The 69996-nt window shown below is 43.9% G+C and overlaps 5 protein-coding genes across 8 annotated transcripts; 1 reads left to right on the top strand and 4 right to left on the bottom strand.

Moving 5' to 3' along the window:
* Positions 1-846: 846 nt before the first annotated feature.
* LOC111947185 (forkhead box protein B1-like) lies at positions 847-2974 on the bottom strand. The gene has a single exon (XM_023953760.1). It carries the CDS (start codon positions 2480-2482, stop codon positions 1562-1564), a length of 921 nt encoding a protein of 306 aa, XP_023809528.1. The 5' UTR covers positions 2483-2974; the 3' UTR covers positions 847-1561.
* Positions 2975-27171: 24197 nt separating this feature from the next.
* gtf2a2 (general transcription factor IIA subunit 2) lies at positions 27172-28694 on the top strand. Its single transcript, XM_004086064.4, has 4 exons — positions 27172-27387; positions 28129-28233; positions 28300-28426; positions 28502-28694. Exons 1-4 carry the CDS (start codon positions 27316-27318, stop codon positions 28525-28527), a joined length of 330 nt encoding a protein of 109 aa, XP_004086112.1. The 5' UTR covers positions 27172-27315; the 3' UTR covers positions 28528-28694.
* A 796-nt stretch (positions 28695-29490) lies between these two features.
* On the bottom strand, positions 29491-40235 carry LOC101165868 (zinc finger protein 395). Of its 3 annotated transcripts, none has more exons than XM_023953759.1 (10): positions 39926-40235; positions 35906-36063; positions 34158-34285; positions 33973-34082; positions 33685-33887; positions 33507-33607; positions 32425-32668; positions 32187-32270; positions 31235-31305; positions 29491-31168 (listed from the first exon to the last, which is right to left on the bottom strand). In XM_023953759.1, exons 2-10 carry the CDS (start codon positions 36059-36061, stop codon positions 31057-31059), a joined length of 1209 nt encoding a protein of 402 aa, XP_023809527.1. In that variant the 5' UTR covers positions 36062-36063; positions 39926-40235; the 3' UTR covers positions 29491-31056. The 3 variants fall into 3 exon arrangements, with proteins under 3 accessions (XP_023809527.1, XP_023809526.1, XP_004086128.2); XM_023953758.1 differs by having other exon boundaries at positions 34158-34297; positions 39926-40232; XM_004086080.4 differs by lacking the exon at positions 39926-40235 and adding an exon at positions 36666-37125 and having other exon boundaries at positions 34158-34297.
* Positions 40236-43031: 2796 nt separating this feature from the next.
* Positions 43032-51797, bottom strand: LOC111946253. The gene is made up of 7 exons (XM_020701394.1): positions 51669-51797; positions 48001-48176; positions 47179-47239; positions 47037-47097; positions 45912-45983; positions 43981-44052; positions 43032-43906 (listed from the first exon to the last, which is right to left on the bottom strand). The coding sequence occupies exons 2-7, from the start codon at positions 48120-48122 to the stop codon at positions 43611-43613; spliced, it is 684 nt and encodes a 227-aa protein (XP_020557053.1). The 5' UTR covers positions 48123-48176; positions 51669-51797; the 3' UTR covers positions 43032-43610.
* A 1155-nt stretch (positions 51798-52952) lies between these two features.
* il-17a/f-2 (interleukin-17A/F-2) lies at positions 52953-66153 on the bottom strand. 2 transcript variants are annotated; one of them, XM_020701395.2, is made up of 4 exons: positions 65930-66153; positions 54841-54959; positions 54505-54662; positions 52953-54432 (listed from the first exon to the last, which is right to left on the bottom strand). In XM_020701395.2, the coding sequence occupies exons 1-4, from the start codon at positions 65967-65969 to the stop codon at positions 54198-54200; spliced, it is 552 nt and encodes a 183-aa protein (XP_020557054.1). In that variant the 5' UTR covers positions 65970-66153; the 3' UTR covers positions 52953-54197. The 2 variants fall into 2 exon arrangements, with proteins under 2 accessions (XP_020557054.1, NP_001191713.1); NM_001204784.1 differs by lacking the exon at positions 65930-66153 and having other exon boundaries at positions 54144-54432; positions 54841-54901.
* Positions 66154-69996: the final 3843 nt, after the last annotated feature.

Below are 69996 nucleotides of genomic sequence, written 5' to 3'. Positions count from 1 at the left end.
AGCAGCGGAGCGTCGTCTTCACATCAGGGCAGAAACACCTTTAAAATCCCGTCAGGCTGACCTTCCAGGAACGCTCTGGGGCTCGTTTCCTAAATATTCCCGGTGATTTTCTCTGCATCAGGATGCTCCCCGCAGCCTCCTGCAGCCTCTGGCGTGACGGTCACTAAGGCGCCGCTGCCCGTTTGAAGACGGTGAGAACGCGGAGCGGATGGGTCTGACAGGAGGTTTCAGTTCTGCTCTGACCGGTTCCGGTCCAGATGTCACAGATTCAGGCTCCAGAGTTCACTTCTGTGTCTTTCAGGGGCAGAAAGCTTTGATCAAATGCAAACGTCTCTTTAGCTGATGAAATTAAAGCAGCTCAAAACATCAAATCTGACTTCTGTCTTTACATTCAAATTTAAACAAGTTTTACGTTGAAATATAAAAAAAGAGTTTTAGATTTTGGCTCTAAAAAAACAGGAATAAAAGACTATAAATAAGATTTTTAGTTGATCAACAAGTTTCACTTTTTTACAACAATATTTTCAATTGTTCTGCATTTATTGATGAGGTTTTATGTTTCATTTGTTAAAAAGCTGAAAAGGTCTGGATGGTTACTTCAGGTCAAATCCAGTCGACTCAAAACGTTTTTTTAGAAATTCCTCCAGAATCAAGAACATGATTCTTTAAAGCAAAGATATTTCTAACAAGCAGATTTTTCCAGAAGTTGAACTTTTTCCACTTTTTATTCCTTCAGTCGGTCAGTTTTAAGAAAAACACAAAACTTTTTTTTTAAACTAACAAACAAAAACAATTATAGCTTCAGAGGAGAAACAAACAGGTTTTCAGGAAAAATCTGAGACTGAAAACAGGAAAAAGACCCAAACATTTATTTTTTTCACTTAAAAAATTTAACTTTTATATGAAATCCAATATTTCAATCACTTAGGAGCACAATAAATCTTATTCATGTGTTTTTTTTTGTATATTTAATGACATTTGTGTTGTAATTCTATTTGATCCACATTCATATTAATATTTAAAACATGGTTGTTTAAATAAATATTCATTTTAGGAGCTCTGAAGGTTTGGCGGCAGAAGGAACTTTGGTTCCAGATGTTTCGGTTCTGGCGACTTGAACCACTTTAAGGGACAAAAAGGTGAAACTTCAGACCCGATTCTCCACCAAGGTTTCTTTAATGATTCCATTTGCAAACATGACGCAGGAGAAAAATCCCACCTGCCCCTTCAGGCCTCCTGCCCCCTCCCCAGAAGAAATATGGAGTTCACAAACACAAGCTTAGTCTTTTTCACGCAGGAGGAACATGCAGCTACAAACCCGCAGGTTCTCCGAGCCCCGCGGCCTCCAGCTGGAGCAGATCCACACAAATGAGATTCCACCTCCTCTGACTGAGACTGTTCAACTGTACAACAAAACGCACGAGGACACATTTGGTTTTCTGGATTTTCCAACTTTTGGGGGGGAGAGGGGGGCTACAGTCATTAATCTTAAAGTTCTGGACCATAAAAGATCTCCAGTCTCACGTGTGAAGGAATGAGGTTCCTTTCTGCTGGAAGCCCGTCAGTGGACGGTCACGGCGGACGGGAGCCCCGCGGACGGCGGCGCGTCCGCAGGCGCGGCCGGGCTGCCGTGACCGGCGGCGGCCTGCGGGGACGTGGGGCTCACAGACTGCGGGGAGTTGGCGAGGAAGGCTGGGATGTGCGCGGGGAGCGCGGGCAGGGCGGGCACCGGCGTGGGCGTGGGCTTGATGGGCACCGGGATGGCGGGCATAGTCTGCGCGCCGTGGCACAGGGACTTGAACGGGACGCCGTAGGCCGCCGGGTAGTCGCAGGTGTCCATCACGCCCGCGCCGTACACGTGCGGCCAGGTGGGCGCCAGCTGGTTGTGCAGCGGGTATCCGGGCGCGGGGAAGGCCGGCAGCCCGCCGGGCATCTTGTACTCGCGGGCGATGATGTTCTCGATGGCGAACGGGTGTTTGAAGCTGGACGCGGGCGCGCTCAGGTTGTATCCGGCCGGCATCTGCGGCAGGTGCGCGGCGGCGGCGGCGTGCAGCGCGCTCAGCCGCAGCTTGGCCTGCTGCTGCTGCAGGTAGTGCGCGGCGTCCTGCGGCTTGCTGGCGACCAGCGGGTCCGCGCCCGGCGCGCCGCCGACCTTGAAGCGCTTCCGGCGGCGCAGGAAGCTGCCGTTCTCGAACATGTCGCCGCAGTTCGGGTGCAGGGCCCAGAAGCTGCCCTTGCCGGGCTGGTCCGGCCTGCGCGGGATCTTGATGAAGCAGTCGTTGAAGGAGAGGTTGTGGCGCAGGGAGTTCTGCCAGCGCTGCGTGTTCTCCCGGTAGTACGGGAAGCGGTCCATGATGAACTTGTAGATCTCGCTGAGCGGCAGCATCTTCTCCGGGCAGCTCTGGATGGCCATGGCCGTCAGGGAGATGTAGGAGTACGGCGGCTTCTGGTCGCTGTACGTGTTCCTCCCCGGGCGAGGCATTCTGGAGGCTCCGCGCAAACTTTGGCCAAACTCTTCCAACTCCTCGGTGCGTCGGTACTCACGGCGGGGGGCCGGCCCGGTGCTTGGCACGCATGTTTGGCGCGCGCAGCTGGAAGGTGAGCGCGGCGGCGGCCGCTGCTGCTGCCTCCTCCGAGTCCTCCTCACATCTGCTCCTCAGCGCGCCGACACGAGCGAGGAGCTCCATTAATGGAGCGCTTCTCCTCCGCTGTCACATGATCCCAAACTGGGGGGTGGGGGGTTCACGCGGATTTACGCGGACGCACAGGGAGGGAGAGTCACACAGCAGCCGCGAGCGCAGCGGAGGGAGCTGCGGCGCGTGCGTGTTTGCAGAGGTGAGAAGACCGACGAAGAGCAGCGAGGAAGATGAGTTTAAAAGTCTTTTATTTTTAAAGTTGTTCTTAATGGTTTTTCAGTTTAAGATCAAAGCGAGACATTTTATTTTTCTGTCTCCATTAATTTGAATTTAGTTAAGTTTCCGAATTATAAAAACGCTTTTGATTTTTATTTTGTTAAAAAGTTTCCATAAAATAATTACAAAGTTTCTTTGTCTAAATTTATTAAAGATCCTGGAGATTTATGAGCTTCTTAATGTTTTCCAAATGAAACACTTTTATTGTCTTTTTTTTAAATCGTATTTTACTATATTTTTTTTATTGAATTTGTTTCCTTTTAATTGTTTGGATTAAATTATATTTAATTTAACACAACGGTCAATCAATTAGATTTGAAGAAATTATGACAAAGAAGTATATTTTAATTTCTGTTTATGTTTTTCTTTAAACAACTTTTGTTATAATTTGTTAATATAAATGGGAAAAAAAGTTAAAACTGAATTTATTGATGACATTAATCTTTTAAATATTTTACATTTTTTTGTGTTTTTTTTATTTTATTCAACTGTTAATTATAAAAGTGTTCTATATATATATTCAAATCATTTAAAATCCCTTTTCTGTCACAAATGGTTTTCTTATTTGTTTTCTGGATGGTTCATTGAGTCGTCTGTCTGTGATTTGTGTCGTCTCGTGTCGCCGCTCGTGTTTCATTGTGATGAACACGCTCAGGATTAATGCGGAGCTGACGGCCCCCCGAGGAAGATGGGGCAGCAACTTTCACACGCCTGACCTTTGGCCTGGACGCCCAAGCGAGAGTGTTCCCACGTTGACGGGAGATCGGTCATTAAGTCTGTTTCATTACGAATTCATTTCTGCTTTTTATTTTTTTATTTGAAATGTTTCTTTAATTCATTAATTCAATTAATTGAAGCTAAAACGTTGAATTCATTCAATCAGTAAAATAAACAAATACTTAATTTATTTCTTCTGTTTATTATTGTCAATTTTTTTCTATTATTTCTTACATTTTTTAAAATTCATTATCACACTTTCTAGTTTAATTTTATGTCTTTTATCTTTTTACTGCTTTTAAAATCTGTCAATTTTGTGATTTTTATTGATCGAACCTGCATTTCATATTTTATAAAACTGAAAAAAAGAATATATATAAAAATTTGTTTTGAAAAATTAGTCCTAAGCATAAATTACATTTGCGTACTAGTGAATTTTTTATAAATGGCTAAACTTTAATATTTCTTTTGTAGGCAAAGCAGACACTTCAGGTGTCGGGTCTCTCCTGACTGCATCTCAGAAACGAGTTCTTTTAACATGTGTCACTTTAGCTGCAGTCTGAGATGAAACTTTGGAGAATTTTTTTAAACCGTCTGCATGTTTTGCTTAATGTGTTGAAAAAAATGTTCAGGGATAAACCAAAAGTAAAAATATTTATGGAAACCTTTGTCTGGAATGCTTTCTGATATTTGTGCTTAACCACAGTATTTATGGAATTTGTTGCGATGAAGAAGAGTTTGAATCTTGACTGAATGTCTTTTCTGCGCCGATGTTCAGACGGTTGGAGCTGCAGGTGGAGGTCGTGTCTCATCGTAATGAGAAGTGAAGAGACGTGCACAGATGAGGCTTTAAAATGCATTGTGGACGGAGCGTCAGCCACCCTTCAGCACGCTCCTCATCATCATCGTCCACACTTCAGCGGCTCTCAGACGGATCAGCCCCCCCCCCCCACACACACACACACTCACAGAGCCGTCTTGATTAAGATGTTCCATTGACTTCATGTTCCTGTATGCAGACTTCCAACGGAACCAGGACTGCTGAAAGACGACCCGGTTCTGATGGTGTCTTTGCTCAAAGTGGTCCTCATGAGATGACAAAAACAAGAACACACACACACACTATGTTAATGCTGTTCCGTGTTCTCTGAGCACGGACTCGCACCATCCGCCTCAAACTGAATTCATTTGACAAACGGTTCTGTTAAGGCTGATCAGGCTGGCTGTCCTCCCGTTACAGGTGTGAAAACCAGAACACAACCTCACAATGTGACACAAACAGGAACACACACACATTCATGCGTGTTTTCCCCTGGGGACTGTCATTAAAACACTTCAGTTCCCATTCATCACAAAAGTGGTTTTTATCTTTAGTATTTAGCCAGAATACAGTTTAATTAAAGGAAAAGTTTCCAATTCCTGAAATTCATTGAATGTGTGATCTATAAAACGTTTTTTTCTGATTATTTGTTTGCTACATTCATGAACTCAGTTGCATTCAGTGCTGAAGGTGTAAGAAACTCCTGTTGTTAGTTCTGCTTTAATTTGTGAACATGTAAAATTATAAATATATTTTTTGATCGGTTGGCTACCATCCAGGCAGAAAAGCAGGAAATTTTAAATTTCTGCAGAATCTTTTTTTTTCTAAAATTATCTTTTTCGTTCCTGTCAGGAAAAGTGGGTTAAAAATACAAGTTTTCTGTGTTTAATAGACACACAGTAACGTTTTTGAAACTATGTAATATGTAGCTTGTATTTACATGCGTGTATTTTTAGTCTTTGATCTTTTTTTAAAAACTTTGACTCTCACCTTATCCAGTTGTGTTAAACTGTGAGTCACCGAGTCACTGGTTCAATTCCCGCCAGCATGACTTAGCTGAGTTCTCATGGCTGATTGGCTCTCTGAGCTCAGGAGACGATTACTTCAATTAAACTGCTGATTAAGCAAAGTGGAGGCTGATTAGTTAACGAGCGGCCTTCAGGAGAGGCACTAATTACCGAAGCGATTAGCACCGCTCTCGTTAAAGCCCCGCTGACATCATCGTTCCAGCAGCTGCCTCTGTCACATTTGAGCTTCTGTGACGGGAATTTGAATCACTTCACCTTTGGAAGCGCCACACTTTATTCTTTCAACCAAAATGCAAACGATCATCTGAGAACAGACCTCACAGATTTAAACCCTTCAGAAAAATTTACTTTTTGTTTTACTCCGTTTGCTTTCAAAGACTACATTACCCAGCATTCTCAGAAAAAAACTTAATCTGAATCAAACGTTGATGAAAATCCACCACAGCATCTCCACTTTCCTCAAAGAAACTTTTTCTATTTTGGTTCAGATCTTTAGGACAAATGTTTTGGCGACCTAACGTGTCTTCATATAAAAGAATTAAATTCATTTTCTTAAAAAAAAAAAAAAAACTTATTCATTAAGTAAAATAATAACCCCCAAAGACGAGGTGTGCAATGCTTAACAAAACTACCAACTGTAGTTTTTTTTTTACATTTCAGGCTAAAAAATAATGTTAGCTTCAGATTTTTAATAAAACGTCAATCATCCCATTATTTCTTTTGAACCACTGTTTGCTTTTGCTGAACCCATAAAGGAAACGTTAAGTTCTCTGAATGGGGTTTGGGTTTGGTTAGAACAGGAACACAGGACAGGTACACTGGGCTTTTGGGTCATCATCAATTAGTCCCTCACTTTGCCCCACAGTCCCCTTTTTTCTCAGCCAATCACAATCACACCTTGAAATCAACAGATAGTCGTCTCTCTCCACGTTCTAGACTAGAAGTGGGCAACGATGTAGACTGGTGGGCCACAAAGGGTTGTAAATTTGACAGAAGCAGGTGCGTGGAGTGTTTTGGTAAGGCTTACATTTTAATGGAAAATGGTTGTTTTAAAATAGAATATTTTGGAGTTTTTATTTCAAAGCGTGGCTTTGGTTGTCAGTTTGGTCCCCTTGTACTGGTGGGTTGATGTCCCTCGTGGAAAATCACAAAATTAGAGAAAAGCTGCGTTCATGTGGTGCTGGAGTGATGGGAAAAATGACGATCCAACTCAGAAAGCACACATGATTGTCAGAAAACAACACATTATAAAATCCCTACATAAATACAAAATAACTTTCTGCACCTAGATGAAGGTCAGTGTATTAGTAGAGCACCATCTATTGGGAGACACCAGAATTACATGGAAAATTAAATTGGAGGGATTTTTCTGCCACCAAGTTGCACACAAAACCTTCTAAGTTGCAAATGAAAATATTGAATATTTGCTTTCAAATTCTATTTTTACTTTCAATTTTTTTTGCTTTCAAAGTTTTTATTTTTGCTTTTGACAAATCTTTTATCATTTTTTTTGCTTTTAAATTAATTTATTTTTTGCTTTCAAAAATTTCTTTTTTGGTTTTCATTTTTTCTTTTTTTCAAAACATATTTTTGCATTTGTTGTGTCTCATCTGTTTGACGGCAGCTTTGTCACCTAAACTGAAACTTAAGAGAGCAAAATCAAAGATAGGACAAAAGTGAGATGAGACACAGTGTACAATATGTGAAAACATTTGTGCTGCAAATGCAAAAATATGTTTTGAAAGAAAAAAAATTGAAAGCAAAGAGAAATAATTTGAAAGAAAATATTTAATATTTTCATTTGCAACTTGGAAAGTTTTGTGTGCAACATGGTGGCAGAAATATCACTCCATAAATAAACCGTATTAAGGATTATCCATAACATTGATTCCAGTTTAAATAATTTAACAGGCTGCATAGTTTGCCCACTGCTCTTCCAGACAGTTCTCCACCTGGACTGATGCTTAGCCATGGTCTGGCTTCTACCCGCCGCCAGCATCCAGACTCTGGTCTGAGTTCTTCCCAACCTGCACGCAAAATGTCCGTGGCTCGGAGCCAAACCCCCAAAGACGATAGACTTAATTCATGGAACACAAATAAATCTTTCCTTTCGTTAATCTCTCTTTGTTGAAAGAGCCTGTGAGCCAATTTTGGTCATTTTCTCTCAACAGGTTGAACCTTTTTGCAGAATGAATAAAGAAAAGGCAGAACGACACCAGCTCAGGTCATAACTGTACATTTGGCTGCTGGTCTTTCTGTAGGAAATTGCTTGGGTGGGACTTAACGACCATTTGCAGCCGTCTACCTCCATTAAAGCTCTTCTGACCGGGATTTATGGACCCCCATCCGCTCCTCAGTGGGCCGAATATGAACGCAGCTTTTTCAGCTGCAGGTCCTCCTGATGCTGCACTTCTGCAGCTCCATTAAGTACACGAGCGATGAAGACGCTCCTGCTGTCTGTGATGAGGAAGAGGGCCTCCTCCTCCTCCTCCTCCTCTTTGACTAGCAGGAGCTCGTTGAGTCTGAGATTGGTGGTGAAAAGCTCAAAGTTTCATCTGTGATGGAACTTCATCCTGCAGCTCACAGACCGAGGACTCAGAGAGACCAAACGTCCGCTTTGACTTCCCTTACATGATGTTAAGAGAACTTCAGAGGGCTTTACAGTCCCTGTTCTGCACAGTCCAGGTGAGACGGTGCGTCAGGGGTTCAGGTGAGCTTTGAGGTCTCTGGGTGTGGAGCCTTCTGATGTTCTTCAACATCCTCCAGTGGATTCCACCCGATAAACCACCATTTGAACTGACTTGTTCATCAGGCCTGACTTTTCTATTTTGTGTGTGTGTGTGTGTGGGGGGGGGGGCGCCCCCCCTCTCCAACATCTATTTCAGATCAAATCTTTTTCCTCTATTTTTCTGTTTTTTCCCGCCTCTGATTCACTCATCAGTTGGTTCTTCATTTCCATAAATGGTGTTTTTTGGGTGGGATTGTGACCAGTAACCCTTCACCCCCCCCCCCCCTCCCACGTTGGTGTCAGTGTCATTAGAACAGAGAGCACCCCCTCCCCACATAAAGCTGCTCGGTAGCAGGGCTGCTGCTTGATGCGATGAATATTTAATTATTAATTAGTCGTATGATTCCTCCTCCAGAGTTATTATCCCTCAAACTGGTTGGCGAATTTAATAATTAGCAGCCTTTTTGTTTCCGCGTCCCCCTCATTACTGTCACGATTGATGCAACGCAAACTTCATTAAAAATTAAAGGGGGAATCTTTAATTACGGGGGCCGCCCTCGCTGAAGCCCGAATTAGCCAACTCAGTGATGTGCAAATGAGAGCATTATTTAAGAAACATGCTGGAAGTAGTTATGCTAATTCGCGCGGGTTCACAGTGGCAGACCTTTCCACCGGCGGCTGCAGATTCATTAAATGCTCCATGCAAATTTAATGTGGCAGCCTTAGTAATGCCTTGTTAATTTATTCAGATTTATTGAGTAAGACTTGTAAAAAGTATCCGTTTAATGAGCTCATCTCCGCGGCTGGCGGGCGCTGATCGCTTAGCTTCTTAAGAAGGTGCGGCAGGCGCCGGCGAGCGGAGAGCCACGTCTTCGGCTGCTCAGAGCGTCCCAGGGGAGAGAGGGACCGCAGCCGATGAGGTTACCACAGGCTTCGGGGGGGGGGGGGCCTTATGGAGAACACAAGAACCCAGAGGAAAAGTGGAACGTCGACGTTCCTGACAGACCTTTGAGCTCCTCTGCAAACATCACAGCCGTCAATCAATTCGCATTCCTGAATCAATCATCAGTGTTTTAAGATGTTTTTGATTGTCTGGGTCTCCCCCAGCCCGGATCCCACACAGGGTTGTTCCAGGATTGGCATCCGGCGTGAAAACCACTGACAAACCACCTGTGTGGATTCGTGAAAGCTGATTGGCTGAAGGGATGCGCCGAGAGGTGAAGTCATCGACCGTCTGCCGTCACCGGATTTTGACGTAAAGAAAAGCAGCTCTGCGCCGACAAACCAACACTTTCTGTTTGTCGCGTTTTTACGCAATTAAAGTAAATTTTCACGTGAAGACCGGAATGCAACTCCTGACGCTGATTACGTTTCTATTTGTTGATGTAAACCAGATTCTGAGGCAGAAAAAGGGAGTTTCACGCCGATATTCAACACTGTACAGTTGGTCAAATGTTTACCTACATAACGTAACGTATCTACTGATTCTGGATCTGTTGGAAATGCGTCATTTACGTAAATTATCGCAGAGTTGAGGAATTTTGTGTTTTTCATGTCATCGGTGACGGTGAAGGGTAAAAAAAAAACATTTAGCTGAAATGTAAAAATAAAATCGTTCTGAACTCGTCGTGAAGCGAACAGAATTTTGTCAAATATCAAAAACTTAAATGGATCATAACAGCAGAACCTGAACAGAACCTTTAAAATCCTCTGAAGTTACCGTCTGTCAGAGTTTGAATTGACAGCAGAGGAAATGCGGTCGTTCTTGATTAAAGTCAATAAAGTCAATGACAACAAGTCATGGCAACATCAGATGATGAGGATCAGATGAGGCTGCTGGGATTTCTGTTCGGGACAGTCAGGTTGATGGTTGAACGGCAGAAAAACTGGATCATCACATCAATGATTCGTTTCTTTTACTCATTCGTCAGAAAACCCTCAGGGGGCTTTACGTAAAACACAAAGTGACTGTTTTTTCTTTTCCTTTGGAGATGAATCGTCTGTTTCTGGACGTTTGGCTGGACACGTACCCCATCCCCATCACCTCAGCTGATCTGAAGAGCTTCCTCTGAAAAACAAAAGCTTAGCTCCATCCTCTTCCTCTGCTGCATCAGGACGACTTAAACCCACAGATCTGCAGGAAATCCTGCAGCTGTCTGGAGGAAAATGAAATAACAGCTTCTTTAAGGTCAGGATTTGCGGCGTGAGCTCCGCTCCCATCAGCGGCTGATGGCTTCGCTCTCCGGATGACGTCCGTTCCACCTGAGGAGCTGGAGGGCCCTCGGAGTCTTGAAGGCCGAATTGGCAGCTGGTTCCACGCCACTCCGGCTCGGCGGGCATCCATCAAGCCGTTGCTCCTCGCCATTAGAGAGGATGAATCTGTGACACGTTAACAGATGCAGAACGGAGGCGGGGTCTTCACACGCAGCTCAAACATTAGTGGGGTTTAAACGCCTCCAACCGGATCCTCATTCAGAGACTCGCCTCTTAGACCAGACGCTGAACCAGCAGCCGATCCACGAACAACCAACGTCTGGACTTCAGCTTGTTTGTTTCGACTTTTTCAGCAGGGTTCGATTCCCAGGGGACAGGGCGAGCTTCATGCAGTGAGGGTCCTTGGAGACCCTTCCCTACAGCCTAACTATGAGGCCACAGGTCTCCCTGTGAATGTCCCAAGCCCGGATAAAATGCAGGGTTGAGTCAGGAAGGACATCTGGAATCAAAATCTCTGCCACGCCCCCTGTGAGGATCAGTGAAAGCTGATTGGCTGAGGCGACTCCTGGAGGGATCTGCTGAAAGGTGAACATCTGCTGCAAGATTTTTCCTCAAGAATCGCCTGAACTTTGACGTCAAAGTCTTTTACAGTTGTTTAAGCCAGGTTAGGCATAAAACACATGATGTTAAACCAACACTGATGACAAATGCATGCACCCGGCATGTCCAAAGCCCGGTCCACAGAAATAAGACAAACCTGCAGTACGTCGTGAGAAGTGGGTGTAGGATTTCCTAACTGTGATTGGCTAAGTTACACATTAGAAAGCCACTCCGGGGAAAACGGTGTGTTCGGGGTTTTTAACATGTTTTTAAAGTGTTTTTGTTCTGGAAATGGATCAGGAGCAGATGAAAAAATGATGATCATATTTGTCACATAGAAAGTGCAATGGGGGGGCCACAAGATCCCTGTTCCGCCCCTTTTTAAAACATCCCCCTGCAGACCAACAGATCCATGAACGTCTCTGTTTTCCTGGTCTGAGCTGGAATCTGGATCAGAACCGGAGGATGGATAGATCTGATGCTGCTGCCATTTTTGTTAGTGGTGACGTTAGGTTGGGGGTGTGGCTGTAAGCTAGTGGGAGTGTAATCAGAGAGCCCCCAGTTATGGGCGATGGGAAGTGGAGGGACGCTTTGTCAACAGATCAAAAAGCTAATCAGAGCCGCTGGAAACCTTCAGAGCCTAAAAGGCCAAACGAGAAAAACGAGAATTCTTTGTTTCTGGAATCCAAACCAGACTTTTTTAAACAGACTTTTTCTGTGTTTTATTTCTGTTGTTTAAATAAAGTTCAGAGATTTTGGTAAAAAATATTGAGATGTTTTTCTGTTCTTTGCATAGAAATGTAAAGTTTCTCAATCCCAGAACAACTTCTCTAAATGGGATCTATTGGACTTAATTCCTATGAAGGTTTGAACTTTGAGAATATAAAGGAGAGAAAAGGGTGAAAAGGTTCATGTCTGTGTGAGAAAGGTGGTGAGTAGTGAGGAGGTGTTCTTTGTGGATTTGACCGATCACCATTATTTTAGAACAAAACTCCTGCAATAAACGAGGAACTCTGTTCTGGTGAAAAGGTAACACAGAAATATGTGTAGCTGCAGCAGAAGACACAGAAATGTGCTTTTTACTGGATGAGAAACAGACGTTCAGGACACAGCTGCTCAGTTTTAGTGCAAACTGTGAGACGTGAGGAGCTGCAGCCTCAAAGCCTTTAGTAGGATTATGACGCCAGAGGATCCACTATTTATTGTTTTTTTTAATGTATCAGGATATTTTTTCCTGACTTTTAGTCTTTGAAAATCACAGAGAGAGTTATTTGGTCATTTTTATTTCATAAATATTGTTATTTTATTAAAAGGATCATGAATGAATAAAACTTTATTCATACAGAACTTTACAACTCCTAGAAGGAACCAAAGGGCTTCACCACAAAAGACGGAGAAAAGAAGTTTAAAGTTTGAAAGAAACAGAGTTCTTGTGGCCTCACAAGAAAAGGTTTGGGGCCCCCGCTCCAGCATCCATGTGGTGTCTGAAGGTTTGTTGTTTTCCATTCTTCCCATCATTCTAACACCACATGAACGCAGCATTTCTTTACGTTTTACATGAGGAACATCAAGCCGTTGGTGCAATTGAGAATAAAAGTTTTAACCTAAAAACTCTAGATTATGATTTTCAATCCAAATGTTTTCATCCAGATTCCATGTTATTTCTTTCTCACCCACTCAAGGGTTTTTCCACGCCTGCTGTGGATCAGCGTGCGTTCTGATGAACTTTGCTTCACCTCTGAAGGAGAAGCTGGTGGAACGTTTGAGGACATCCAGCAACAGAACCTTTTCAAAGTTCTGCCCTCATGGTTCCCTTCATTCACTCTGAGTCTAACCCCCCCCCCCAGGACAACAAAAAGACTCAAACGCGCCCCCTGCTGGCAGTTTGTAGGCGGTTCATGAGTGAAGCCGTTCTATGAAACCACCACAGACCTGATCCAGACCTCAGAGGAAAACCACGACCAACATTCACAAACACGAGTGTTAAAGTGACGAAACGTCATAGAAACATCTGGAAATAATGAGAAAGATGCAGCAAAAATGAAAAAGAAAGACAATTTAGAATAAGCAAAAGACATTTTAGTAAAAACATTACGTAGAATGTCTGAAAACTACCGTCGTCTGCGTTTCTTTAATTTGAAAAGTATTGTCCGGATTGATTTTTAAAAAGACCAGGAACTGACGATCTGAAACGATGGGAACAGTTTTTGAGGATTTCACCGGTTGATGCAGCAAAGCAAAATGCAAACGTCTGCCGTGAAGGCGGAGCTCCGTTTTACTAACAGGACACGAGAGCTCCCATTGGTGGAGAAAAGACGCACAAGAAAGTAACTGAACTGCTGCCTTTAAATGTTTTTGAGACCAAACTCTAGACTGCAACAATAATCTGCAACTGTTTATCAAAGCTTCTGGGATTTTAATGATGTTTTTTTAAAATGTGATTGGCAGGGAGCTTCCAGGTTAAATAATAAATCAATAAATCAATCAATAAAAATGTGGCCTCTAACACGTCAAACGTAAACTCAGCTCAAAGTGTTTTTCTTTCAGAGATTTATCGCTTCTATTGGAGTTTTAGTCACTTTATCCAAACAGCAACAAAAATAACTAGTAAGTAATAAAAATATTTGAAGCAATAAATAAATCCTCTTGAAGGTGAAGTGAAGTTTTCTCCTGGGTGAAAGTCCTCGTTTTCTGCTTCAGTAAACCGGAAAGAAAGTTTCTGCACTGAGAGGCTGGGGCTCAGCGTCTGGCCTGCTAGCGTCGCCTGCAGTTCAGTTCATTTTTATTTATAAAGCCCAATATTTACAACAACAGTCGTCTCAATGGGCTTCATACTGGTAACAAACATGAATCCTAAAGAACATAAAGTCCTAGAATTCCAAAGGTAATGATTAAACTCAACTAAACAGACTAAACTAACATCTCTGCCCTTAGATCATCCTTCTCTGTACGGAAAAACGCCTAAAAAAACAGATTATGGAAAAAAAGGAGAACCCTCAGGGGTGTCCACATGGAGGAGGGATCCTCCCCCAGGACGGACAGGCGATGGACCAGAGCTCTGAGAGAGGATTAGCTTATCTAACTCTACAACTACATGTTTAAAGTCCAGCAGACGAGCTTCATCCAGAGCCAGATCCAGGTTCATGGTCGGGTGTAGGACCAGGAGCAGAGCTGAGGTCCACAGACGAGCAAAGGCTCAAACTTATCACCGAGCCGTCTGGTTCCCCGACGTAAACCGTGTTTTTCCAGGATTTATCCAGATCCCGTTTTAATGCAGACCTGAAGGTCTGAGACCTCCTAAGGTCACAGCAAAAGCAGGATCGTGGTCTCTGGAGGTTTTTTTCACAGCTCTGATGTTGGTTCAGAAGAAGAAAAGCTTTTTTCTGCTCTGTCGCTCCTTTTTGAAGTTTGGGAACCCCTCGTTACATATTCTGGGGTTTTCTCGTTCATCGTGGAGGCTTTTTCCTTTGTGGGTCGTCTTTCTTACCTCGTTGCCCTTCCTGGTTGGGGTCTGAACCCGAGCGCTGAGCTCGCCTGTTGTGCGCCTGAGCCGGTCATCCAGCCTTCTTCCTGTCTGAACAAATGAGAGATGTTTCCGTCATGAGCTTTCTCAGAGTTAGACTCAATATTTGCTGCAGAACTTTGTGTTTCTCTTTGTTGCTGCGGACGGAAACTCTTCCGAGTAAATAACATTTCAATTATCAGAGGATTAGCGTTTGTTTCAGGATGAACTTTGATGTGCAGCAGCGTCGCCGTGTGAGCGCTAATGAAAGCAAAGCCCTCCTCAAACACATCAGCCAGCCGCTCTCTGCTTCCCCAACGCAAACCGTGTTTCTCCAGGATTTATCCAGATCCCGTTTTCCAATTAACCAACAGGAAGCGTCAGTGAGAGTCTGAGCCGCTAATCCGTCCATCAGAGGGACGAACGTTTCGCCACAGCTTCAGGAGGAAGAGGGTCAGAATCCCACCGTGATGCTGCAGCCGCTTTCTGCTGTAGAACTGCGGTTCTGGTTCTGGTTCTGGTCACAGGAAGGGAAACATTTCAAAGATCTGAAAGTTTAGTTTTATTGTTAAAAGTTTCTTTTTTATTTCTCTATTTTTAGACATTTGAAGGTTTTTGTTTGTTCTTTTTTCAGAAACCACATCACAAAAGCTGCGTTTTAAAGACTGATTTTGTCACTTTGAACATTTATTTATTAAGAAAAGGACGCTGACATTTAATGAACAGTAAAAACTGCTGCAAACATGATAGATTTTAGCCACAGGCTGGTTTCCATCTGCAGTCCTCTGGCAGGTCGATGGTGTTGAGGAGATGAAACAAAAAGAAACGACACACACGAATGTAAAACACCTCAACATCTGTCTCCAAATACAAATAGAAACAGAAGAAAACTAAATCAAACATCAATTTTCAAATCAGTCGGTTTTGTGGCAAAGCTTTGGCGCCATTTCAGGAAACCTGACTTCCAGGTACGCTGGATTGTTGCGTCCCTCCACACGCCGTCATCAACGAGACGTCACTTTGAGCCAATTAAACAGTCCACTGTTAATCACAATCGTAAAACCCATGAATGATTGTCTTTTTGCATTCAAACGGTTTGTCATGTTCTGTCCTCTAACCGCCATCAGCGTCTCGGCGCCGGCGATCAGGGATGAGCAGATCGTGGAAATGTGCTGCTTTATCTGTCGGGGATGTCCTGATGTATCTAAAGTGACAAATGATTATTGACAGCTTTCACAATATTCCTAATGTTTTAAAGGATAGTTTTAAGTCCAGTAACACACGAAGGTACTGAAATAGTTTGACGTGTTGTATGTGGAGTGTCTCCTCTAAAAGAAACTTTTGCTGGCGTCAGCTTGTATGTTGGCTTGGAGAACATAAAGAGAAATGAAACGACCTCCTCTGAAGGTCATCTGAAGCTGTGGTGTGTTCAGCTGCCTTCTGAGGGCTTTTGGCATAAAAATCACTGGCTCATCTGCATACATGATGACTACATTTGGTAAATGTGTATTCCGATGTTCATTCCTCACAAAAAGAACCCCAAACCGGGTTTTTTTGCTCTCTGAACACCAGCCCCTCCCACCCTTTGTGATGTCACAAAGTGAGAAACAGTCCCTTCCAGGAAGAGTCCGTCCTGCCAGCCCCGCCCACCAGGCGCCCAACAGACACGCCCAGTAGCTAGTGGTGATCGGCTAAACGCTTTCCCTTCATATGAACAATATGCACGTCCGTCTTTGCTAAAGTTTGGATGATGCTTGTGTTCGTGGGCAAAACGCAGACACGCTGCCAAGGCCAGCTCTAGTGGGCGGCACCCACAGGGGGTGAAAGGCGGAGCCTCAGAGATCGAGTCGTCTTACGTCCAAGTAAGATGAGCTGCGAAAATAACTCATATTTCATGTCTAAAAAAGTTCTATAGTGAGCTAACGTTATATATGATCATTTATATGGATATAGTTTACTTTGATAGGCTTAGGAAAAGCAGGATATGGGCCTTTTACCAGAGAGTGAAAATAGTAAAGGCCTCTAGCTTGACCCTTGAGGGACCCCTACTGGAGAATGATGGTATGGCGACTTCATGTCACCGACCTGCACACGCCGCCTTCCTCCATAAAATGACATGCAGTCAGTTCATAGGTTTAGTATTAGTACAGGATTTATTTCAAATCAAATCACAATTTCCATTAAATGAAAAAAAAAGTCTACACACAATTTTAAAAATAAGATTTGAAAGGGAATGGAAGAAGCTAATGCTTATGAAAATCCAAACCCCCACTCAACAACACTAAGATACGACAAACACATGAAAAAGACGCCCAAATACTCCCACCACACCCCCTATAAAAATGGAAGGAAACAAGATGCCTCAGCTGAAAAAGGATACAAGAACAAAACAAACCAACAACATGTGTGAACACGTGTAAACATGCCCCCCCCCCCCCCCATTGTTAATAATCCTTCAACAGTCCAGAAGAAAACACATACTCCTCAATGATTCATTGCATCTTGGTACTTATTCATTACGTATCTTTTAAAAATACCTTTAAATGAACAAGACTTTTCCAAGTCTTCGTTTCATCAGGTAGATTGTTCCAGGGTGACATCCTTTACTGAGATACACGTCGATGTTGGGGTTGTCCTTACTTTAGGTTGAGAGAATTTCTTGATTCCTCGCAATTTATATCTATTAACAGCATCAAGATTGACTATTAGTTGACAGAGAATTTATTGATGTTTTATACATAATTTGGGCAGTTTTAAAATCTACCAAATCCTGTAATTTTAAATTAAATGTATTAAGAAAAAGTGGATTGCTGTGCTCATTATATTTAACTTTGTGAATGAATCTCATGGCTCGCCTAGAGTATAATGAAAGGATGCAAATTTGTTGTGTAACAATTTCCCCCCACTTCCATACAATAATTCAAATATGCCGTTAAGAAGGAACGATACAAAATAAATCAAGCGGATTGATTAAGCATCAAGCTACATCTTTTCATCACTCCAACACATTTAGCCACTTTTGAACGTAAATAATGTATATGGGATTTCCGACAAAGCTTATCATCAATAATTACACCCAAAACACATGTTTTTGCACTTTCCTAATGGCTGTATCATTAATAATAATTTGCTTCCTTACTCTCTCTCCTAAATAGCATAAATTTAGTCTTTTTTAGAATCAATGATAATTTGTTCCTATTAAACCAATATTTTAACTTAGAAGTTTCTCTAAGTTCAGCCCTGAACATAAAATGTTGGTATCATCTTCAAAAAGTATGAATTTCATAATTTGTGATAATTTGCACATATCATTCATATAAAGTAAAAACAGAGGTGGTCCAATAATTGAACCTTGAGGTACACCGCATCCGATATTCCTATTTTTAGTTTTATTTTTACCAATCTGTACAAACTGCTGTCTATCTTCCAGGTAGCTCTTTAACCCGTTTTGTGTTACTGTTCTGACTTCATACTTCACCAATTTATTCAGTAAAATAAGATGGTCAATCTTATCAAAGGCTTTCTGTAGATCTATGAAAATTCTAATGATGAATTTATTTTTTCAATGCAGTTAGTAATCTCTTCAACAAGTTCGATTATGGCAGGTGATGCAGATCTTCCTTGTTGGAAGCCATATTGACTGTTGAATAGCAAATAGTTTTTCTGTATAAAGTTAAGTAATCTTGAATTAAATAGATTCTCTGATATTTTGAAAGCTGAGGCAATAAAGAAATTGGACGGTAATTTGTAAAACTTTGCTTATCTCCTGATTTAAATAAAGAAATGACTTTGGCAGTTTTCATTTTGGTGAGAAACTGTCCACATTTAAATGACAAATTGAAAATATGTGTGAGTGGTTTGATAAAAGCTTCAGCAACATTTTGAATTATTCTCTTGTCAACGCCATCCGCATCCTGGGATTTTTATTGCCACATGTCCTGATGGTCTCCAGTACCTCCTTCTCATTAGTAGACGTGAGAAACATTGTATTTGAATTGGTCTCAAATTACAACAGTTTCAATTTTTGAGTTCAGGATTCACTGGAACTGTGGAAAACATTTGATCTCAAATGATCAAAAAGTATTTATTTGTTTGAATAAAATCATTAAATTACATAAAAAACAGAATTTAAATCCTGTAGTCAGATTTAAATGATAAAAACAGATAATCAGAATTCAACTGCAGATGATTTATGACAGTAAAATGATTGTTATAACGGACAAAAGCAGGAGATCTTTTCATGTTACCCCCCCCCCCCCCCCATGTGAGGACAGGAAGTTGTGCAGAAAAAAGAGCCTTTCATCTTAATTACAGCGAGGCGGCATAAATCCACGCCGCCTCGCAGAGTTTGATGTATTTTTGCGGCTGTGAAGTGAAATAAGTGCGAGCGGATGCAGAATCAAGATGAATGCGGGGCGGGGGCGCTGGAGACTCAGTGGGGGGTGGGCACTCCATCTTAACATGGCCGCCCTGTGTCTGATGATATCTTATCATTAGTTTTCCTGTCAGTGATGGAGCGGCCGGCAGTGCCCCCGCCCTCCCCCCCAGTGGTGCACGCCATGTTTAAAAGTAACCTTCTTTCCATAATAATGGTCATTCGTCATTTCTTTAGCTGTCATGGGGGCGGGGGGGGGGGGGGGGGCGTTCAGATGGACCTGAAGAGGTAGAGGGACGATCCGCCACCATCACCACCCTGATGTGTTCAGGGAACGTGGGACCAAAGAGCAGCAGTGGAACCGCAGACAGTCTGTGGACATCAAACATGGAAGGAGGAAGTCCTCCATTACTCAGCTGTGGGGGGGCGGGGAGTGGGGGGTCCAGTTGCACGTTGGGGTTGTTTTCTGTGGATTCAGATGTAAAGGTGTTATTTACAAACCGTCTGTAGATCTTTCATGTTTATCCTGGTTTCTGCAGCTTCTTCCTGGAGCTTCAGTAAATTCACAACAATCAGAAACCCCCACACCCCCCACACCAAATTTGCTCTGATCTGATCCAGGTTAGTCTGCCCTGCCTGTCCAGAGTTCAGGAAACCAAGCTGGCTGCTGTTTCTTCTCCCACACAGCAGGGGGCAGTGTGAGTTTACAGACAAAGAAGTCTTGGGTTGTAGGCGTTCCAAGTGTTCTAGGCATTCCAGGTGTTCTAGGTGTTCCTAGGTGTTCTAGGCGTTCCTAGGTGTTCTAGGCGTTCCAAGTGTTCTAGGCATTCCAGGTGTTCTAGGTATTCCTAGGTGTTCTAGGCGTTCCTAGGTGTTCTAGGCGTTCCAAGTGTTCTAGGTGTTCCAGGTGTTCTAGGCGTTCCTGGTGTTTTAAGGTGTTCCAGGTGTTCTAGGTGTTCCAGGTGTTCTATGCGTTCTAGGTGTTCCAAGCTTTCCAGGTGTTCTAGGCGTTCCAGGTGTTCTAGGTGTTCCAGGTGTTCCAGGTGTTCTAGGTATTCCAGGTGTTCTAGGCATTCCAGGTGTTCTAAGTGTTCTAGGCGTTCCAGGTGTTCTAGGTGTTCCAGGTGTTCTAGGTATTCCAGGTGTTCTAGGCGTTCCAGGTGTTCTAAGTGTTCTAGGCATTCCAGGTGTTCTAGGTATTCCAGGTGTTCCTAGGTGTTCTAGGCGTTCCTAGGTGTTCTAGGCGTTCCAAGTGTTCTAGGTGTTCCAGGTGTTCTAGGCGTTCCTGGTGTTTTAAGGTGTTCCAGGTGTTCTAGGTGTTCCAGGTGTTCTATGCGTTCTAGGTGTTCCAAGCTTTCCAGGTGTTCTAGGCGTTCCAGGTGTTCTAGGTGTTCCAGGTGTTCCAGGTGTTCTAGGTATTCCAGGTGTTCTAGGCATTCCAGGTGTTCTAAGTGTTCTAGGCGTTCCAGGTGTTCTAGGTGTTCCAGGTGTTCTAGGTATTCCAGGTGTTCTAGGCGTTCCAGGTGTTCTAAGTGTTCTAGGCATTCCAGGTGTTCTAGGTATTCCAGGTGTTCCTAGGTGTTCTAGGCGTTCCTAGGTCTTCTAGGCGTTCCAAGTGTTCTAGGTGTTCCAGGTGTTCTAGGCGTTCCTGGTGTTTTAAGGTGTTCCAGGTGTTCTAGGTGTTCCAGGTGTTCTATGCGTTCTAGGTGTTCCAAGCTTTCCAGGTGTTCTAGGCGTTCCAGGTGTTCTAGGTGTTCCAGGTGTTCTAGGTATTCCAGGTGTTCTAGGCGTTCCAGGTGTTCTAAGTGTTCTAGGCGTTCCAGGTGTTCTAGGTGTTCCAGGTGTTCTAGGCGTTCAAGGTGTTCTAGGTGTTCCAGGTGTTCTTAGGTGTTCCAGGTGTTCTAGGTGTTCCAGGTGTTCTAGGTGTTCTAGGCGTTCCAAGTGTTCTAGGTGTTCTAGGCGTTCCAGGTGTTTTAAGGTGTTCCAGGTGTTCTAGGCGTTCCAGGTGTTCTAGGTGTTCCAGGTGTTCTAGGCGTTCCAAGTGTTCTAGGTGTTCTAGGCGTTCCAGGTGTTCTAGGTGTTCTAGGTGTTCTAGGTGTTCCAGGTGTTCTAGGTATTCCAGGTGTTCTATGTGTTCTAGGCGTTCCAGGTGTTCTAAGTGTTTTAGGCGTTCCAGGTGTTCTAGGTGTTCCAGGTGTTCTAGGCGTTCCAGGTGTTCTAGGTGTTCCAGGTGTTCTTAGGTGTTCCAGGTGTTCTAGGCGTTCCAGGTGTTCTAGGTGTTCCAGGTGTTCTAGGTGTTCCAGGCGTTCCAGGTGTTCCAAGTGTTCTAGGCGTTCTAGGCGTTCCAGGTGTTCCAGGTGTTCCTCTACGGTCCACCTGTGGAGGACGCAGTTGTTGGCACCTTGGTTCACATTGAGGTTTTCTCCTGAGAAGTTTGGAGCGACTCTAACGTCAATACTTTGGAGATCCAGGTCCTGTTGGATCTGTCAGCGGTGAAACCTGGTCTGGATCACCTCTGACGGACTGCCCCCGATCCCAGCAGACGAACCAACCGGACTCCGAACGGATCTTTTCTAGACAGACATCTAGAGAACCCAACGGACGATGGAACTGAGAAAACCATGCAGCTTCTTTAAGGGGAACTCAGGAGATCCACAGCAGTCCGTTCTCCAGAACCCCATGACCGACATGATCCAATCAGCTGGAAAATGAACCGATTCAACAGAACTCAAAGAAGAACTTTTGGTTCCAAAGCCGAGCTCCAGACAAGGATCAGAATTTATTTATTCAAATGGGTTTCAAACATGTTCATAGTTTTCAAAATGGTACATTGAGTGGATAATGATAAATAATACAGACCCGTGTTTGAAAGGGAGCAGGCAGAAGTTTAGCTTATTAAAGCTCACTCCGTAAAAAGACCAGAAAACAAAACCAAATTAAACCAAACAAACAAAAATCTGCATTTTCAGCACCACAAAATAACATTATTGTAGCTCAACAGTCTTAATCCTGTTACACAACCAGTACTGCCATTTCTGTTCTTATATTTCTGTTTATTTGAATGAAGTATATCTGAATTTGTGGAAGTTTCTGTTCCAGATTTTTGGTCGGCACACGGAGAAAGAATATCTTCTAAGGCTGGCTTGTGCTAATGCAGGTTTAAGGTTTCCAATTCCTCTTAGTTTATGGCTGTTTTCTTTGATTATAAATCATTTCTGAAGATTGTCTGAGGTCAAATGACTAAAACGTTGACAAAATAATATTAAATCCTGTATAAAAAAGTTGGTTTGTTGTGTTGGATGTTGGACCAAAACATGACGACTGGACGGATTCTGGTGTTAATGTGGCGGGGAGCATGGCGGGGAGCATGGCGGGGAGAATGGCGGTCAGCTTTCGCAGAGGGACAGACATCAGTCGGAGGTTTTATATTTACAGATCCTTTCACAATGAGAAGGAAAAATGAAAAATAAACAGAAGAGTTTGAAAATAGACTCAAAAGGGAGTAGAGGAAAAACTCTATGTTCACCCCCCCTTTTTATATCAGTGGGGTTCCCCAAGGGTCGGTTCTCGGTCCTACGCTTTTTAACTTGTATATGTTGGTGATGTCATCAGGACACACGGCGTTGACTTTGACAGCTATGCTGATGAGACACAGCTTTACATCGCCGTGTCTCCTGATGACCTTGAACCTGTTAAAACTCTTTTAAACTGTATTTTAGAGACGAAGTCATGGATGGCAGAAAACGTCCTACAGCTCAACCAGGACAAAACTGAAATTTGGATCATTGGTTCTGAAGACGAGAGAGAGATGATTTTACCAAAACTCAGGAATGTTAAACTTCTCAACGTGAGAAACCTGGCCGTGCTTTTTGACTCTGAGCTAAGTTTGATCTCTCACATTAAAAGTGTCGTGAAAACAGGATTTTATCATCTCAAAAGCATTTCCAGAGGCCGCCTGTGCCTCTCTCTTACAGTTCAGCGGAGTTGAGTTTAGTTTTTAGTCAGGAAAGAAAACTCTGGACCAGAGAAGAAAAGTCCTGAGAGACGAGTTATGGAAGAGAAAATTTTATAAGTAACAGAAAATAGAAACGAAGCCAAACAGTGAGGTTTACCTGAAAGGATTGGTTCCTCTGGGCGGGAATCCTTCAGACGGCGAGAACCAAAGCCTTCGATGGCGAGTCTTAATGAGACTTTATGCAAATGTTGCTTTTATTGTGTTCAGAGTGTGGATGGAGACGCCTGTTTGACTGTGGATTATTAGCAGCAGATTAAAGCTAACGCTGCGCATTCGGGCGGCCATGTTTGCTCTGGGAGATCAGAGCGTTGCCAGATCTGAGGGGTAATCCACCAAAGGGACTGAAGGGTTTGTTTTTGTCTCCATCATCAGAAAATCTGTTTCTGGCTGGACCTCTGGCCTTTCAGGACTCAACTGGGATTCGTTTGAACATTAAAACAATTCTAACGGATCAGAACCGTAAATGTCGAGCAGCAAAGAAGGAAAACTTTCCCCTGAGGATGCATCAAAGTCAAAAGATCCTAAAACGTTTGTGACTTTAACCTGACAGACGTTCAGATCCCATCAGAAACATGAGAAACCTGACGGAAATTATTTTTTTAAATATTCTTTTTCGTCTTTATTTTTTCTGTGAAAAATATTAGAATTTAATTCCCAAATTGTTTTCTACATATAAATATATTTATTTGATTTGCTGTCAAAGACTCCGCCCCCTGAGCTTTCCTTCCTTATAAACCAGAGACATTTCAGGTGAGTGGATCTGCAGCTATTTAGTCCAAAAATATCAAATAAATAAAACTAAAAAAGGTTCATCAGCATATGAAGGATTTATTCCAAGAAGAGGAAGTCACTCCAACAAGGCGACGGTCTGCTTCTGTAAACGTGTCATGGCGCTTTGAAGGATTTAGTCCTTTTTTCCAGCTCCCTTCTCTGCTCCTCCCCTCCAGGTAGAATCTACTCCTTGGGTTCCACCTTCCCTAACTGGACTCACCTCATCAGCCCTGACCTCTGCTCCAGTATTCATCTCCAGTTCGTTTGCCTTCAGTGGATCTGAACTGGTTCCTTCATTGTCTACGTTTTATGTTTGAAGTTGATCTCTGCACAGACTCTGGGGTTTAAAAATCCATCACTGATCCCGTCTACAGCTGAGTCGGTCGCAGCTTCTTGGTTCTTCCTGAAGCCCATCAGACGCTGAACGTGGAGCTCCTCTCAGGGTCGCGTTAGCAAACGGCGGACATCCATCACGGGCAGACGCCTGCCTGCAGGCCGAGCCCCCCGCCCGCAGGGGCCGGTTCACGGCTGCAGAGTCCTGCGAGGAAACGCTCAAACGTTCACGCTGATGGATGTGTTACGGTGTGTCAGGACAAGACTCCACGGTGGAGGGAAGAGTTCCTTAGATGACACATAAAAAGGCGGGAAAAACTCCACCTGACACGGACGCTACGGCGCTTGTTTCACCACCGTGAAGCAGGGCGGTTTCAACACAATGTTTTGTGTTAACTAGCGCAGATCATGTGGTTGATGACGAATGAAGCGCCGAATGCATTGTTGGTTGGAACCAGGGTTCAGAGGTCACGCGTGTTGGAACAGCTGGGCGCTATTCTCTACATTACAGATAAATCCCAAACAACGGTTCCTGACCCGTTCTGGTGTTTCCATGTATGGGAATCAGCGTCAGTTCACTCAACCATGGCTCCTGATAAAAAACACTCTGGGATCATTTCAACTGTGTTTCCATAAATTCATTTCTGTACTCATAAAGGGGAGGATATGATAAACTTATGATGGCGAGGGCGTATGGTCACTGTACAGATTTCTCAATGACAAAGCCGTTTGCATCTGAATGTCATGAGTTCCAGACCAGCGTTTATTTTCGTCATGTGGTGTATGTTCTGCAGCGTCTAGGAAGCCCTTCTCACAGAGATCCTCACACATTTAGTTTTAGGCTTTCTCATCATTTCCACATTGAAATGTTACAGTTGGAGCAGATGATAGACATCCAGTCCGCCACCAGATGCCGCTGTTCTGTGTGGCTTCAAAGCCCGAAAGGTTGTTTCATTTTTCTGGCACAATTCCGTGAACCCCTTTAAAAGCTTCATGAGGCTTCAACTCCCATCAACACAACAGGACCGGAAAACCAGCATGAAGGAACCAGGACAGACTGAACTACAGCAACGCAAAGACACAGAGAGCAGAAACGCACACACTTAAATAGAGCTGTCCGCCGCTCACCGAGAGCCACAGGAGAGGGGGCGGAGCCCTGCAGGTGAACCCACAGCAGACCTGCACACAAGACAAAACAGGTAAAAGGAAACAGAAGTGAAGGTTGTGACGGGATGAGGAGAACATGGAGAACGGTCTCTCCATCTGTTCCAGTTTCCTCTTTCAAGACGTTTTTGGATTAGATGTGAACAACTTTAACTTAAAGAAGACGTATAAAACGTTTGAGTGAATCCACAGACTTTTAGCTGTTAAATTAATGATAAAACGATAAAGGAAAGATTTCAATGTTCAGATGAAATCTCAGCAGGAACCAAACGTCAACGATCAGTTTTCCCTGTTCGGTTTTGACATCGAAGGAAAACTTTCAACGTTTTACTTTCAGAGCTGAAAAATGTTAAAGGCAGCGATCGAAACGTGAAGTCGTTTCAAAGAAAACCATTCAAACACAAAATGATCATCTACAAGTTCAAAAAGCAGATAGAGAATGAATGAAACGGAAAAAACGGATGACATGAGAGATGTTCCAAAAAGACATCGAATGCTAACGTTTCTTTAGTGCTAATTTGGATCAAAAGTGTAGAAAGCAGCTGAAAAGAGGACGAAGAAAGACATTAAACACAGCAACAACAGAAACAACAACTTTTACTGAACTGGGTGGAATAGTTAGTTAAAATGCAAAAGAAAGAGTTTTTAATTGGTCCATGAGGATGAAATCTACATTAGCTGATGGCAGAGGTGGTCTCTGATAAGATAAATGATTGGGAAGTTAGACCTGACAGGTCTGGTCTAACTTTTCTCATCAAGCTGCCGGTTTACTGTAGATCCATTCCTCCCAGTTAGGTTCAGGTCTCTGATCTAGTTCCTGCTGTTCTTTAAGGATGTGGAAAGGGGGCTTATAGCCAGTTGAAAAGGGTGGCATGAATACAGGTAACCAGTGGAGGAGAGAGGAGCGTTTCTGCAGAAGAAGCAGCGGGTCTGTGAGGAATTCTTGTTTGTTTGTTGGAGATAAATCCTAATTTTCTGCTCCAAACAATCCCTGAATGATAAGTGTTGGACTGTCAGAGTTTACTAAGAAGTTATTTACACTCCCAGGTAAACACTGATCTGTTCATTACTATGTGAACACAGACTCGTGTTCTGCTGCCATCTAGTGGTCAAACAGGATAATTACAAATGTTAGAAAAGTTTTGATATCTGTTAAAACCCTTGTGCTATCCGATGGGGTCCAGATGACCCCACCCTTACATTGACGTGTTATTCCTACCATGACAAAGGTGGAGAGGATTTCATGTAATCCATGGACACCAGTGAAGATCACAAATCATTGAAGAACAAAGGTTCAGAGCACTGTCTAGTGGGTCTAGATGACCCAACTCCCAATGTTAAAGTGCCTCGGATAGCACAAGGGTTACAACAGTACTGTAATAACAATATGTATACATATGTTATAGGCAATAGAATAAAGAAAGAAAAAAAAAAATATATATATATATATATATATATATATATATATATATATATATATATATATATATATATATATATATATATATATTTTTTTTTACTATATATACTATATATATATAGTACTATATTGGACATTAACAGGCCTCATTTCACATCAAAGAATGGGTAGAAAACCAAATGAAACATCCCGGCATAAGCAATATTACAACAATTGATAGGAAAACACCACATCTTTTCCATCGCTACATCACACAGCAGTCCCTGCAAAGCCCGTGAAGGTCAAGGGTCACAGATCCTAATGAAATAAGCAAATTCAACATTTAAACGATTCTAAGGAAAGAAATAAATATTTTGGATCAAAATCAAAAGAAGAGGGAAATGATTTACAAGACTTAAATTAAAAGTAAATAATATAAAATTAAATAACGTTAAACAATGAAAGGAAATGAAATTAATTAACGTTCAAATAAAATATGTCGGTAGTGTAGTTTTCCAAAGCCTGATTCAAGTGGACATCCACGCCGATAGGGGGCGGTAATCTTTTGCAGGGACCAGCATCCCGCCAATAACATTTACAGGAAACTCGGCCTGGTCTGCGCATGCGCTGCTGAGTTTGCTGTTACAGTAAAAGGCAGACAGCCTCTCTAACTGGACTTGTTGTTTGCGTGTTTTGTTTGTTTGTTTATTGACACTCGTCCGGACGCCGCCGTAGCCATGGCGTACCAGCTGTACCGGAACACCACGCTGGGAAACAGCCTGCAGGAGAGTCTGGACGAGCTGATCCAGGTCAGTTAGCGGGAACGGCTAGCTCCGTTAGCCCGCGAGACTGCAGCGGCGGTCCGTCCGGTTCGAGCGGGACGCTGCAGTCCGCGGCTGGTTTCACACCAAACCCGCTTATGAATAAGTTTTTCTGTGGTTTTTTTTACTGTCGTAACAAACATGGAAGTTTCGCAGGACAGAGTAGCGCGTTGTTAAAACATCACAAGTTTGTTTCTAGTTTGTAAACACGTGAATAAAAAGTCTGAGAAAACTACAGAGCGTTGGTGTGAAGATTAGATAATACAACCAGAAAAACGTCTTTAAGTCAGAAAACTTGACTCTAATGACGGTAAACAGCCACCACGGCGCATGCTAGGTTACTTTGTGAATTTTTGGCTAAACTCAATGTCACGTGAAATTCGGTTTCTTCGATCGCCTGAAGGCTGCGTCCGAATTCACACGTCACAAATTTCCCGAAGTAAACATTTACAAAGACCGTTTATGAATCCATTGTTTTCTGAATAACATACCGTTTTTCTAATGAGAAATCGTTCAAACGCAATGCATTTTGGTCTATAGTGAGTCTAATCTAGTGAGCATTGATGCACACTGGTTTTTCCCTGAGACTTCTGGGAAATTTCCAGGGTTCTGAGTTTTGGAATCGGACTCTCGGACAGACCTGCAGACGCCCGATAGTTCGGCCTCAGTTTCCGTGTTTTTTGTGCCAAAGTGAGACGTTGTTTCTGCTTGTGTGCGTTTGGGGCGCAGACCCAGCAGATCACCCCCCAGCTGGCCCTCCAGGTCCTCCTCCAGTTCGACAAAGCCATCAACACGGCGCTGGCCAACCGGGTCCGGAACCGGGTCAACTTCCGGGTGAGTGCAGCTCGGGGGTTCTGCGGCTGGCGCGGGCGTGAGCGCTGACCCTGTGTGCGTCCGCAGGGTTCTCTGAACACCTACCGGTTCTGCGACAACGTGTGGACGTTCGTGCTGAACGACGTGGAGTTCCGGGAGGTGACGGACCTGGTGAAGGTGGACAAGGTGAAGATTGTGGCGTGCGACGGAAAGAGTGAGTCCAAGCGTCTGAAGCTCCTCCTCCTCGCCACATTCTCCAGGATCCTGATGAAACTCTTGTTTTCCTCAGACTCGGGCTCCAACGCCGCGGAGTGACGGCGGCGGCGGCGCTGTGGGCGGACCACGACTGTACATATAATTTATTACATCACGGTTACCTGTGAGTGTGTGACCACATGCAGCAGGGCTTTTTTTATTCAAACGGAAGGTTTTCAGTTTGTGTATGCGCTGGATCATCTTTAATAAAACTTTATTTAAAAGGCTCTCGTGTTCTTCAGGAGTTTCTGCTCAGCGGGAACAACCGGCAATAGTTCTAGTGTTTCTGGATCAGAACCAAACTTGAAAAAAGAAAAGAAACCTCCTCCAGGCTGGTGTTCTACATGAGAGGGTTTTGTCTGCTTTTCACTCCATGTAAAGCATGGTGGCGGGGGGATCATGGTGGGGGTCCAGAAAGAGTCCAAAGGTCCACCAAGACTCGTGGGGCAGTTGGAGGAAGAACCCAGCAGGTCTGGACCTTCTGAGCCTGAACATCAGAACCCAAAGGAGCAGAAGCCGGATTCAAGTGAACCAGGTTATTATGGGATGGACGAAGACACTTGAGTCAAATCTACACAGACAAACGCCACGTGTTTGATCTAAACGTCTTCACGTTGTCAGCGGTGTGGAATAACGGGGATCGGATCCGTTCACGTTCCCGGTGCGAGTCAAAGCTGGATCGGCCGAACGGGAAACCAGAGGAATGCTTTTCAAAAGCTGCCGACATTAGTGAGAACGTTTTCCCAAAGTTTGGACAGGAAGTGACATCATCGTAACCTCCGTCACAAATTTATAAAGTATTTCTGATTCTATGTTCCAATGTCAATCACTTTGCCCCGCCCCCCCGTAACATTGGGATCAACTCCCCAAACCAAAAATCTGGAGGACAGAACAGCAGCTTTTCCGTTATTTTTCACTCTGAACAGCTGTAAGTTAGTTTTATTCAAATGAACTTGTTTCTATTTAGAGTTAAAAACAAAAAAACAGAGTTTTGTTGTGAACGAAGTCAAACGGGAAACAAAACCCTTTTTCTGTTTTTATTACCACCATCATGCAGAGACTGTGCGGAAGCCGTCCTTCGTCTTCCCGCTGAGGAAGACGGACGCTCCGCTGAGCTGGAATGAAACGTTCCCGCCGCTCGGACATCAGGAGGAACGCCACGGTGGACGCCATCAGTACTGCGTGACTCCCACAGAGGTTTCTGGACGTTTCGTGGACCTGGTGGAGTGCTTCTCCTCTCTGAAGACCCTCCTCTTCCTCAGTTTACCGCTGAAGTCGGCAAAAACGTCGGCTCGAAAAGTCCATTTCAGATACAGAACAGAGAAATCCGGCTTCTTCGCTGAGATTTTATAAAAACAGCCGGATGTGAAGAAGAGGCTGAAGAGGCGTTGGCACAAAAAACATCAAAAATGATCCGAGATCGACGACGAAGATCAAAAACATTAGTTTTTAGTACGATTACAAAAGATGGTACACATGTGAATAACCAAGACATGAAGAAAAGTCCACATGGTCATGACCTCTGGAGGAGGCGCCACCTAGAGTTAGAGTCTGACATCACAGGATAACCAAACACAGTTTTGTTCTTCATCATAAAAAGTTGAAGCCTCACTCGAGCGGTTCTCATTGTGACCTCACAAAGATGGCCGACTTAAGCTTAGAAAATGTTTTCCTCTTGATTCGCACGCGTTCGATCTGACCAGAACAAAACCAGAGTTCTACTGTGAAGGCCAGACGGAGCAGTTCACATCATCACCTGAACAGATGAGGCGCGCCAGTTTAAACATGGTTGCTATGGAAACTCCAACGTTTACTTTGAGGTAGAGACACAAAACTTGGCCCACACGTTGCTCAACTGAAGAGGAGAAAAAAGTCAGATGGTTGCTATGACGCATCTCCTTCACAAAGGTGGCGGTTTTCAATCCAATTGAGACTTCAATGGGCATTTCTCTACCCCTGATCACAGCACGAATGCTGACTCATCAGTCAATAATGGCCGCCCCTCTGCATCCTGTCAGGTTGAGTCTTCGTCTGTTTAAAGCCTGATGATGACTATTTTTAGACTCTCAGTAGACTCTTGACTTTTAATCTGAATCTTTGATTTCCGATAGTCTGACCGAGGAATTTACTCTGAAAATAAGTGCTTTTTTTTTTAAAAACAACCTTTTACATAGAGATCTTTTTTTTCTTTTTTTACAAAATAAACAGTTCCCTTATTCCTTAAAACATATTCTTGAAGAGAAAAACATTTTTGTCAGAATAAAGCACCAGCGTTCAGTTTTTTGCTGTTTTTTTGTGTGAAACCGATAAAGTTCCCTCGAATGTTCTCGTCTTTTCGTCCACCCCCATTTTAAACCTGGAAAAGTGGTTTCCAACCAGCCTGAAATGTATTAAAAAAGGTCTCTTGATCCGTGACCTCTGGCCGCAGCAGGGGGTGGGGGGTGGCGGCGTAGCTGCCAGACGTCTTTGTTACACTGAAGACCAAAACTATTCCAAAAAAAAAAATAGACACTTTCATTTTTCCAGACGTAGAAACTGACTTCTCTTCGACAGACATGGCATGTCTGCTGCTCTTCCTCCTCCTCTTCCTCAGTCCAGGAAGCGCTGACAGGCTTTCTTCCAGCGGCAGGCCGTGCACCACTGGTCCCTGTGTTCGATGCCGTACACCTTGCGGCACTTCTTGGCCTCGCTGCGGATCCTCCTGCGAGACAGAGGAGACGTCAGAGCTGCGTCTCAGAGGAGGCCGGCGCCACCAGGAAGCACTGACCTGCAGGGGGCGCCCTGGTGCTGCAGCCACTGCTCCCCCACGCTGACGGAACGGACCCGGAACGTGGAGCCCTGAGGACGACAGAGCGGCCGTGAGACGGAGCGTGCCGCCGACCTGCCTGCAGGGGGCAGTAGCGTCCCAACAATGACGCAAAGGGGTTTCCCTTCTGAGGGAAAAAAAGGTGCCCCCCCCTCCCACTCCAGGAGGAAACCAGTTCCAGCAGGCTCCTCAGGAAGTAAACAATCTGCCGCTGTGCGAGGAGACGCGAACGCCGCCTCCCAGCTGCAGCACGTTTCACAGAATCACCCGAGTGAGGAAGTTTGAGAGTCCAAACCCAAAATGACAACCAAACCCCCCCATGCATGTCTGCAGAGTTCTGGCTTTAAAGAACCCGCTTAGAACTTTCTGCACCAAAGCAGATCCGCCTTCAGATTCTGACCGGAGGTTTGGGTCAAAACGTCCAGGAGAAAAAAAGTCTGGAATCTGCCAACGATTAACGAGAAAAAACATCAGCCGACTGAAAAATCTGCAGGTGGATGAAGGATGAGTTTGTTTTTCACATGCAGGTGGACTCTGGTGCGGCTCACTGCAGTGTAGATGCAGGCGGACCGGAGGAGTGGACCTCCGCTCCACGTGTTAGAGGAAACGGATAAAAAATGGATTTAACGGTGAGCTTTAAGGTCTTTCTTGGCCCGAGTTTCAGGTTTACACAGAAATAAAGATTTGCCAGGCCGATTCAAAGTTCACAGTTGCCATGGTAACATCATGCAACAAGCAGTTGGAGTCCGCCAGTCGGTTTCTTTGATGCCACGGTTTCAGGTTCTTCATGTTGTTCTGACCATAAACCGACATTGCGGAGCCAAACTGAAGTTTTACATTCTGTCATGATCCGTGACAGCCACAGCGGTGTGGGCGTGGCCTGTGCATCCGGACATAAATAAAGGTTATTTACCGGTCTGCTGCAGGGGGCGGGCGCAGTCATCAGGCGGCACAAGGTGGGCGGAGCTGGCAGCACCACGTGGCTTGGAGGCGGGGCCTAGACGAAAAGACTAAATATTACCAAATAAATTCTACGCAGATTCATATTTGAACCTTAAACGCTCGGGTGAAATTAAATATCCAAAACATTATCGATGGGAAACAAAACAATTTACAGAATAAAAATCCATCCCGTTTGTTGTTCAGGTTACCTGGTAGGAGTGCTCTGATTGGACCTGCCAGGAGCTGCCACAGGGGGAGGGGGCAGAACGGCTCAGAGCAACGCAGCCTGACGGAGAGGGCGGGGAGGGAGGAGGGGGACTGGGGGGGGAGGAAGGGGAGGAGCTAGAGGAGGCTTGGAGCGGAGGGGGAGGAGACTGATGCTGCGGCTGGCTGATCTCGGTGTAGTAGAAGTCCTCCTCGCTGCGGGAGCAGCGCTCGTGTTCACCCCCGCGGCTGTGGGGTCAGAAGACGAAGACGTTTGGAAACATTTTTCCGTGTCTCGCATTTATGTTCTCGTCATGAAAACGTTTTTAACAGTTCAAAGTTCAAATCCGGTTTTTAACCTTTTTTTTATTAGTATTTTTCTTTAAACATTGTCATCATTTTTTAAACCATATTCTCTTCACCTCAAAATCAGACAAAATGTTTTGTTACGACTTTGATTAACTATGAAGCTGCATGGCTTGATGGATTGTTAGAGCATTATGGGTAATGTAGTCAGTGGAGTTATACATCCATCCAAAACCTCCCATTGACTCCTCTGACTAATTGCCAGCTGCCTTATGTCCTCTCTAGGCATTCTGGGAAGTGCAGTCATTTCGCATTGAATAACTGTGTTTTGTTTATGGTCCGTAATTTTTAAACTTTCTTAAAAAGTTTGATTAGAAAGACAAATCCACAACAGTCATTTTAAAATGTCTGCAAAAGCTAAATGACGAACAAAGAAGGTGAAGAAATCAAAGAAACACATTAACTGCCTTTTTTTTCCTTTTCCACCGTCTCATACATCCATCCACCCATTTTCTTGACCTGTTGAATCCCTTTTGCGGTTGCGGGTTGCTGGAGCCTATCCCAGCTACTGATGGCACACTCTGGACAGGCCAATACCAGGCCGACCGCTCCACCTCTGCACCGCGGCTGTTTTGCCACATAGCTGTTCTCATTGGTGTGTGACATTATTTTACATGAATTAGGCCGTTGTGGCGCAGGGGTGGAGCGGACAGCCTCTCTTCGGAGGATCGTTGGTTGAGTTTGACATTTCATCTTTGAAACATTATCAGATGAGTCTCACCTCAGATGTGTTGTTCTGATGTGACGTTTGATCCCAACCACTGAAGTCAGCACCTTGCCGCAGCTTGGCCACAGACATCGGTACGCCACTTTCACGGAGTTCTGTGGGGTCAGAGGGAGTGTTAGCCCCGCCCTCCTTCATTCCAGCTTCGTCAGACCGGCACGTGGCCCCGCCTCACCCTTCGTTTCCGTGGTGCCGGTTCGTCAAAAAGAACCTGATCCAGCTCCATGTCCAAGCCCTCATCCGATGGCACCACAGTTTCATTCTCAGGCTCTGCTGTGGCTGGGGAAGAGGGGGCGGAGCTTCCATTGGCAATGTCGACGCTCCAGTGACCGCTGCTGCCGCTATCCGAGAGCTCGGGTCCAGACTCCACAGAAGGACCTGAAGAAGATTAAAAACGCTTCCATAAATCTGAAATAACTCAGAGTTTGTACAGTTCTTTTGGGGTATTGAGTTTGTTGTTCACCTGCAGAGTTTGGCGGGGGGACGGGCTTTGGGGGTGGACTGCAGGACAAACTGCTGAGGACCATGGCGGCCATCAGTTCGTCCATGTCCACCTCCTGCGCACCCCTGGAGCTGCAGGACGACAACAAACGTGACAAACCTCATCGATAAACAACCGAGGAGCAGCGGAGGTGGGAGGAGCCTCACCTCCTGGGGACGTCGATGCAGGAAGAGACGGATCTACTGCTGTGATGGGACGAAGCGCCGACCACTGCGTCAGCCGGGGCGCGGCTCGACAGATCCAGAACCCCCGATCCTTCACCTGGTCCTGCACACTGAAAGTACACCTGAGGAGAAACACGACGGACTCAGACGGACTTCTTCTCCAACAGCTGGGGTGGAGATAAAACAAGAACCTGAAGAAAATCAGAAACGTTTCAGGTTCAAATGACAAGACAACCCATCCAAAAGCTGCTGAACTTTGGGCTTCCAGATCAACTATTTCTTTTTGTTCCTCGTAGTTCATTATTAATAAGGAACACCTCCTGCAGCTCAGCTCAGTGGTGTTTCTATTGAATCCAACTGGAGCCAAGTTCAGGCGTCAGTCGCTATGACTGCCTTCAGTTAGGAACCCAAGAACGCTTCCACTGAAACCAGAACCAAAGCTTTGAGTTCTGAAGTTCAGCGGGCATCCAGCAGCAGCAGCAAAGGACCCAGCAACATGTGAAGTTCCCATCCCAGAGTATCAGGACCAGAAACTAAAGCTTACATAATTAAAGACCTCAAATCTGCAGCAAATGTCTCCGGTACGACGAAAAACGACGCCAGAGTTATTACAGGTGAACGTTCTGTGTTTCAGTACAAGAAGCTGAATAACAGACACTAGCTAACCAGATCTGTCGCCCTATGTAGCCGCTTTTTGGTTTCCCTTTAGGCTCGCTACGGTTAGACAAGAGAATATCCGATCTTCCCCACCTTTACATGACGGAGTTGAGTTTTTAACTCCTGGACAGACCTCTCTGCTGCTCTGACGCTGATTCTGACACTCAGTTCACTTTGATAATACTGTAATACATGATGATAGTACTAACATACACTGTGATCGTACCATAACAGAGTACAATAATACCCCAGTACACTATAGCCTTGCTTCCACTGAGTGGTCTGGTTGAGCATTCCCGTTATCAATTAGACCGTTTAAGCTGGACTGAATGGTACCATTTTTTGGCCTCCATTGGTTGTTGGTCCATAGAAAAATGGAACGGACCCGTTAGGGCGGAGCTGCTGTTTTGATTTTGAATTGATTTGAAATGGTTTATTTCAAATCAATCAAAGGAAGAATGATGCACAAAACATTACAATCATCAGTTATCCGTTCATACAAAGACGTATCAAACTTAGGATAATTAGACATCAAATTAAAGATTGCTTGACAGGAAGTGGAAGGAAGAAAACTTATATAATCCTGTTCTATTTTAACCATTTTATTACATGATTTATCATTATCTGGTTCATAACTTTTGATCAGATATCTATGCCTTCCTAACACAGTTTCAGGCCATCACGTATGCTGAAGTATCAATACATCACATGACAAATATGATAATAACTATGCCTGTTGAAAATCGTTGATTGACTGAAGGTCATTACAACACAATAAAAACCGTCGGTATTCCTCGTCGCCGCCCGCCATCTTCTCTCACACTACGTTAAATGCTTTGTGTCTACAAAGAGCTAAGCTGGGAAAATGAGCTGCTGGATGACCGCCATTGTTGTTGTTGTTAGCTTCCAGCCGCATGCGGCCTGACGGTCCAACTTTGAGCTGAAACGCTCACCTGAATTGCCTGGTCCATTCTAAGATTGGACAGGACCGCTCAGTGTAAACAAGACTTGTGATTATACTGTAATATACTATGATACTACTGTAGTACATTATGATAAGACCGTCTGCTCACCTTCAAATCGCCATGACCTTTGACTCTGCTTATCCCTTGCTGTTGGGACCCCATTGCTGTGGCGCAGCCAGTCTTGGAGGACTCTACCGTTGAACAAGGCGAGCTCACCAGCGCCCCGAAAGGAGAACGCTTCCCCAAACGGGTCTTTGGTAACATGTCTGCAGAAGGCATACGGGTACAGAGAGTCAGGTACCGTCAGAGACCTGATATCTCTGATTTTAGCACCAAGCTCTAGTAGTTTGACACAGACTGTTGCAGCTTCAGCCCCTGGAGATTTCACCAAACTCTGGTGGACCAACAGTTGCCAAAACCAGAGAATCGTTTTCAGTTTTTACCAACTTTTATGTTCCTGGAAATGATCCGAAACGTTGAGATCTGTAATAAAAACTCTGGAAGTTGCTGCTTCCCCGGCTGTGGTGGAAAGCCCTCCGTTTCTGAGGGAAAGGCCGGTTATGTCCTTTACATGGAGGTACGAGGGCGCCGTACAGGATCTCTCTGCTGGGGTACGACCTTGCATGAGGATCATGACCTGAGTATCTCTGGTTGTGTTTTCCTAAAGGTACTCATGGGGGTGAAACCTTTGGTTCCTTGAGGTTCTGAATTTTTACTCAGAGGAATCTTCTGGTCTCAGTACTCAGACTGAAGGCTGTGGGGCAGCTTTCTGTTGGAGTAGCTCCATAAGACCTCTTTTTCTACCCTCCCACTTCTTCTTTTATTTAAAGATGAAACATAAACCAATGAAAAGAGGGCATACTGGAACCTGCTGGATGGGGGGGCATCCACGCTCAGGCTCAGATTGTCACGGACAACGCCAGTCTGAGCAGGAGAAGCAGCGTTTCCTGAAAACAGCTCCTCTGGTGTCCCAAGGAGCCAGAATACAAAACAATGAAAGACTTTTTTGTCCCACTTTCACAGCATGGCGGAGGGTGGGTGTGGGAGCGGGGTGGGTGGGGCGTTAGTGTGAAGGGGCCTCCAAAGCAAAAGACAAGGCAACGATTTGAGAGCACTTTCCTGTTGGGGAACCAAAACGATTGTTCCGATCCAAACTCAGGTGCAAAGATGCCTTCAAGCCGGCTGCAAAAGGCATCAACGTGCAAAACCCCAATAATCCATGAAAGATCTGCTGTGGATGAAGATCTGAGTCAGTCTGCAGCGTCAGAGAGCAGCTGGTAGACGACCAGCAAAACCAGTGAGTAATCAGCTGGGAAGACGAACAGATCTGATGGATTTAACAGTAAGCCTGCCCCCCCACCCACCCACCCCACGCCCCCCTGGTTTCCTGTTAATCAGCGAGTCATAGTTTCCACACCAGAATTCCTATTTCCATCACATGGACATGTGCATCAAGTGTAAGAAGCTCCAAAATATGAGCTAATGCAACAACCCCAGCTGAGCAAAGAGGTCAGAACGCTGCTTTGGTTGGGGGGGGGGCTGCATCCTCCAGGAGATGCAGGAACTTTTGTTTGGTTCTGGGTACTCAGATGTTCCTCCAGCTCGGTCCACTTCACAACAAGCCTCACATTTTCATGGACCAAAGCTCCCAAACAACTGTGACGTCAAAGACGGGAGCGTCTAGAGCGGTTGGTTCTGGAAGAAGACATCGGTTAGACTCCAGGGTTCAACCTTTAAACGCCTTCAACTGGTGTGCGTGTCTGTGATCATTTGCATCTGAACTCCAACAATCGCAGTGAACAGCAGCTCATCATCTGTAAACCATGAAGGGTAGCCTCTGTCCCAAAGTCTTTCACTCTTCAGTTCTTTGGTTTCGCAGCTACAGAGCTAAACGCTCTTGTTCCACTTTGAAGGGATTTTCAGCAGATGATCTCAGACACTCGTTTCTGAGGGTCCGATTGGCCACTTGGCCTTGAATGAAATGTTGGTGTTGAAAGACTAACTATGCTTGTCTTTATGTTTCACAGGAACTTCTTTAAGTCCAACAAATGGACTGCAGTGGATTTAGAACCCAGTTCTTCTTTGGGAAAGCTTCAGCCTCGCCGTTTGTTAGTCAGTCAACCATGAAGCCAAACATTTCCTTTAAAAACACACTACTGAGTGAATGACAGCTGCTATGGGCCCCCCACCTTCATCAAGGCCCCCATTTTGACTTGTTTTACACCCTTTTCCACATTTGCCTTTGCTGTGATGCCCAGCAGGGGCACATGGGGGAGATAATCAGTCCTCTTAGGTCTGATAAGATTTCAATGACGTTGGTGAAATCGGGATCTGTTGGTAAAACTGGTAGAGTTTCTAAAATCTAAACTGGATCCACGTGTTGGTGTATGTGTGTGACGGTGTCCTAACGTACGGCCATCACGCGTGTTTATGTGTTTCGGGGCGTACTCAGACTGGGGAAGTCTTTTGGTCCGGATCCAGCCCGCTTGATTTGGTCCGGATCAAGTCCTGAACCTTGTGTTTGGTCTGTAATCATACTGCCGTCAAGTGTACTTTCCTGTTTCGACTAAAGATCTCTTTGCAGTCCTTGTCGCGGTGGTTCACAGATTCAAACTCAATTTTGAACACGTGTGTCAACGTCAGGTACAACAGTTTTTACTTTGGTACAACCAAGGCAAAGGCTGCAAGGCTGCACGGACGGCTAGGACGGTACGCTGACCGCTGAGTGTTAGATACATATAGATTGTCGGGCAAACAGTGAGGAGCAATGTGCATCTCCTTAAAAGTTGTTTTACTGAGCCTGCAATTCATCCATTCATCCTGATGAGTTGCTGTGTCTCGTCGTTGCTACTATGTTTACATCCCATAATATTCGGCTACGGTGGCCGTTTGGTCCAGTTGTTCTGCTCCGAGCATGGAGCCTATTCAGACAAAGCTGGAGCTCAATCTGATGGGAATCGAACAGGGACTCCCTCAAAAGATGAGTCCAAGAGCGGTTTCTGGTCCAGGAACCGGGTCCACTCGTGTGTCTCCAGACTAAAAACACCTTCAGTCCGCTTTGAAACCATGAAGCTTCAGTGGGATTCTCTCCGTTAGGCCGAAGCTTCTCCAACACTCACGACGCTGAATTTCTGCTCCGTTCTTCATCAGATGATCTCGGTTCTTCCCTTTCCTTCTGGGTTCAAACCTCCTCTGAATTGTGGGGTCAAGACTCAACGGTGAGCTAATGGTCAACTAAGACTTCATGTGGTCCGCCTGTTTTACCTGTGTGCATCCTGACTTCCATGATTTCCTCTTGATTTTATCCTCATCATAAACTCAGGTTTACTGAATTGCTTCAGTCAAAGTTTTCCCTCCTGAAACACGGTTTTCAGCAGACATGTTCAATCTTTCTCTGAATGAACCTCACAGCAGTTTTCCCACCAAACTTTCTAGCAGATTCTGGTCCCAGAAAAGTTTTGGTTCTCGACTTTTCTGCTCAGATTATCGTGTTTATTGTTGCTTCAAAGCTCCTGTTCGTTTGTGGGTTTGAACCCGATTTCAGCAGAACCTGAAGAGTCCAGGAGAACCACAACCGTGAGTCCCATCTCCACAACCTGGACTTTCCCAGAAACACGCTCTGGAGCGAATGCTAACCGCTGAGCCTCTGAATGTGTTGAGTTTAAAGGTCACACAGACTTCAGTGAAAACCCAGAAGGACTGAATTCATGTCAGTCACACGATTTTTGTCAAAACCAACGCAAAGAAAAGTGTTTCAAGGAGACGCAAAACATGCCTGGCTGGCCAGCGCACACACACACACACACACAAATGCACAGGCCCAACACACCCCATCTGCTGTGAGCCAATCACACAACCCCCCCCCCCCCCCCCCCCCCCCCCCGCAATAAGAGTCCAGAATGAAGGAGAAACTTCATCGCCTCCATAGTCTTCATCACACAGCAACTCCTCTGAGGGACAATCACATCAGAGAACATTTCTGCACAAACAGCAGCAATCCGGGGGGGAGGGGGGGGGGTCTCGTTTTTCGGTGAGAACTTTATACACTCCCCCCTCAACCCACACACATAAATACCCAACCACCCCAGGCTGAGCTGCAAACAGCAGAAACAAGAAGCTGTCACGTACCTGCAGAAGCAACCAGCAGCACCGAGGAGTCCTGCAGCTCTGTGTGTGCGCTGCTGTTCAATGGCAGAGTGTGAGTGTGTGTTTGTGGGTGTGTGTGTGTGTCTGTGAGTGAGTGTGTGTGAGCCTGTCAGAGCAGCCTGGAACACCAGGACCGGATCCTCACTCCGATGGAACTGAGGAGACATTTTCCACGAAGGTCTTCACAAACTACTTCAGCCACGCAGCTTCACCACCACCAGGCTTACCTGGGATACGTAGTTTTTATCTTTAAATATCACAAAGAATAATATCATTTCAACAAGGAAATCAACATTTGATAATTCTGATGCAGATAAGCAGCAAAGTACAGTAAACCCTTGTTTTTCGCGGGGGTTACGTTCCAGAAAGAACCCGTGATAGGCAAAATCCGTGAAGTAGAAACCTCTATTTTTTTAGCAATTATTATACAATTAAATACTCTATTATACATTGAAAAGAAAGAACAAACCATTTTACAAGCTCAAGCATTTGTTTCACAAATAAAAGTACTTTAAAAATGTTTTTTTTCAACAAATAACTTCTGTACTGTACTGTCAAATAATAATTTGAATCATCGATGTAAACAGAAGGCTTCAAATCACGGAGATTAGCCCCGCCCACCGCGACCCGAGTAATTGGATTAAACGGGAGAAAATTTAAAATGATTATGAAAAAAATACAAAGTACAAACGGACAAATGACTCAGGTGTATTTCAATGCTCTTCAGTCTGAGAAGCTGCAGTGTTTTCTCCTTCAAGCCCGCGGTGCAGCTGTGTGTGTTTGTTCAGGAGAAGAACATAGTGATTGACAGTTGGTGTTGCTCTTTTTCTATGGGTTTTAGAGAAACTTGAAATTTCAAGATGATTTGCATGTACGTAATTTGGAAAGCTGATTTACGTACGTGTACATATTAAACTGCAACATTATTGACGCACAGGTAGAGAAGAAGCGGAGTGACTTTTTTAGCCAATCAGAATGCAGAACACAATGCACCTTGCAAATCCGTGAAGTAGCGAAACCGTGAAAAGTAAACCGTGTTATAGCGAGGGATCACTGTAGTTGCAGCCAAACATCACATCACTGTTACTCTGTAACTGTGAATTAGTCTATACCAAACGGTGCTCTGGAACTATTTCACCTCATCCCAGATGAGCGGCCATTTTAGTGACTCTAAATCCGGAAATCGGTCCGTTAAGGAATAAATTATAACAATCTTTGTAAACAATTTTCTTCTTCTGAGGTATTGGTCATAATAATAATGAAGTGGTGGCGTTTTATAGTAAAAATCAACAAAGATTGGATTGTTGGTCATTGTTTGTCATTTGAACGTCACTCTCGTTTGTGTTCTTTGGCTAAATGTCATCTTAGTTTTGTCTGAGTCTCGTTAGGTTTGGCTCGTTGCTGATCCCGCAGGAAGATCCGGTCTAGAACCCGCTCCGGGGTTTCCCAGCAGCTCTCCCTTCGCGTAGTAAACAAGCAGGTCACGTGGGCGGGATTCGAGGACCGATTGGTTGGATCATCGCTGTGCAGCAGCACACACCCCTCCGAGTTCCGTTGTTTACTAACCGAAACTGTCGTGAGGGAACGCGGAGCCGCCGCGCGGCAGGGAAAGAAGCCGATGCGGTTTTCACGAACTTTCTGCGGGGGGGGAGGTTGTTCTACGGCCTCAGAAAAGTAGTTCCGCCGACAACATTCTGTGGCTGGGCCGTTATTGAGCGGAGCAAAGGCGCTAACAAAGAGCAGCCGGGGGGGGGGGGGGGGGGGGGGGGCATCAGCAGCGTGTGCGTGCACGTGCGGCATGTCCGCGCGCCCTTCCCCCCACGCGCCGAGCCACAGGCGTCGCGCTCGTGAGCTACGTGCGAATTCGGAAGGGCCTCGTTTAAAGGAGCAGTGCCCCTTTATTGTTGTGAATAAATGTTTGCTCTGATCACATCACTGCTTCAAAAGACTCCAACTTTATTTAAAACACGGCGCTTATAAAAACTCTTTATTTCAAAAATGCCTAATTTAATTCATTAAATGCACCCATGACACCAAAAAAATTAAACAGTTTAGGAACCAAATAAAAAAAACTGCAAAATAAATCAGAGTAGTAAAAAAAAAAAAAGCTACTGATGAGAAATGAGAACCTCTATTTATCCCACTATGCACCGTTTTGTATCTGCAAGAAATTTTCCTAAAGTCTGGTTCTTTCACGTTGGGTTCTATGGGCTCCCAGCAGAACATACAACTGTCAGCACACAGAACTGAGCAGAACCCAGCTCACTTTTCAAACCAGATTGACAAAATGTGATTCAGTTTTCTTTTGGGAAAAATTCTTTTCAAACCACAATATTTATGAATCAAATGCTAAATAATACCACTCCTGTTCTATTTGGATTTTAAATGTGTGATTACGAAACACTTTACAACATAATTTAGCCATTTGCTGTTGAATGAAACTTGTCTTTAGTGGTCTTTATCTTCATTTGTAACCGATCCTCAAACAGCTGTTTTTCTGTTTCTGCTGCCTCAGTCAGAGGACCACGGGACGGGACGGCTTCCTCCCTCCAGCTTCCTCCTTCTGCTCCGAGCTGCTGGGTTCTGCAGGCGGCCCGGTCCACTTCTGCTTTCCGTGTGAGAGCAAACCGATGGATGGAGGGGACATTCATATACTAGTGTTAAGGAACGCAGGAAGCAAAGTAAATATAACAATCTGCTTTTCCGCCTTTTCTGAGGCCCAAAGTGGTTCAAAGTCCCTCAAAAAGCAGCTAAAACCCAGTTTTCGGATCCGACCTACTGCACTCTCTTGTTTGGGTCTGACCTGATGATGATGTCACTCTGCAGAATGACCCCTCTGCTGCTGAGGTCCCTGAACGCAGCATCTCCCAGCCGCAGGATTTCTATGGTCTTAACGGATTCTTTCTCTCCGTCTTTTTCCAAACTTCAAGACTTGTGTGTGAAAATCCCAGCAGTTCTCCTCCAGCAGTGGTCTTTCTGTGACCCAGACAGAGGCGTCAGACCCTGAAGCTGTTAGATGCTGAGTGATGCTGCCGCTGTCTTCAGTCTTTAGAATGGAACCAAGTCTGAGCCAATTTACAGCATTCAGTTACGGAAAAGATACTGCATTATATTTATCCACACACAAAGGGCAAAAACATGTCAGATTTTCCCCGAAAGTATTATTAAAATATATAAGTTTAAAGTAAATCGCTTAAAAAAGCAAAACAAGCAAAAGTAGTAAATTTTCTGCAATCTTTAGCAGTGGGAGGAGCCATGTAGGAATGGGAGGGGTCATGTAGCAGTGGGGGGAGTTGTACAGAAATAGGACGGGTCATGTGGCAGTAGGAGGAGCCATGTATCAGTGGGAGGAGGCATGTAGCAGTAGGACGGGTCATACACCAGTGGGAGGGGTAATACAGCAGTGGGAGGGGTCATACACCAGTGGGGGGAGTCACGCATCAGTGGGAGGAGTCATGTCATTTGCCATGCGTTTGACTTCATCTGCATGTTGTTGCTCCTCCTGAGGTGAACTTTATTTTTCATTTTATAATCACTTCACTGACTTTAAAAAAAACTTCACCAGAGGAGCTTTTATTGTGAAAGTCTGTTTCCTGTCCTCCTCTTCCTCACCATCTGTTTCCAACAGAAGTCTTCATCTTCTCACCTCCACGTTTGTGTTTTTTCATCATCCATCCATCTCTGGGTTCCTGTCAGGCAGTGGAGGCCCCGCCTCCTCCGGCCCCTCCTGCTTCTCCTCAGGTGAGTCGGTAAGGCGGAGCTTTTTGCTGACCCGGGCATAAACGGAGTTCCTGTCTGGACCGCTAAAGTGCAGTGTGACAGCAGAACGAGGTTCACCGTTACCATGGCGTTGCTGAGCAGGACTGTCATTGGCTGGAGGTGATGGGATGTCGTTGCTCCGCCCACACTCCATGGGGTTAAAGAGGTGGGAGTCGGAGTCTGAAGGGGCAGTGCCGTTTAAATCTACAGACATAAAAAAAATGTTTTTTTGCATTATTTCCTCCTCAAAGTTTCACTTTTTCAACAGTCATGCAAACCTTTGCTCTCTGGCGCCATCAGGTGGCTTCTCCAAGGAATGAAGGAAACAGGGGTTCCACCAGGAAGTGAGTCTGAAAAAAACAAGCCGGATTCATGGGAAATGTAGTCCCAGACTAAAGGAAAGGAAGAGGTTTTAAAGTTTTGTACAGGATGGACTCAACCAACGTCTACGTCCAGTGTTTAAAAATAATCCGAAAAGTAAAATCCGTAAGGTAATCGCCGTAGTTTTTTACAATAATTCTAGATGTTTCAAGGCAGTAAAACTCCTCACTACACTTAAATACACGTTTTTTTCAGACAGACATTAACATTTTCAGACTTTTCTCTCTTGTATGAACTCTCAAAGTTCAAACCTTAGCAGAAAAATGAGTCCAGATGGACTGAAAGCAAAGATCTTACCGCGATCAAAGATTTCTGTAGATTTAGTGAACTGAGCGCTTTCCGTACAGGAGACGATGTCTACAGCCAATCAGGACACGGAACACAATGAACGGGGAAAAAAAGGGAAACGGCGAAAGGTGAACCGTCTTATAGTGAGGGATGTCTATGTGGCCGCCACACTTCAAGCCTCATCTGTGGCGTTCAGACAGGTGATGTCAGCCATCAGACATACAAGCAGGTCTGAAGGGAACCTGGGGGGTTTTCCAGGAAGCACTTTTAAACTCCCCTGACTTTAAGCCTGAACTCTGGCTGAAATCCTCCTGAACTTGCTTACTCTGGGTATGTCGGTTCCAAAAGACCGGATATGAGTTAGCGTAATTACGCTCGACTTGGTAACCCTGGGTTAATGCATGTGCACGGGAAGTACATAAAGACATTCTCAATGGATCACCATGGAAACACGTGGAGAAAAAAAGAGAGCGCAATATTTCAGTAAGACGGAGCGTGAGATTGTAATGAGGGCGTATGAAGATATTTATCTAACTAAATGTCAATGTCTAATGTCATATTACTCCAATTCAATTAAATGTTTTTCTTCTTAATTTATAGTACTTCTTGAAATCTCATATGTCTAAGTTTAAGCCTGCAGATTTTCTCATTTTCAAACAATAAAATGAATGATACAAAACGGAATTAATGTATGATGTCATTAACCATATCTGACTTATTCATTAATCCACTACACACTAGTGGTGCTAAATAAACTCATCCTCTTCTTCCTCCCTCTCACTCATGCTTGTTTAGCTCTCAAACAGCTAAACAACTAAACACATTTGGTGAAAAAGCCACACTTAAACCCAAATCCGTCCAGACAGGCAAAGGGAATGGTATCCCACAATCCCTTGCGGTGCTGATCTAAAAGCAGCACCAAAGTTACACCTACTTAATTGAATTAATTTGAATGAAAGTAAAATAACTGTCTAACTACGTGTTATTTCTAAGCTGACTTAACTAAAAAAATGATTTATCTTAACTAAAGCAAATAATGAAGTTAGATCAAAGTAAAAAGTTTCTCTTTCCAACATCCATATGTGGTCTTATCAGCCTCTCATGGTGGAAAAAGTATTATTTGAGCTTCTTCATCCACTAAATCATCTTCAAATGGACACGCCATGCTGATTCACCTCTCTGAAAACAAACTAACCTTCAACTAAACCTGCTCCAGACCAGGTTATGTTCACAGCATGAGTTGCTATGGCAACTTGACATACCCTGAACCTGCTTTCTGGAAAACCCCCCAGGTTGTAAAATGGATTTTAAAAAACAATTTTTTGGTCCTGTTTTCTTTGGTTGTGGTTTCTGTTCTTTGGTTCTGTTTTCAGAACATGTCCAGGTAGTTGAGGCAGTCCAAGCGCTTCAAAATGTATTTAGGTATAAACTCTGATGGAGAAAAAAGCCTCCGTCTGTCTGCAGCATCACGTGCCCCCCCCCCACACACACACACACGCACACACACATTCTGTCCTTCCGTTTTCAGAGGCAAACTGACCTTTATTAGTCTGCGGCTCCCCCTGCTGGATTTGGGAGGGAATGACTGGCGCTTCCCCTTTAGGATGAAACTCTAAACACAAACAGAGAAACACTGAGAGTAAACAAACACACAAATAAAAAAAAAAAACAAGCACACAAACAAACAGCAGACTTCTGGGGCCACCAGAATCTTCATTCCTTAATGAACTTGTTTTCTTCTTTACTTTTCATATTCTACCATTTATTTCTGTTTTCAGGGTCAACGGTTTCCCTGATCATCAGTGGTTCTCTGACATGTTGCAGCTTTTCCTTCCATATGATGAGAAATGTTTATTCTCCATGGCTCCTTTATGACTGAATGCGTAGATTTGAGCATTTCTAAAATCTAAAATATTCATCGTTTCTGTTTTATCTGCTTTCTTTATATTCATTTTTCAGTTGGGGCATTTAGTTTAGACTTTTTATTGTTGAGTGTAACTCTTGTCTTTTTCCTTTTCACACAGTTTTATTTATACTAATCTGCATATTTTAGTGCTTTTTTGATTCAATTTTTTGCTGCACTAAACTTTAGTGTATATAGTTTTCAGCATTTAATCCTTCATTTAGCACCTTGTACCATTTTTCTAATTTATTTTGGTAGTTTTATTTTGAAATTTGTAGCATTTAGCTTAGCATTTTCAGATTTTTAACGTATCTTCCCCTGCTAATTTAGGGCATACATCCCTCCATCCATCCATCCATCTTCAGAACTTGCTGAATCCCTTTGGGCTTAGCAGGGTTGCCGGAGCCTATCCCAGCCCCTGTTGGGTGAAGGTGGGATTCACTCTGAACAGGTTGCCGGTCTGTTCCAGGGATGTTTAGGGTAGGAATCTGCATTTTGGTTGATCAGTTTTTAGTTTTTGTTCAGTTATGTTAACATTTCTTAGCTTCTATGTGACGTTTTTGCAGTGATTTTTTTGAGCATTTCAACATTTTTAGCCTCTTTTTAGTCGTCTTACAGTCACTTGGCCTAAAAGAGTAAATATTTTCTCCTCTAACTCCTTCTCCAGTGGAGGAGAAGATCCTGGGTTACATTCATGGCTAACATCACTCAGAGTTTTTAGCTTTGACGGCTTCATTTCCTGCGTCTCCGTCCTCGGCTCACCTTGCTCATCCTTCTGGATCTTTTCGATCATGGGGTTCTCTCTGACCTCCTCCAGCCTCACCTGCCGGCATTCAGGTGAAAGACACGTTCACAAGCGTTTGCGTGAAAGCTGAAGATCGAACGTCTTTTCTTCGTGTCTTACCACTCGGATGAGAGCCGAAGGACTTTTTGCTGCTTCTGGATCTTTCAGCTCAAAAGAACGTCTGAGAAAAGCATAAAACCAAATCAAGTTAAAACAAAAATCATCATTTTATCCATTTATTTACATTTAGTTTCCTTTAAATCTGTGTAGGCTTTTATTTTGGAATAAACGTGATGCTGCCTGCTGTGTATCATCTCTGAAAAATAAAAACAATTTAAAGAAGAGTTTCTACTCCTTTTTTTTTTGGGGGGGGGGGGGGGTGTGTGTCACAGTCCACCTTAACAGCCCAAAGAGCGAGGGGGGTCAGCGACCTTTGAGGTCAAGGGTCAACAAGCTCCTTTAAGACTCAAAACTCAAAAACTGCATTTACACAAACCCAACAAACACCAACATGTACATTGATATTTTTCCAAAAACAGGGTAATTAAAAAAAATGCAAAAGAATTCAAAACAACAGCTGAGGCGAAGGGAATGAAATCGGTGATGAGAAGTTCTGCTCTTCATCTTTGATGTAATTTCCTGTTGATTGTTTTATCTGAAGGATTTATGATCAAGATTCTTTAACGTGGACAGATCTTTGATCTAAAACGGTTACCATGGTGATATAAAACGCCGGAGCCACATGGGGCTGAACACTCTGCTCTCCCTTGGTTGCAGATGTTTGAGCTTTGGGGTAAATGGACCTTTGAGGAGCTGCACTGTGTTTTCTGTGAGAGTGAAAAGATGAAGACGGACCTGTAGGAGGGAGTGTCCGACCTTCTGCACCTGCGGATCTCTGAACGTTCATGACGGAAAAGGAAGGAACCAGTGACTGAAGCTGACCTGTTGCAGTCGCTGCAGAGAGGCGTGAGGAAGATGGTGAGGAGGAGGAGGAGCAGGATGAAGACGAGGACGAGACCCGATGGGAGAGAGGAGGCAGTGAGCTCTGACTCCAGTGACGCCATGGAGACGGGGTGAACCGGGAGACTTCCCCCCCACAGGTGAGCAGCTTCCTTCAGCTGAGAAGAAGCACAACGGTGATGAAAACCAGGATGGTTTGGATCATCTGAAGCAAATGCAGATGAAATTCAACATTCCAAAAAGGCAAAAGCTTCTTTGTGTAGAAATGTCATCATCCTGCCTCCATTTGTCACGTTTTCAAGGAAATCTGTCAAATATCCACCAGGGGTCGCTAACTACGAAATCTCCGTTCTGCTTTGCTGCCGCTAACATGCGGCCCCTCTTTAAAAAAGTTCAAATGTTTCTTTTCCAGTGAATCCTTAAGCGCCTGTAGCTGCAGTGTCGGCGTTCTCCGAATGATCGGAACTCTTCCGCTGTTCGCGCGATCATCGAAATTGCCACGGATTCTGACGCAGCTTTGCGCCGATGCGTTCCTGCGTAAACGCTCAAACAGAGTTCTTTTTGTCAGAGCCCGTCCCAACAGAACCCTTAGAATGAGACGTGGCCACAGCAATTCTCAAACAGTGGTTGCCATGGAAACAACCGCGATATAGAAATGTAAAAAAGCGTTAGTACCAAACAACCACCTTCATAACCACACCACCTGAATGGTTGCTGTGGGGGCCTCACCTCTATGTGCTGTGGGGGGAGGGGCACACAACATTAAGCAGTAATATCTGCCTCCGTGGGGGGGGGGGGGGGTCTTCTGTTTTGACTTTCTTTTTTTCCTCTGCTTTGATTTAGGACTTAGGGAGGAGCCTGATGGAATTCCTCTGATTTAATTTTCTCAAGTGAATGTTAGAAACGCTAAAAATTCCAGATTTTCTGACTTTAAAAGTTCCGTAAAGTATCGTAAACACAGATTGTTCTGTTGACGTAAAAAAATCAACGTTAGCTGAGCATAACCACAGTGGGCCACGGATCCAAGGGGTCAAACTTGTCAATGAAAACAAACACCAATGTGATGAAATGAAAAGGAGGATAATGAAGAGATTTGATAAGATTCTTCCTGTTACCTCTGCAGGCGTCATCCCACCCATGTCTAACAAAGTCTGTATTCTCACCTTACATCATCATCATCATTCTCTGATGGACCAGCCTTTGTTTGGTTTTGTTTGCGTTGAAATTGATTATTAACCAAAAGATTGTCTGCTGTGTTGACCGTAAAATAAAACTTTTCAATGAACACGCACTAAAGACTGGATGAGGAGTGTCTGTCTTTCTTTAGCTGGTCGTAGACCAACTTATGACGGTTTGTCTGTGTCTAGAGAAACGGTCAGAAGAAATGCTCTGACCTGTTCTCTCCAAGATCCCAGAGAAACGGCATCATGAGACTAAAGCCAGAGACCTTTGCTGGTTCCCAAAAACTCTGCCTTAACTGATTGGTTGGTGGTTGATCAGCTTTTTTGAAGTCAGATAAAGTCCAAAACCTTGTAACCTTCCTTCAGAATGGCTGTTTTGCTTTAAGTCAGAGGTCATCACCTCACAATCATCTATACCAACCGACCCATGCGCTTCCTCTGACTGGGTTTCTGCCGTTGCCATGGTAACAGAACAGAACAACCTGGAGGAATGCCAGAGGAGCATTTGGTACTGTGGTAAACGCTGACGGTGTCTAAGCGGCGCAGGCTGTTTGTCACATAAGAACATCACAGAGATGCAGGAGGTGGTTTGGATTTAAAGTATCCTTTAAAGTGATGGTCCATTGCGACCAAACCTTTTCCAGGTCCAGGGTGGGCAGGTCTGAGCAGATCTTCACTGCTCAGCTTTGAAACCGTTTTCATGATTGTCCACAGGAACCAGAACTCTCTGTGCCACGCCCCCAACATTACCCTGAGAAAGGCGTGTTCTCTTTGTGGTTTCAGTCATCACCGGATCAGAGGCAGGCTCCGGGATATTTAGTCAAAGTAGCATCCAAACAGCGCCACCACATTCGCTGCAGTTTTTGTTGAGTTTCTTTGTTTTACTGCTCTGGTCATTCCAAACTCAATGAGGTTAACGTTGTTATTTGGCACCTTGCCACTTCCTCCTGTAGGTGTGTGTTCTGTTTAAGTGTAACGCCTGAACGTTAGGAAAACGGACTATCAGGACACAACTCCGGATGAGTGAGGTCACTGAAGGGGGCAGTAGGAGGTATGCAGGTATAGAGTTGAGAAGGTCTACATAGAACGTCCATCCATTTATCCATTTTCTTGACCCGTTTTATCCCTGGCGGAGGTCACAGGCATATAGAAAGTCCATACAGGTCGTAGTTCTGTACGGCTGTGTTTGTTGTTGAAACAGGAAATAAGCAGCAGAGGGGCACACAGAGCCGATGGAAGTGATGACGTCGGATGGACAGCGTGGAAACTCAAAAATGGCTAACCCTCAAAGACAGGAAGTGGATCAATAAACGGGGGGACGTTCACAGGAGCCTGGTCAAGGACGGAATCTTAGTCAGCAACGTGAAGACTCACGATAAGACAGGAGTAACGGAAGGCAAGTCAGAGACATTGTCAGGGACGTAGCTGGGTCAGGAACACGGACTTGACAGAACTTGAAGGTCACTGTAACAAGTAAACCAACAACTACGACCTGGCCATGTAAGAGTATATAACCGAGACGAATGAGCTTAATAGTGACTGATGAGGAGGTGAAATATGTAACACAATCTAAATGTATTATATTTAATTTTAGTGAAATCCATAAACATAGACGTCGCAGATCAAGACAGTCGGCTCACACAGCTCCCAGACTGTTCACCCCCTCCACATCTAAACACCGTCAGTCAGTGGAAGCCCCCCTGCAATCAGGATGGGCTCATAACCTACAACAACAACCGTCAGATGACAGGTCTCAGAGTTTGTCAGGGAGTTTACTGGTGGCACGTCCTTCACCACCAAAAAAGACCAGAACTTCCAGGTCTTCACAAGATTTTAACTTATCCCACAGATCTTCTTTCTGCTCAAAACATTCCAATCAACCATCCAGCCAACACCCAACTCGTCCTCCGTTTACACCAACTCCATCCGGTGACAAAAGAATAGCCGTTTGCCAACGTTTATTGACTCTGGATCAGGTTGTCGGATGAGTTGGTATCTTCTGGAAAGTTTGACACCAGTAAATACAAATCCTTGTGAATTTTGTCTATGTAGTTCTTGAAATGCTTTTGAGGAACTACCTGTTGGACCTTTGGTCAAAGATTATTTTCCAGTCCAGAGGAATGACTTTAACAAATCCTCAGTTCAACCTCACTGAGCATTTCTGCAGCCAAATGTTCCAAGTTCAAGGGAAAAGAGTTCAGTCCATAACCGTACATCCAATAGAACAACTGCTGGTTGTTGTCACGTAAATCTAAGACAATCTGGATAATTTTTATGAGAACATAAAACACAACACAACAACAGAAGAATATGTCTAAACCAGTTAAAGGTTTCTTCAGCAGTCAGGGGTTGATCAACACTGAACCTCCACAGCTCCGTTGAGGCTAAATGCAAACAAACATTCCTCGTTTGTTCTGACTAGTTCTGGCCCTGTGGGCTAACGGGTAGAATTAAAGGGTGCAGACCAACCTGCGTGCAGAGTACTGGTTCTGGTCAGCTTTTGTTCCTGTTCCACGTTTACTCATTGACAGACTGAACAAACAGTGATCTGCTCAACTGAAAAAGCTGCTTAAAGACACACAGAGCGGCACTGCAGGGCGGAGCAGACAAACACCTTATCTTTAAACAACAGAGCTGACGGGCGGAACCGCCGCCAGTTCTGCTGCCTTGGCCGTGATCTGGCGGTGGGCTTGGGGTGGCTTTGAGCTGAAGTTCAAGTGAAGAGCAGAGCCTGTCCTCTCTGTAATGGACCCCAAACATCTGAACTGCAGAACTCATTGCTGCATTTTACGAGTTTAATCAACAGATTCAGGATTTGGAATAAAATGGGATGCAACGTGAACACGGTTTACAGCAGATGGGGGTTTAGTCTGTAGATGGGCGATCGCCTGGAACATCCCTAATGTGCCACCACAAGGGGTTGCTTCCCAGAGCCTCTATGTGCTGGTTCTAGGTCTGAGTTCTGAACATTTCTTCTTTCTGCTCCTTTTTCATCCTGATTGTTTGATGTTTTAGTTTCATGTCTGAATAAATTAAATAAATGTGTAGATTCAAAGTTTGTTCCATCATTAAATGTTTACCATCCTGCATCGTTCAAAGGATTTCGTGGCCTTTTTCCCATTTCCAGGCAACATTTCAGCTCCAGGGAACAAACACAGACTCCAGCAGATGAGTCACCTTCATGCTGGATCACAAGAACATAATTTAGTGTCCCATTGTTGCCTTTGTTTAATGTGTTTTGATTTTTCAGGCATGAATTTATATAAGGCTCTACTTTTTGACTGTTAAGTCCACAGTAGAAAGGAACCTCTGTCTAGTCATTGGCTGGAGGGAGGGAAGCCTCAAAGGACGAGGTAGCGGAGTCTATCAGAATTCAGAACCAGACTGGACCTTCTGCAAGTGAAAAACACGCACGCACAAACACACACTCATGCAGACACACATATACCCGTTTAAATGACCTATGGGGATGTGTTGACTGACAGGTGTTTGTTGGATCCACCTTTTCTACACAGCAGAAAACTTAATTTCTGGATTTGTGAAATTGTTTACAGAAGAGAAGAGTAACTAGAAATATGAACAAGCTTTAACATTTAAACCAAACATTTTCCTTTTCCCCACCAGTTTTCAGAATTTTCCTGTGATTTTAAACTTAACAGCGAAATTGTTACAGCAGTTGTGTTGACAGTATAATTTAACCACAAGAAAATATCTTCATTCACAAAAAAGCTGATGTTTTTAGAATATTTATTTGATACAAGACATTTATCATGGCTGTAAAATTGTCCTCCATCATGAAAAAAGCTACAAAAGCTATGCTACAAAATTTTAAAAGCACAATTTCTATTGGAGGTCTATAAATAATTTTTAAATATTGAAATTTGAAAGTACATTTGTAAATTCCTAGTCCAGAATATTTTCACAGCATTTCTGAAAAAACATTTTTTCACTCCAGTAATCTTAAAAAAATTTAACCTTTATCACAACTGTTAAATATTCTGTCCGCATTTTCATATTTATTTTACAAATTTAATCAAACCAGATGCACCACGGCGTAGCGGGTAGCGCTATCGCCTCACAGAAGAAGGTTCAAATCCCGGCCAGCTTCTTTCTGTGTGGAGTTTGTAAGTTCTCCTTGTGCATGCGTGGCTTTTCTCCGGTTTACCTCCAGTCCACAAACATGATTAGTAAGTGAGTCTTTTAATGGTCCATAAGTGTGAATGTGAGTGTTTGGACCTGAAACACACTGCCGACCTGGTCAGGGGGGACCTGGGATAGGCTCCAGCATCCTCTCACTCTGGGTGGGGGGGCAGTTGGTTTAGAGAATAGTTGCTAAATGTTTACCTCCTTCATTCAGGTGACCTGGGGCTTCAGGATTTTAGTCAAGTTCAGAATACACAGAGATGCTGTTTTTATGTTTTCATTTAAATACAGAAACTCCATCCAACGTGACAAATTGATCTGATATAATTTATCTTTTGAACTTACAATCTGATATTTGTCCTCTTAAATTTTTTTTCTTTTGGGCTGACTACCTGTGGGTTTTGACTTGTGTTTAATACTTGTTATTTCTGGTTTTAAACTACTTTTTTTAAAACACTTTTTTTACTCATTTTTTACATTTAGGTAATAAACATGAGGATTTTGTTCTTTTATTTTGTGTGCTGTGTTCTAAGTAACATTTTCCTCAAACAATAAACTTTGTAATACTTCAATGCTAGCATCAATGTCTGCTGGTTTTCTACCTAAACCTGACAGAAAATCCACAACCAGCCAAAGTCCCGAGGACTAATTAAGATGTCAACGAGCTGCTATCACACAAAAATTGTTGGGTTTTGGGCTTTGTCATAAATTATTTATGAAGGTTAGAGAGTAAATTCCATTGTTTAATTTAAAAAAACAGGAAGCGTCACACAAACTCACACCGAGCTTCAAAAGCTACTCATCTGCTCGGCGTTGTCAAAGGTTTGTTGTAAAGATGCTTTGGTTCTGGTTCTGCTAAGTCTGGTTGGACCTGGCCCAGACGCAGGTGCAGCCAACGGCCACCAAATGGTACGAGGCTGTGTAGCAGTGGCTGCCTTTGACGTGGTTCAGAACCAGAATGTTCTGGTAGATCGGAACAGAGTTCAGGCTGTAGTCTTTGGGCTGTCCTGAGGTGGGGTTGGAGCAGAAGATGCTGTCGCACTCGGCCTCCCACAGCGTGGAGGGGATCCGGTGCCTCACCGTGGTGGACCTGAACACAGAGGAGCAGATGGAAGCTTAGAACCAAAAGCGTCCAGAACCAGAGGTCCAGATTTTTACTGACCTCCATCTCCAAGGGGACATCGACCTCTGATGGATGTTACCATTCCCTCTGGAGAGGGAGAAGATCTCCGAGGAGAACTGCAGCGTCACATTGCAGTCAGGAGGATGAAGAACTCCTTCATCAGAGCACGAAGAGAACCGCAATGAACAACATATAACCTGAGGATAGAGAACCGCAAAGATGACCCAATCGCCTGAACATTTAACCCCCCAAAATGAGGCACATTTTTTTTTACATTCTCCACTAAAAATATGCGTTATTCTAGATAATTAACAACGTGAACCCTTTGAATGTCTAAAACTACAAACTAGTCCATCGGTTTAAGGAAGAGCTCACCATCAGAATGCAGATGCTGTGGGTCGGCAGCTCCATCCTGTCACTTGGGTCAGTACCAGCTACTGAGCTCACGTCTCCGAGATCTCCGGTATTTAAGAGGATGAGCGCCGCTCTGTGATCTGATAACCCGCCGCAGACAACAAAGTCAAAAATTTGATCTCAGCAGCTTTGAACTTCCAGGTAATCAGAGTCCGATCAGAGGAATCTGAGATGAAATGGACATATTTCCTTCTCTGATAACATCTCTGACGGGAAAACTGTATAAACCAACCTTCAATACGACCTGAGCGCCTGCCAGCCGCCACTACACCTGCTGAATAAGGTGAAGCAAACAGCCAGGTGGGGTTTTCAGAGGTCAAAGCTCGTGTGGGTAAACTATTCCAGGTGATGCAAAGCTGCTTTTCAACATCAAAGCTCGAGAATGAAGGTCAACATTGTCTTTCGAAGAATTTCATGTGTAGGCCTCTTCATGTGCGTGCCGTAGGCCCCGATTCTTAGAGTGCAAAAGAGTTCAAGAGAAACATCAAACAGATAAAAACTGTCATTGCAGTCAAGTACCGTCTTTTTGACTCAAATCAGACAGTCTTTGATAAAAATGCTGTTTTGGTGTTTTGACGTTTTCTTCTGGCATTTTTCTGATTATAGAGACCTTAAATTTAGAAAATTCAGCTTGAAATAGCATTTCTTAATAATAATAATAATGGATAAGATTTATCTGTGCTTTTTCTTGTTGCTCAAAGCGCTTACATTGTGTCCATTATTCATTTACTCCTCATTCATACTTGGTGATGGCAGCTACTGTTGTAGCCTCAGCTGCCCTGGGGCAGACTGACAGAGGCGTGGCTGCCGGTTTGCGCATACGGCCCCTCTGACCATCACCTGGATCATTTATACACATTCACACACCAGTGGAGCCACACTGGAGGCAAGGAGGGTGAAGTGTCTTGCCCAAGGACACAACAACAGCTGGCTGGGGGGAGCAGGGATCGAACTGCCGACCCTTCGGTCATTGGAGCGCCTGCTTTACCGCCTGCTTTACCGCCTGCTTTACCGCCTGCTTTACCGCCTGCTTTACCGCCTGCTTTACCGCCTGCTCTACCGCCTGCTCTACCGCCTGAGCCACCGCCTGAGCCACCGCCTGAGCCACCGCCTGAGCCACCGCCTGAGCCACCGCCTGAGCCACTCCCACCCATTTCTTAGTATTCCTTTATTCCAATTGTTGCAAATCAGGAGCAGACAAGAAAATGGCATTTAAGAATCCACCAGGGGCACAAACTCCCTGCTCTGCTCCATTCTGATCATCCACCTGAAGACAATCCATGAACATCTTTTTTTCCCTTGTCTGAGCTAGAATTTGGATCTAAACTGCATGGCTGGATATCTCTATATTGATCAACAGTTTTGTTGCACCACTTTGATTCGGTTGACCACTCAAATTTATTACAATGTCTGAAATCTTGGGTTGGTTTTTCGGGCACAGTTCTTAACTGGTTTTATTTTTACTTATCTGACAGGTTTCTATCCGCAATACTTGCTCATCTAAGGTGAAAATGACACCTCGCCTTCTTCAGGGTTCGGTATTGGGACCTCTGTTATTTTCAATTTACATGCTACCACTGGGGGAGGTAATACGCCGACATAGCCTCAATTTTTATTTTTTATGCTTATGACACTCAACTGTTCTTATCCATTAAACCTGATGACCTTGGTCTTCTAAAGAATCTCAATGGCTGCATTGCAGAAATTAAAACCTGGATGGCTCAAATTTTTCTGCAGTTGAATATGGACAGACCTAATGTCATTATTTTTGGATCAGTTGAGGCCTAAAACCGTGTGGCTCAGAAATTGGAGTCTCTGTCTAAGTATGTTTCTACAAACTGCAGAAATCTGGGGGTGATATTTGAAACTGATTTAAATTTGGAGACACATGTCAAAGTGGTGGTCAAATCTTGTTTCTGGCAAATACACAGATTATACAGAATAACCCCTCTCCTATTTAGAAAATGTGTTGAGATGGGGATTCACACTTTGATTTTCTCCCGTTTGGACTCATGAAATGCACTCTACGCATGTCTTTCACAGCAGAGTGTGTATAAACTACAGTTCCTCCAAATTGCTGCCGCCAGACTCCTAAACAAAACCCGAATGAGAGATCATATTACTCCAGTTTTAGCATCTTTGCACTGGCCCCCAGTCTGTTTTAAAAAGATTTTAAGATTGCAATTATTGCTTTTAAAGCACGCTGGGGTCTGGCCCCTAAATATATAGCTGATCTCCTCGTCCCTAATGTACCTGGTCGCAATCTTAGATTTTCGGCAAAAGGTTTTTTAACAATGCCACAATCCAGATTCTCCATGTCAGTAACTGGTGTCGGAGAACCCAATGCAGGAGACCAGGTTTAGTGACAGAAAATAAAATATTTAATGACCAAACCAAAACAAAACTACATGGAGAAACAAAAAGGTGATACAGCAGAGTAGATGACCTGACGAGGATGAACAGAAACCAAGACACTTAAATAGGCTGAGGTCAATTAACTAAACTGAAGACAGCTGTGGATCATGAACCTGAAACTGGTGTGACTGACAAAAGGGAAACCAAAAACATGACCAAGAACAACAAAACCAACCCAAACCACTGAATCCTTACAGTGCAGCCCATTGAGATGACTATTGTTGTAAATATTGGGCTATATAAATAAAATTGACTTGAATAGATTGAAGACCAAGGGAGACATGGCCTTTAAGAGATCAGGCCAGCTGAGTCCCTACCGGTATTTAAAAAACGCACCTTTATATGCATGCTTTTAATGATTTTACTGGCTCTTAAATTTAAACCTATGGGATTATTGATTTGAATGATTTGACTGATTTAGTGTTTTATTTTGTCGTACTGTCAAACACCTCAATACTGTTTTTAATCCTGGTCTTTGGTCTTGTGTTAATTGTACAGCACTTTTTAAGCTTGATTTTGAAAAGTTTATATAAATAAAGTTTATTATTATTTATTATTACTAATGTTATGTTGGGGGTGTTAGGGGCTGTAAGCTAGCAGTAGATAGTGTAAATAGATGGGTGACAGGAAGGGGGGGGGGATTGTTCTGCGGTAACAGTCCCGCCCACAATCCAAGAGGTGACTTTATGACGAACCCCTGCCGGTCTGTAGAAACTATGTCCGAGAAAACAACACAGGTTCTTGGATTTTGGCTAAAACAGCATCATCGTCACCATCAAAAGACCACTGGGAAAGCTTTGACAACAGATCAGAAGATGATCGAAGTGGAACTTAAAATGTATTTTACTGATGGTCTGTGTGACCACCAAGTAACTAATTTTATGCATTTTATGTGCAATTCCAAAAAGAGCGAATCACTTAAATGAAGCATTTTAACTTATACCTGACAAAACCATGGAGAACCAAGAAGGCCAAAAAGCAGATGAGCTATATAAATAGACGAAGGACTGTTAACAGAAATCAAGACGGCTGTGGATGATTGGCAGTGGCGGTTTTTGATATGGGCGATGTGGGCGGTCGCCCAGGGCGGCACTTCATAGGGGGCGGCATTGGCCGTGTCCGATGAGTAATGTGCTACATACAATATTCAAAGAGGTAGCTTGAAGTTTTAATTTGAAATTACTTCAGCAGCCGACACTTAATACTTTTATTTTGACACATCAGACTCTTAATAATGTCTTCCCCCTGTTTCCTCTTCACACTTATGGTGCAAAAGAAAAAGAAAAAAAAAAAAGAATAATTTAGAGTGAAACAACGTAAAACAGGCACATGAAAAGGATTTAGGCAGAACAAACATCCGTGCTCAACCCAATTTCGACAAAAGCAGGCAATGGGGATTATTTCCCACAATTCTTTGCTCCGACACAGCAGACCCGATGCGCACGTGACCACCGCCCTCTGCTGCAAGACACTTGCGGCCACACCTCTTTGCGGTAGTCTTTGGAACATAAGTAAAAAAAACTCGAGAGGGGAGCGCGACTCGCCGGTGGCTGAATCACACTAACAGGTGATTGGGAGTCTTTTTTTATCTGACAATCAACTCTGGGCCGCAGCTGCGCCTCCCGTCATAGAGACGGAGCCGCGTGTGTCAGAGGGAAGGGGGGGGGGAGGGGGGGGAGCGCAGACCATTTTATATGGATTGAGGTTTTTTGGAGGATTTCTACTGTTGGTGTTGCACAAATTTAGGGAAATGCCAAATATTTTTGGAGTAATCTCACTGATGAGTTCTAAGATTTAGTCTTTAATGTTTTATAAGACCTAAACATATTAATCACAATAAGTTTTATTTTTTAGATCTAATCCCTCTGATATGTTTCACAAAGACACACACAGGACGTCACACATTAAGAAATTATTGCTAAAAATGAAGCAGGAGTCCAGCTCTAAAAAAAAATGCTCTAAAGAAGGATGAAAGAGCATAAAAATGGAATTATTTGATATGTAATTTCTTATTAATATTTCCAGGCTTTCTTTGTTTTGTCCTGCAGCATGATCATATTTGTATAATTTTGACAGAATATATTTCTATGGAGAACAAAATATTACAAGTTATTTAAGGTTTAACTTGAGTTATTCTGGATTAATGTTCCTGTTTTTATTCATATTTATGTTCAAAAAGTTCAGTTTAAAAGGTTTAAAAGTTTAGCTTTAGTGTGTTCAGTAAATGTTTATCTTCTTCGGCCCAAAACCTTAAGCGTGTTTTTAACTTAGGCCCCTGTGTGACTGAGTTTGACCCCCCTGTAATATGAGTCTAGAAAATCCATGCATTTTTTGAGTAAAATGGCTAAATAGAAGATAGGGAACACAACAGGATGTTGTCAAATTTTGTATGTGTGCGGGGGGGGGGGGGGGGGGGGGGGGCGCTGGTGGGGGTTACTCGCCCAGGGAGTAAGTTAGTGTAGAACCGCCACTGATGATTGGCAACCTGAAGCTGGAGTGACTGATGGGGAGAAAAGCACAGAGAACCAAACCCCAAACCAAAGCGCTCAGTCCACACACCTGACCAATGTCAAACATAAACAACCTTGGTGGATGTGTTCCAACAACAAACAGGTTTGCTGGTTTCACAAATTTGCACATTTTCAGATTAAAAATAAGCTACAAGACAAGCCTTCTCCTGCTTTGTGAGCATCAACTGTTTTCAGTTTCAGGGTTCTAGACAACTGCAGTAACATGACGATGTTAAAGTACAAGAGATGCAAGGTGCACCAGTTGAGAGTAACAAACTCACCTTTTCTCGGAAAAACGAAAGCATTGAAAGAGGAACGAAAGCATTGAAATGAGTGTAGTTCGGATCATTTTTGTTCAAGATATATTATATAACTAAATTCATGTTTATGTGAAAATTGCATCACTTTGGGTTTTCCTGCATTTAAGATCATTTTTAGTCACCGAAGACGAGACTGAACAATGTTAAAAAGCAGATTGTAAAAACTCAAAAGCTTGTCAGATTGACCGAGAGCAACAATAAATGACAGTATTGTCTGCATAAAAATGTTGCATTTGATAAGTATTGACATAAGTTGTTGAAATAGATGAGAATAGAATAGGTCCAAGAACCGAACCCTGTGGCACACATATTTTGACCTTGTGAGCAGGAGAGCTGGAGCCAGATATTTGTATAGATTGGGATCTATTTGACAGATAATCAACAAACCACAGCCTGGTCAGAAAACGGTTTTCAGGGAAGCTAGCGCACTTTTGTCCTGGACATGGAAATGTGTCTGTTATCATCAGAGTTTTGCATCAGACCTTAGCATCCGTCGCTAGCATCAGTTGTTTATAATCCTAACATTTTTTTTTAGGAATTATCTGATCAAATGATGACTAAGTGGACGCAATGCTAATCTGCGCAGTAACTCTAAGACCCATCTAGGAAAGAATCCATAGCTGGAGACATGCTAGCAGCTAGCATGTCTGTGCAACAATAGAAAATAAGCAAAAGGCATCTTTTGATTGAAACATATGTGTGCCTCTCGGACTCGTTTCACCTTTTTAGCTGAAGTTTAAAAACTGAAACTGAAGGGAAACTCCAGAAGTTTTGACATTGTGTTCACCCACTGTTTGCCATGAACTACTTCTCTCCGTCTTCTGCATTTGTTTCATATCTGCACCACAGATCACACTCGAAATCGCTGCCGTTTCTCTGTGTGGGATCAGACATGATCTTATCTGTCCCATCTTAACGTTTTCAGGGCACCAAGCGCACTTTTGCACTCGACATGGAAATGTGTTTTTGAGGCGCACACGAAGAAAGACACACTGAAACTCTGATGAGAAAATCCTTTCAGTTCTGTGACCTGTTTCAATTGTTTTATGCTAAATAAATTCCTAGTTGCTTAAACATGATGGAGTTCGTCTGGAGATCCTCTGACAGTTGCACCAGATGAGGATTAGGAATTAAAGAATCCAGATCATTTATTTCCTTCTTTGTCTGAGTATTGGGAATGGTGCGACTCCGCCTCCTACTGTGAACTCCCAGATGTATTCTTGTGGTTGAATTTGATGTCATGGTTGTCACTTTCTGTCAGAGGCATCAGCAAATTTCTGTGACCTGCTTTGGCACAAAAGAAACCAGATTAGATTACATGATAAAGGTCTCGATCCTCTGTTGGTTACTCTGACAGCACCGACTTCAGTGTCGAGGGAACATTTTTAAACCTTTACCGCAACTGTTTGACCACTTTGCATGCTTGATGAGTTTCAGGGAATCCAAAGTGGATCCTGTTCATCGAAAGCGTGAAGCTGTTAGCTGTGCTTTCGTCCAACAAGACAACAGTTCAGGTCCATGAAGACGTACTCCCAGCTGTCCTTACAGATGGATACGGGCCATCTGGAGGTGAAAAATGGTCAAACCTGCATGGGTCAAGCAGGTGATCTGCATGAAATATCAAGGTCATAGACCGCTCAGTGAAGCCGTAGAGAGAAAATGTTCATGCACATTTATTTTCTTCATGCTGTGGCAACAGGTTGTAGTGAACTCTTAGACAACACAAAAGGGTGAGTAAGGGGGGACGTAGGTGAGACGCAGGTGTGCCGTACTGATTTTCCCTTTTTTTACCCCCTTCCAATCGCACTCCCTGGGTTAGTGTTGTTGAAGGGAAAGGTTTGTGCTCCTTATGCTCCCCCTGTGTGTCCTTTCTGCACAATCTGGCAGGTGTGAATGTCGTATAGGCACTTGGGTATCACATGCACACCCCGTGCGTGCAGCATTTGTGCGGTCGGTAAGAAGTCAGAACTCACACCTTACTAACAACCAGAGTGTGGCGTAAGGACGCCGTACGACAGCATCACCCGTACATCATAAATGTGTGTAGCTTCCATTAACCTTACGAATACACTTACCAGGCCCACAACAATGGTATGCTCCATTTTCATGACTTCCCTTGAGGTGGTCGTATCAGCCTGAAGGGAACTGTAAGACACACCTGATCTCACCTGAAGATCTCCATGACCACCCACGGACCCGGACAACCCAAAAACCTGTAGAACCCATACGGGGTCAACCCTCTGAACAGGTACATGTGACTAAGCCTTAAATACAGTAAACAATGGTTAGTCCCTGAAATTCAGTTTATTACAACAACAACAAAAAAGACCCTTTAAACCCAGAGATTGACGTTCTTTGAACTACTGTAACTCCTCAACCGTTAACACAATTAACGTAATCCCAAACGGACTTGGAAGCCAAGAATAGCCATAAATGCAACACTTTACAGACGTGAAGTGTTTATGTGAACACAAAGCAGCTGGTTTTGACATAGAGGAAAGAATCTTTGTGATGTATGGATGCATAGCTGCCTTTCTGCATCTCAGAATCTGAGGGACTTATGGTAATAATTGCGTTAAAGGCAGAAGAATTGCTGTAGTTTAAAGAGCGTGTGTTGGAGGCTGAAGGAAACCAACAAAACACCTGGGGCCTCATTTATAAACGTTGCCTACGCACAAAAGAAGGCGTACGCCACTCTCTACGCAATAATTGAGATTTATAAAAAGCAAACTTGACTGGAAAATGTGCGGTCCTTCATGCAAGCTCTGACCCAGGCGTACGCACAAAAATGGGTGAAATGAGAAACGGCGACGCCGTCGGCAGATGGAAGAAACACGTGAAAGTGAAAATGACAATACTGCCTCTCAGAAATAACATGAAGACTTCACAAAGCAAGTCTTACAATTAACAGCTACACCAACACCTGTTTGATCGATCAGCAGTGAAACAAACAAAAAAATCAAACGAAAATTACAACAGAAATTCAAATGAACACATATTTGCAGAAAGAAAAGTGAAATATGTTCTGCAATATTGGCATGTTGTGCAATTCATCCTCATAAATAATATAGTTAACAGAACGAAATAATGTACAAAACTGATATTCTCGTTAATGTGTCCGTCTGGCGGAGCAGATATAGGTGCGGGTGTGCGGACGGACGGACGGACGGACGGACGGACGGACAGACAGGAAAGTTGGAAAGTTGTTTTCATATTAAAACATTTCTTCATAAGCTATGGAATTATGGTATTCATGCATATGCCTTTAGTTTGTTTTATTTTTGATAAAACAATGCATGGCGTATGTCTCAACCATTCAGAAAGCAACAAGAAATTATATTTGCGCTGATCAGTTTCCCATTTCCACGTGGATTATTCCCGACATCTGTAGCTTGCCAGATTTAATTAAATGGAGGGAAATAAAATGCCCCATCACAATGCGTAATGACGCACAATGGCTGATCTTGCGCTCTTAGAAGATATTTCTGTGCGTACGCACGTCCTATGTTTCATCCGTACGCCACTTCTGACGCAAATCCTACGCAAAGTTTTAGAAATGAGGCCCCAGGAGAGTGGAGCAAAAGTTGGCATTTTTGGTGTTTGGACTTGAGCTGTTGGGATTCAGGTGTTAAGCTGAGCTCTGCTTGCGTGTTGAGATTTGAACGCAAATCTGCAGACGTCAGGATTAGATCCGTCATTTATGGTAAATGGCCTCTACTTGTAAACTTTTCTGCTTTAAGGCCCAAAGTGCTTTCCAGTCACAGTCGTTCACCAACACTCACACATTCACTCACTGAGGGCAGCTCTGCTACCATGCAAGGTGCCAACCTCAACCACCAGGAGCAACGTCAAGTTCAGTGTTTAGTCAAATAACACTTTGACGGTCAAGCCAGGAATCGAACAGGGCGTCAAAGCTTTGTTTTTATTCTAAGATCCTGGATTATTTTTCTATCAGGGTTTGTTCTTTGAGTTTAAAGAATAGAGAAAAGTCTGAAAATGTTCGTGTCTGTTTGAGGAAAGTCTGCAGTGAGGCCTTCACGGATTTCATCTTCACTGTGATTTGTAGAACGCTAAAAACAAGGAACCACTGTTCTGATGAAGCAATGCAGATATCTGTCCATCTGCAGCAGAAGACAAAGGAATTGGACTTCACAGACATGCAGAACACTGCAGCACAGCTGCTCAGTTTTATTCACGAAGTTCAGCACAAACTGTGAGGAGCTGCAGCCTCCAAAGTCTCACAGGGACGAAGACAAGAGAAGACGGATTATTTATTGTTTTTATTTTTAGTATTATTTCATCCTGATTTTTTTTCTTCGAAGATCACAAAAAGTAAATTTTTTTTAGTGTTTAATTTTTTTAAAGGATTTTTAGTGAATGAATGGATGCATTTCCAGGCCTCTAGAGGGCGCAGTTCTCATTCTCAGCATTATTATGTGTTGGTATAAAATCATAATCTGTCTGTAGTCATCAACAGGAAATGAGGCAACAGGAAATTCGTCTGCAGAGAAAATTATGATGATGAGAGTTCTATGTGTTCAGTTGTCATAATAATCCATCCAGCCCTTTGCTTGTAATGACAAGTTAGAAAGGTGACAGTAAAGAAAGTATTGAGGCTAATTTTTCATATGTAGCAGGATTTATTTAGATAGTACTTATCAGAACGTAATAATTTTACATGCTGGCTTTAGTTTTGCTTTCATTTTACTGCCTCATTGGTTGTGTTTCATGCAAATATAGCATTTCCATTTCATGTGATGGTGGAACCGAACACATGAACATTTTTAGTCTGACAATGATGATGATCACGAGCTTGTTTCCATATGTGAGTCCAGAATGTCTTGTGCATGTTCTTCTACGTGTCCCATTTTCAGTTTCACATTTCTGTGCATTAAATCCAGTTCAACTACGACACATGTCTGTTCGTTGGAGGATGAAATGCAGAGAAAAGGTTTGGCCGGCTGTGGATCTCAATAAACGACACAGGTCACTATGAAGGGAACAGTAGAGAATGACTGAATACAGGTTTCAAACATCCGACTGACATCCGACTCGGTCATCTGTAAGGTTGGTCGTGTGTTGTCATGTGGCTTCTGTGTCATTTTTGTTGCAAATTTTCTGTTAAGAATCAATTAAATAAAATGTTGTCTCCTGATGGAAAACACCGGTTGTGTATTTCTGTGTAAGTCGGTCAATGCTCATCACAATAATCTCAATATTCTGACTGATATCATGAGCTGCCAGAAAATCTCAGACTTGGTCACAAAGTGATGTTTAGGTTTCCGCCTCACGACCCTCTGGAGAAGGACACGCTGCCTCGTCTCTGCTCTGTACCTGACCGAGTACCTCGTCTCTGCTCCTGCTCCTACACCTGGCTGTGGTTCCTGTCTCCGGCTCGACTCGCGCCCCCGGCCGTCCCCCCAACCACGGGTGGATGAAGCTCGTCTGCTGGACTTTATATATGTAGTTGTAGATTTAGATAAGTTAATTCTTCTCTAAGAGTTCTGGTAAATCGCCTGTCCGTCCTGGGGGCGGATCCCTCCTTCATGTGGACACCCCTGAGATTTCTTCATTTTTTCCAGAATCCGTTTTTTTAGGAGTTTTTCCCCTACAGAGAAGGGGGGTCTAAGGGCAGGGATGCCAGTATAGCTTAGTCAGTTTGTTAGATCATTTTAGTATTTTCCTATTGAACTCTTTGTATTCATGATCCTTTTGAGTTCATGTTTCAGTTCGAAGCCCATCGAGACGACTGTTGTTGTGATTTTGGGCTATACAAATAAATAAAATTGAATTGAATTGACTCACCTGAGAGCGTCTGGACACGCTTGATCACGTTTGACCCCATGTGAACCGTGAACCGTGCTGAAGTGGTCCAATCCTACACATCTGCTGACCCTATGACGTCGGTTAAAAATAAATATGCAAGAATTCTGCTCCAAAAACCGGCCTGAGTAGAAAATACAGCCCAACATTTTTAGAATCTAAGACTTCTGTTTGCTCTTATTTATTGGTAGATGACGGCGAGAAGAGGGCATACTGCCACCTGCTGTACAGGAGGGAACGTCAGCGTCTAGGGATTGCTGTGGACGGTGTGGTGAACAGCCAGAGGTCAGACCAAAGGCAGCCGTCAGGGTGCTTCACAGACGTTCTGATTGTAGAACTGTGGAGACGTCCATCAGCAAGAATCAACAAGAACCCAACAAAGAACCCTGAGGAACTCCACAGCAGACTCTAAAGGAAAATAATGTGACACTTCTGACATGAAGAATTCTGATGGAAATGTTAAACCGAATGTTTGCCCTCAACATCTCTAATTTGATCAAATCAAATCTGAGGCGGGTCTGATTTGAAGACGTTGAAACGGTTGAAGACGTCACACATGGCGGCGTGTCAAACTGGACTTTTCACCAGTTAACATGATGACAGGAGGAGTCAACAAAAGGTTCTAAGAAGGAACCTTCTGCAGAATTTCTGCTTCTGTTCCACATAACGTCTCTTACAGAACCAATAATTACTAACAATTTTTTTAATGTTTCAGTGAGAGCAGAACTGTTTCTGTTTCAACCAATTTTCTGATGAAACATCGCCCTCTACAGGCAGAGATAGGAACTGGTTGCTGTTTGGCTGACTTCTGTTGCTGTTTAGTCCTGTTCTGGGTCACGAGGTCACTGGAGTTTATCTTCATATGTTTACGCTGAAAGTGTCAAACAGCTGCTGAGCTAAACTCAAGAAGGACTTTTATTTTCATTTAGTTTTATTACATTACACCCAGCTGCACGATGGCGCAGCAAGAAGGCCCCCGGTTCAAGTCCCGGCTGGGGGGACTGAACCAGAACACATGCTTCATAGGTTCATTGGTTACTGTAAATTGCCCCTATGTGTGTATGTGAGAGTGCATGTGGGTGGCACTGCGACAGACTGGCAACCTGTCCAGGTCGTCCCCCTGCCTTCCCCCACGAGTGACCGGGATAGGCTCCAGCAGCCCCGTGACCCCAAAAGGGACAAAAACGGGTTTAGAAGATGAATGAATGACATTATACCTGGCTCAGTCTCAGACAGCAGAAAGGTTTCACTTTGTTGTTTCTCGTTTATTAGGAAGTTTAAAGTTTTTAGTTGTTTTGTAAAACATAAACCACATATGGAACCAAAACCAAAATCAAATCACGGGGAAGTGAACCGTTGCATTCCTAGTGTGCACAAACACACACATACACCCACACACACACAAACACACACATACACCAACACGCACAAACGTACACCCACACAAATCCACACACACACACACAAACACACACACGCACACACACACACACACACACATGACCAGGATCAGACCAGAACCAAACCATGATTAGACCAAAACCAGACCAACCAAGATCAGACCAGAACCAGACCAGAACCAGACCAAGATCAGACCAGAACCAGACCAGAACCAGACCAGGATCAGACCAGAAAAAGACAGGATCAGACCAGAACCAGACCTTTCAGAATGTATTTGCAAACCTGTAGAAGTGTTTGTTACAGATCCGGTTCACAGAGTTAGTTCTTTTTCTGCTTCTGTTCTAGCAGTCAGTGGTTTCAACACTTTGGGTTTTCAGCTGAGAAATGCTAATGCAGCTAAAGCAAGTCATGCTAAAGCATGCAGTGACTGGATACGTTAACGTAAACTTCAGGTTTAATTTCATCAGAAATACACAAATACACAACTCTGACATTATGATGGCGTTTTTGCTTTGAAGGTTTTGCTGCAAACGAGACGGTTCGGACTAGAAAACTGCAGCTTTTAGCTAATTGGGTCAAATCAAGAGGGAGGTATGTTTTCTTTCTTTCTGGAGGAATTCAGGAACCAAACAAGGTCGTCTTGGTAACCTCAGCAGCTTTTCATTCCTGGATGTCAGCCGGCCTGTGGTTCATGCAGACCACAACTGAAGCCTTTAGAAACCCCCGGCTGCACAGAAACCCTGTTTCCAGAAAGCAGCAGAAGCCCACTTCCACTTTCTGTGCAGTAAGTTTTGGCTGCACAGTGGCGCGGTGGTTACAGCGGTTAGCGCTCTTGCCTCATAGCAAGAAGGAAGATCTCCGGGGTTCAAGTCCTGGCTGGGGGACCTGAAACAGAGTTAGCATGTTCTCTCCGTGCATGAGTGGGTTATCTCTGGGGTCTCCGATTGTTGTCCAAAAACATGCTTCATTGGTGATTCTAAATTGTCCATAGGTGTGACTGTGGCCCTGCGAGACACTGGTGACCTGTCCAGGATGTCACCTGCGAGTGGCCACTTCCCTCTGTTAACAGATACGACCTATGACCCCACATACAATGAATACTGATAAAAGGAATTTCTAAAAGAAATATAAGGCTATAAATGTCTAACCTGATATCAAATCCATCCATGTTCTTCACCCACTTTTTCCCCTTCAGGGTCAAGGGGTTGCTGGAGCCTGTCCCAGTTACCGTGGGGTGAAGGCGGGGTTCACCCTGGACAGGTTGCCTTGTGTGTCGCAGGACACCTGACGACAAATGATTTCTGTTTCAGATATGAGGCTTTCTTTGTTTTTGAATAAATTCATCATTTTCTGCCATATTGGGATTCCGTTCTCTAGTTGCTCAAATATAAAATAATCTTCAAATATTCAGGAACAGTCAGTTAAGCTGCTCTTCATCCTTCCTGCACGTCTGCAGCTTGTCTGCAGCTTGTCTGCAGCTTGTCTGCAGCCCGTCTGCAGGACGTCTGACATTATCTAGAACAGCTTCAATAAAACTATAATTTCTGTTTGACACACATCTCAATGCCCCGACATCAAAGTAAAGGCTTCTGTTGTTTGCTGCCACGTCCACACGGTTGCCATGACTACGTGAATTCTATGCAGATTCCTTCACGCCAGACCCCATGACCTTGTGTAGACATGTTGGGGTCAGAACTAGAAGCTTTGAGAGCCTCTTTGTGAACGCTTCAGGAAACAGCAGGAGGTAAAAAAAACATTGATGATCGGGTCCACTTTCACTGCTGACTCGTCATTTTTACGGTTGAGATGTTTCCATATGAACCACACAAAGCAGTGTTTTTTTTTTTTGATTGACAGGTGGTTCTTTCAGCCCGTGTTGACACAGGCCTGTCAGGCGAAGATCAGAGAGTGACATTAATGGCATGAATCAATTGGGTCACATGACCTTTCCTTCACTCTTCCCTGCTTTCAACCGGTGAAGGAAGGAAGGAAGGAAGGAAGGAATTTTGGGATGTTTTCAGCCCTGAAGCACTGTCATGTCCAACAGTTTCCTTGAGTCAAAGTTCAACCTGTGAGAGTGGGAAAAGCAAAGCCGCTTTTCCCACACGCATTACATCGAATGCATTAACAGAATCAGACTGCAGACCAGGACCAACTCTCTAGAGTCCAGTGGCGGTGTGCTTTTCACCGCTCCATGGACGCTTTGCACTTGGTGATGTGTGGATGGATGCAGCTGCTCGGCCATGGAAACCCGTTCCATGAAGCTCTCTGCGTGCTGGACTTGGACTAATCTGAAGGTCACATGACGTTTACAGCTCTGCAGCAGCATCTGACTGTGCAGAAAGTCTGTGACCTCTTTGAGCTTCAGCATCCGTCACCCCTCTCCATCATCTTAGTGGTCGACCACTTGGTGGCTGAGTTGCTGTTGTTCCCAAACTCTTCCATGTTGTTCTGATGGAGCTGACAGCTGACTGTGGAACGTTTACGACATTTCACCTCTGGATTTGTTGCACAGGTGGCGTCTTATGACAGTCCTGAGAGCTCAGTTTCACATGTCTGTAAAACCAGTCTGCATTCATGAGTCCTGATTTATACACCTGAGGCCAGGCCGAGTGATTAGGACACCTGATTCGGATCATTTGGATGAC

The sequence above is a fragment of the Oryzias latipes genome, chromosome 3 (assembly GCF_002234675.1).
Source record: "Oryzias latipes chromosome 3, ASM223467v1".
Classification (NCBI taxonomy): Eukaryota; Metazoa; Chordata; class Actinopteri; order Beloniformes; family Adrianichthyidae; genus Oryzias; species Oryzias latipes.
The sequence above is the reverse complement of the archived record's forward strand: the minus strand, read 5'-3'. Positions and strand labels throughout refer to the sequence as shown.

Excerpts from the sequence above, each read along its gene's own strand:
- LOC111947185 (XM_023953760.1), bottom strand. The coding sequence starts at position 2,482 with ATGCCTCGCCCGGGGAGGAACACGTACAGCGACCAGAAGCCGCCGTAC.
- gtf2a2 (XM_004086064.4), top strand. The coding sequence starts at position 27,316 with ATGGCGTACCAGCTGTACCGGAACACCACGCTGGGAAACAGCCTGCAG. Across the intron at positions 27,388-28,128 it reads GTCTGGACGAGCTGATCCAG|ACCCAGCAGATCACCCCCCA; the intron begins GTCAGTTAGCGG and ends TTTGGGGCGCAG. Across the intron at positions 28,427-28,501 it reads TGTGGCGTGCGACGGAAAGA|ACTCGGGCTCCAACGCCGCG; the intron begins GTGAGTCCAAGC and ends TGTTTTCCTCAG.
- LOC101165868 (XM_004086080.4), bottom strand. Across the intron at positions 34,298-35,905 it reads AAGGTCATGGCGATTTGAAG|GTGTACTTTCAGTGTGCAGG; the intron begins GTGAGCAGACGG and ends GTTTCTCCTCAG. Across the intron at positions 32,271-32,424 it reads AATCAGAGCACTCCTACCAG|GCCCCGCCTCCAAGCCACGT; the intron begins GTAACCTGAACA and ends CTTTTCGTCTAG.
- LOC111946253 (XM_020701394.1), bottom strand. The coding sequence starts at position 48,122 with ATGGCGTCACTGGAGTCAGAGCTCACTGCCTCCTCTCTCCCATCGGGT. Across the intron at positions 47,098-47,178 it reads CTTCGGCTCTCATCCGAGTG|GTGAGGCTGGAGGAGGTCAG; the intron begins GTAAGACACGAA and ends GAATGCCGGCAG. Across the intron at positions 44,053-45,911 it reads GGAGCCGCAGACTAATAAAG|ACTCACTTCCTGGTGGAACC; the intron begins GTCAGTTTGCCT and ends TGTTTTTTTCAG.
- il-17a/f-2 (XM_020701395.2), bottom strand. The coding sequence starts at position 65,969 with ATGGGGTCAAACGTGATCAAGCGTGTCCAGACGCTCTCAG. Across the intron at positions 54,960-65,929 it reads GCGTGTCCAGACGCTCTCAG|ATCACAGAGCGGCGCTCATC; the intron begins GTGAGTCAATTC and ends GCGGGTTATCAG. Across the intron at positions 54,663-54,840 it reads ACAGCATCTGCATTCTGATG|GTTATATGTTGTTCATTGCG; the intron begins GTGAGCTCTTCC and ends CTCTATCCTCAG.